Source organism: Salvia hispanica, chromosome 4 (genome assembly GCF_023119035.1).
Source record: "Salvia hispanica cultivar TCC Black 2014 chromosome 4, UniMelb_Shisp_WGS_1.0, whole genome shotgun sequence".
In the NCBI taxonomy this organism is placed as follows: domain Eukaryota; kingdom Viridiplantae; phylum Streptophyta; class Magnoliopsida; order Lamiales; family Lamiaceae; genus Salvia; species Salvia hispanica.
This window is the reverse complement of record NC_062968.1, coordinates 46146114-46209762: the sequence shown is the minus strand read 5'-3', so window position 1 is coordinate 46209762 and position 63649 is coordinate 46146114. Positions and strand designations below refer to the sequence as shown.

The window sequence follows — 63649 nt, the reverse complement described above, 5'->3', positions numbered from 1 at the left end:
TTTGCTTAGCTTTGAATAAGTTTTGGGGGATGATATGGTGGATAGGGACACTAACGATACCTCGTATCTTATTGCTTTTGTTGCTTTATTTTGTTTTAGGATAGAATTATTTTGTTAGAACTCCTTGAATGCTTGCTTTGATTGGTTGGGATTTATTGAAAAAAAAAATTGAAATTGAATTGAAAAATTTGGTAGTAATTTGGGTGAAGACTAGTCGTCTATGATAAAAGAACCTTCCACTTTGAGCTATCACTTGACCATTGACTTGAGAGTTTGAGTAATAGGATGCATAAGTAATGAATTGCTTGTTTACCGTGATTCATGCTATTTGCCCAGTGAGACTTGAGCTTTAATTGTTTCATGTGTGATTTATCATCAATTGTGTATGTGTTTCTAGAACTTGCTTCTTGTCTTTTTGAGTCTACGTAGTGACCTTAAAGATAGGGAAGATGTTAGGCCATTGTTGTTAGCCTCATTTTTACCTAAACACTAACCTTATTATATAATAATACCCTTGATAGCCAAGTTTGAGCCTATTGCCTTTTCTTTTGTCAAGCTAATCAAGTGGGTTGGGAATCCTAGACTCTAGAATTGTTGAGTTGTGAAAAGAAGAATTTGGAGAGTTTAGTTGTTGAAAGAAATTGGTCGTGTTTAGCTTATCAAGTTGGAAATTGGTTATACTTAGTAGAAAAAAAAAATGAGAAAATGAAAGGGAAAGGAAAAAAAGAAAAAAGAATAAGAAAAAAAATAGTATATAGACAATAAGTTGAGATATTTGGAAGTTGGGAAGAAATTAGATAAAGTCTAGTTATTATTGAGAAGTGTTTTGGTGAATGGTTGAAGTAAAGTGGATTGTGCAATGTCTTGAAATTTCATATCTTTTTGGGAATTTAGTCACTTTAGCCAAATATTACCCCACCTTACCAAAGAGCCTACATTATAACCTAAATAAAAGACCTTTCGGACTCTAGATTTATTGTCACACGAAGTAGAGGAGAGGTTAGACATTGAGCAAGCCTATGGTAAACCATGCATTTTTGATTGATATGAGTGTTACTTAATATCCTATACACTTTTGAGTGAGGTGAATATACACACATATATACATCCCGAGTGAAGCATGAATCCAAGGTGATATACGAGTTAGTAGTAAAAGTGCATTCGACGGCTTAACTAGATGGAAATTTGTATTGTGATATGCTCCTTTATTCCGTATTCTTTGAGACGATGATGATGTCTAAAACTCTTTTGAATCCAAGTTTCTTCTAGTTAATTTTCTTCATTGCTCGAGGACTTGAAATTGTTTAAGTTTGGGGGAGTTGATTCACTTGGATTTTACATGACTTTAGAGGGTAGTTTTACTTGGTTTTGATCATATATTGCGTACTTTGAGACATGGTTATAGCTACCTATTATGTTGGTATTTTGACAATTTTGTGAAGAATGTGTAGAAAAATGTACAAAATATGTGGATGTGCAGCTGCTCAATGTTCGAGACAGGTTATCTGGAGATTTTGAAGTCCGATTCGCATGTAATGCATACCATTCTCTTCGTCTTCGAAAGAGCTTCGCGTGGATATCTTAAACGTCTCAATCGGAGTTCGGTAGAAGAAGTTATGGCCTTTTTACCAAGACTGCGCAGAGCAGTGACATAGCTGGCGACCCGCCAGGTTCGCATGCAAACGAACCTGGCGACCCGCCAGCAAAAGACGAGAAAAATGCCGTAAGCAGCTGGCGACTCGCCAGCTTCGACGCACACCCAACCTGGCGACCCGCCAGCTTCGTCCGACAATTTATTTCGGTCCCAAAGTCAACCCTAGGTATATATATGCCTAGGAAACGCCTCCAACAACAACTTACACGCCTCCTACCCCAAAAATACCACTTTTCCACCTAGGAAGAAGAGAAGAACGAGCAGAGGATGAGTATTCATCGCAAGATTGAAGACGAGACCTCCAATCCGCCCAATCCAATTCTAGGAGTTTCTACTTTTAGTTTTATTCTTATTCAAACAATGTTTTTGAATATTTCTTTGAATATTTCTTTGACTTTTGTGTTGAACATGAGTAGCTAAACCCTTCGTAGAGTTCTACGGGGGAGATACAATGATTCTTATGTTTGATTGATTTTCTTTTCCTATGCCTTGGCTCATGTGGTTATTTTGACTCCTCTTGTGCTTATACATTTATTTGATTGATAACCTTATAAATGCATGTGGATTTTACTACAATACCTGGGAAGTGAGTAGTTTAATTTGAAAGAAGAGAAGTTGACGTCTTTGCCAATATAATCGACAGATTTGAGCCTTTGAATGAAGCTAAGTATCTTAGGAGCTTTTAGGAGTTGTTACCTTAGTTCTAGGAAGGACACTTCGGTTCTAGGTAGCAATCTACAAATTGTATGTTTTGAGAAAAGATATAGTTTTACCTTAGTGATAGCTTAATAACCATTGAGACCCTTTGTTGGCATAGTTTGGAAATTAGTTGAGCATAGGATAGTTGTTATCGATCCCGTAGGATTCTACCTTCCTCATCCTTGATCTACATCCGTTTTCTCTTATTTGCTCTAGTTCTCTATTTGTTTTTAATTGTTTTCACCTTGCTTTTAAATAGATTTAGAAAAACCAAAATTCCGCTTCATCTAGATAGTAGTTAAGGTTGGTTTGTGGTAATTAGGGTGACACTCATTGTCTCTGTGGATACGATACTCTTTGCTTACTATTTGCTACATTAGCCCCGTACACTTGCGGGTATACTTGTGTTAAAAATAAGTTGAGTCATTCCATTTGTTAGTTTAATTCACTCATTCTTAGCTTATTTATAGTATTTATTTTCATGGTTATAACATCGAAGAGGCGAAGGTCTCTGTAAGCAGAGAGATCTACAAATCGAACTTCTTTCCCGCGGGAAAGAGACATGAGATTCGATGTGTTCGAAGTTTTGTGTCTCATTTTAAGTCCCTAGATTCTTTGGTTTTTATTATTTTCCTTGATTTTTAATTTCTTGTGTGTTGGTATAATTTTTAGGGTTTCACTAGGATTTTTTATGTATTTATCTTTTTTGCGTTATTAATTAAATGTATGATTAATTAATCCTTGGTGTATACATTCTTATCATGTTATTTTTATTATACATAAGGCCGTTATAATTAATATTTAATAAAAATCATTATGATTGCAGGTCACATACCTATCTTGGCTTTAATAATGTTTATACCTGAAATAGCAAAATCAGATCTGGCTATTTAATCATCGCATAAACTTTTTATTCAATTAAATTTCATTTTTGTGGAAATGGTTAGCTTCTACATGAACAAAATTGTATATATAACTAATATATTTTCTTACATTTACTTATTTTACTACTACAGGATGTTACAAGAAAGGAACGAACTCTAAGAAGAGCAACGAGAGTGGAAAGTAAGCTTTATAATTGTCGAGTCTTTTACTGTGCGGCTTTATGCAAAAATGTGTTGGTAATGAAAGAGGTACATATACATAGTTATCAATACAAAATATTTTATTTTGCTTGAATACCAAATATTCTAACATAACTTTGCTTCTATCATTATAGGTTAGCATAGAAAACTATATCTTCTATGTTTTAACTCCTTTTGAGACGGACGGGAAGAGGAAGATAAGGGCTAAGGAAACTGATCGCCAACAAATCGGGGAGCTCTCTCCCGTTGTGGGAGAAGTTTACCCCAATATCGATGACAAAAGCAACCTTCTGATCGCACAACGATCAGAAGGCACTCGCAAAGTCCAGCTTCGCGAGCGTACGGGGTCGCAGGAGATGGAAAGGGTAATGGATCGCACAACATATTCTTAATTTAAAATAATAAAAAAATTGTTTTAGAAAAATGAAAAAAAAAGAACTGCACAAAATGACACAGTTTTTGCACTGCATGGGTTGCTATGATTTTCTTCAGTTTGCTATTTATTTTTACTCATGTTTAATTATTTCATTTTCCTAAAAAATTAAAATATTATTTTTCAATTTCAGTTTTATATGCACCAAAGCGTCCAAAAAACTATGAGGTCGATGAATGAGGTGGCCACATTCATCTTATACAACGCAATTTACTAAAATTTGGTGAGTTATTTTCAATTCTTCTTATATTAAAAAAAATTCTTGTTTTGATATCTAACATTTATTTCAAAATTATTTTTCACGGTATGAATCGGAATGCTGACCTGATTTTAAATAATATGTTGTATTCCGATTTCTCAAATTAGAGTGAATATATGCAATAATGACTTCTCCGTAATTATGAATTTTTTAAATCCTTAGTGCTTTTATTTATTTACTTATCTGTCATTACAATCTGCTAAATTATTCTATGGGTTGGGATTGAATTAATATAGTTTCACCATTATGAAAACAAGTTAGTTTAATCATAACTAATTACACTTTTACCGAATAATAAATTTAACATTAATTTCAAAATTTGAGATAAAAAAAAATAAGATGTCTATCTTTCTCAATAAAGAGAATCATTTATTTGACTCTGCTTATGAGAGGATGTTTTTCTCATAACATGCAATCTATGTATTTTACATCACAGTAGTATTTATTTCATTTTTATATAAGGTATACATAAATGTGATTTTTAAAAATTTTAAATACACTATATATAGCATGAAGATGGAGAAGACAAGGATTCACACTAGGATCCTCACCTACACTTGGCTGTGCAAAAATTGTGCAAAAATTGTGCCAGTATGGGCTATTTTTACTTTTTAAAACTTTTTAATTGCAAAAGTTAGAATCGTGTACTTTAATATTTTTTATCATTTTTGTTTTGAGATTTTGACTCTTTTCATCCTCATATCATTAATTGCAAAAAACTTATATCTGTAATTTAAAGTTATAAAGAATCAAAATACACAAATCACTTAATAAGTCACTTAATAAGATTTCAGCAAACAAGCTAAGTTCAAATTCAGGTCCTAATTAATTACACTCTCACCAAATAATAAATTTAAAATTAAATTTCAAAATCTAGGATGAAAAATAAAATCCGTCTCTCTCTGTATATAAAAGAGAATCATTTGACTTTGTGTCTAAGGATTGGTTTTATCATCTCAACATGCAATCCATGGTTGAGTCACAATTCTTTTCAAGCATAAAGAGAAACCGTTGAAATACCAAGAAAAAAAGCTACTTTTACAACTTATTTTGAGTACTGCGAAAATAAATTCTTAGGGCAAAGGCCCATCTATAAATAGTGATCTCAAGGTTCAACATTTCACTCATCTCTCTCACTCTCTCTCAGCACTTAGTTTCAACACTTAGTTTCAGTCTCCTTAGCTTCATTCTCTCAGATCAATTTCTTCAAGCAAATGCCCTCTACATCCAACTCCAATGTAAATGTATGCATCTCTCTCTCTCATGATGTTTATGTTTGGATCTGATTTTGCAGATTCAACAATTGGAGTGGAAATGGGATGAGCAGTACCGATGCTTTAGGGTCAACGGTGTCCTCATTACTGTGCCTCTAAATTCAAGGCTTCCATTTGTTAGATTAATTCACTTATTCTTAGCTTATTTATAATATTTTTTCATGGTTATAACGTTGAAGAGGCGAAGGTCTCTGTAAGCAGAGAGATCAAGAAATCAAACTTCTTTCCCGCGGGAAAAAGACTTGAGATTCGATGTGTTCGAAGTTTTGTGTCTCATTTTCAGTCGCTAGATTCTTTGGGATTTTTAATTTCTTGTGTGTTGGTTTAATTTTCAGGGTTTCACTAGGAATATTTATGTATTTATCTTTTTTCAGTTATTAATTCATGTATGATTAATTAATCCGTAGTTAGTGTGTACATTCTTATCTTGTTATTTTTAATATACATAAGGCCGTTGTAATTAATAGTTAGTAAAAATAATGCAAGTCATTATGATTTACAGGTCACATACCTATCTTGGCATTAATAATGTTTATACCTGAAATAGCAGAACCAGATCTGGCTGTTTAATTATCACATAAACTTATTATTCAATTAAATTTCATTTTTTAGCTTCTACATAAACAAAATTGTATATATAACTAATATTACATTTACTTATTTTTTTTACTACAGGAAGAAGATGTTACAAGAAGGGAACAAACTCTTAGAAGAGCAACAAGAATGGAAAGTAAGATGTATACTTGTCGAGTCTTTTACTGTACAGCTTTGTGCAAAAATGTGTTGGTAATGAAAGATGTATATATACATAGTTATATAGTTATGAATACAAAATATTTAATTGTGCTTGAATACCAACTATTCTAACATAGCTTTGCTTCTATCATTATAGGTTAGCACTGAAAACTATATTTTCTATGTTTTAACTCCTTTTGAGGATGACGGGAAGAGGAAGATAAGGGCAAAGGAAACTGATCGCCAACAAATCGGGGAGCTCTCTCCCGTTGTGGGAGAAGTTTACCCCAATATCGATGACAAAAGCAACCTTCTGATTGCACAACGATCAGAAGGCACTCGCAAAGTCCAGCTTCGCGAGCGTACTGGGTCGCAGAAGATGGAGAAGGTAATGGATCGCACAACATATATTTAATTTATAATAATAAAATAATTGTTTTAGGAAACTGAAAAAACCTGCACAAAAACGGCACAGTTTTTGCACTGCACGGGTTGTTATGATTTTCTTCAGTTTGCTATTTATTTTTACTCATGTTCAATTATTTCATTTTCCTAATAAAATAAAATATTATTTTTCAATTTCAGTTTTATATGCACCAAAGCGTCCGAAAAACTATGAGGTCGATGAATGAGGTGGCCACGTTCATCTTATACAACGCAATTTACTAAAAATTGGTGAGTTGTTTTCAATTGTTCTTATTTAAAAAAAAATATTGTGTTGATACATACATTCTAACATTTATTTCAAAATTATTTTTCAGGGTGTGAATCGAAATGTTGACCATATCACCTGATTTTAAATAATATGTTGTATTCCGATTTCTCAAATTAGAGTGAATATGTAATAATGACTTCTCCGTAATTATGTATTTTTCAAATGCTTAGTGCTTTTATTTATTTACTTATCTGATGCTTCTGTTATTACAATCTGCTAAATTATTCTATGGTTGGGAGAATTAATAAGGTTTCACCATTAAGAAAACAAGGTAGTTTGAATTTAAGTCATAATTAATCATACTTTCACCAAATAATAAATTTAACATTAAATTTCAAATTTTGAGATTAAAAATAAGATCTCTATCTTTCTCGATAAAGATAATCATTTGACTTTGCTTATGAGAGGATGTTTTTCTCATAAGAACATGCAATCTATGTATTTTTCATCATAATAGTAGATCTCTATCTTTCTCGATAAAGATAATCATTTGACTTTGCTTATGAGAGGATGTTTTTCTCATAAGAACATGCAATCTATGTATTTTTCATCATAATAGTATTTATTTCCAGTTGTCTATATGTCCTAATGTGATTTATTTCATTTTTAATATAAGGTATATATGTGATTTTTTAATTTATGAATACGCTATAAGCATAAAGATGGAGAAGACAAGGATTTGGATTAGGATCACCTACACTGGGCTGTGCAAAAATTGTGCAAAAATGGTGCCAGTGTGGGCTACTTTTACCTTTTAAAACTTTTTTATTTATTGCAAAAGTTAGAATAGTGTACTTTAATATTTTATAGTATCATTTTTGTTTTGAGATTTTGCAGTTAATGATATGATGTGAGGTGCATTCATCTTCACTGGAATTGGATCCTGATGCCATTTCCTTGAAGAAAGTGAGCTACTTGAGAGAGAAGAGGCAAAGAAGAATGAAGATAGCTGTTGAGACAGAGAGAGATGAGTGAAATCTGTGAGTTGAGAGGCTATTTTTATAGATGGCATTTGCCAAAATTAAAATCTTTAATTATGATGGAAAAAGCATCCTCTTATAATAAAATGTCAAACGATTCTCTTTCGGAAAAGACAAGGATCTTACTTATTTCAGATTTTATTATTTGGTGAAAGTTTGTTTAGGGTCCGTTTGGTACACGGAATTGGAATTGAATTGGAGTTGGAATTCTATGGAATTGAATTGGAAGGAATTGAATTAGAATTCAATTCCAAATCCTTGGTTTGGCAAAATGAAATAATTGATATTGAATTGAATTAAAAAAAATTGAATGTGAGTGTTTGGTGTGTGTGTGTGCTGTGTATGTGTGTGTGTGTTTGTTGTGTGTGTGTGTGAATGTGTGTGTGTGTGTGCAGTGTGTGCGTTGTGTGTGTGTCGTGGTCTGTGTGTGCGTGAATGTGTGTGTGTGTGCAGTGTGTGTGTGTGTGAGGATGTGTGTAGTGTGTGTGTAAATGTGTGGTTTGTGAGTGAAAGGTTATTCTGTGCTGCGTGTGTTCAAAAAGAAAATAACAGGTTCCCTATATCCAGCAAATCCACTAGATCACGCGATCTAGGAATTCGTTGGTCGCAAGGAATCCCGGTCGTCGGACGCACAGAGCACCTTTTCAAAAACCCCCAACCACTTTACTAAACCTAGTATAGGGAAGTAGGGATCGATCCCACAGAGAAGGATGTGTAATACTCATGTTCAAGGATTTGGGTGTGTTTTTGGGGTTGGCTGCTGCCACGCATTTTCTTGGGTTGAGGAAAACAAATTAAACTTGACTTGAGAAACTTTAAAACTCTTAAGCTAACAGCTAGACCTAGGCGAAATCATGAAAGAGCGTAGTAAAGGAAATTAACTGTTCAACCCTTGATCTAAGAAAACTACTTCACTACTAGACCTAGGAAATAAACCTACTGTGGGGACCACGACTGAAAAAGCAAAGTACGAACGAAAGGTTGGCAGAATAACTAACTCTCGTACTAACTAACAGCGACATCTTCTTCTACAACCAAATTACGTAAAAACTCATAAGAAATTCAACACGAAAGAAAGCAAACAGAGCAAACTAATTTTAAATCCAATTAATGCATAAACCACGAAGAACTAAACAGATCTGCAGACACTAGACGAAGCAAAACAGAAAAAAAAAACAAGAAGAAAACAGAATCCATCTAACAACTATCTTCCACACGTCGAATCCAACCTCAGACGCTAAATCCACTCCGGATCCAAGCGTCCAACACGAACTCCAACCAACAGAAACTCTTCATCACTTCAGATTTGAACAAAAAAAACTCCAAACAGTCAATAAACCACAGATCTATCGCCAAATTCCCATATTAACCACCTCAACATCAAAATAAAACAGAGATCGACATAATACTTGTAGAAATAAACTAACAGCAGGGAGATCTATGCAAATCGAATTGAAATTTAACTGCTAAACGCAGATCAACAAACGGAAAGACAATAAGTATCATCAACAGCCAGGTCGACTCCCAAAAGTGAAGTTCGACGGTAAAAACGAGCAAAACAACTGAAATTAAAAGGAATTGTATCTTCGTCCACACTCGGACAGTGTTGCCAACCACGAAATTTCTAAAGAAAGTAACCTTCCGAACCCGACTACCCCAGATTTCTCATTCCCAAGTGTGTGTAATGTGTGTGAGCTAAGAAGAGTGGAAAAAGTGTATATCCATTGCGTTGCATGCTCTTCTATATATAGGCTTCTATATATAGGCGTTGGAGTGGGGGCCAGCGAGGTATAGATAAGACTTTGTTGCCCTCAGCTTTTGACTCCTCCGTCACGCCATCTCTTCTTTTAAATCCTGCTCACTTCGTTCCTTTCCTTCGCTAGACCATCTCCTTCTGTACTTCCTCGATCTAGCGATTATCTTCACACACCTGGCTTAGGAAACGTGTTAGACCCAGCAAATTATAACATTTTTCGCACATTACCGATGCATGAAATTAGCCTTATCAGTGAGCAATGTGTGTGTGCAATGTGTGAGAATTATACATTGTGTGTGTAATTTAATAAATAGTTGGAATTCCACTACTTTTGATATGGAATTCAAATTGTAGAATTGGAGGATTTGGAATTGTAATTCAATTCCAAATCCAAATACTTTTATGATACCAAACACTAGATTTGGAATTGAAGGCTCCAATTCCAATTCCACACATCCAATTCCATATACCAAACACAACCTTAAAGTAATTATGACCTAAAGAGTCAAACGATTCTCTTTACGAAAGTGGTGAAAGTGTATTTAATTATGACCTAAATATAAACAAAGCTTTTTTTTACATGGTGAAACTCTTATTATGTAGCTTACGATATTTGTCGTATGTAAGTCGTTGCGTTGTAGTTATCGCCACGATCTTTGTTGTTAGTTTATGGTTAAAACAACTATTAATCTAACATTATATTCTTTATTTGGTAAAATAATAATACGTATTTAAATTAAACCACGCTTTTTCGTGGCAAAACTCTTATTTTCATAATTTACGACTATATTGACCATATGTCGATCGTTGCACAGTAATTATCACTATGATCTTTGTCGTTAGTTGACATTTGTCGAATATTCAATAAACACGGGTACCTTTTGAAATTTAATGTGAAATTTATTATTTAGTACTACCTCTGTCCCCCAAATTTTGACACAGTTTACCATTTCAGTCTGTCCCTAAAAGTTTGACACACTTCACTTTTACCATTTTTGGTAGTGGACCTCATATTCCACTAACTCATTCATACTCACATTTTATTATAAAACTAATACTTTAAAAGTATGACCCACATCCCACCAACTTTTTCAAGACAGTTTCCATTACATTTCTTAAAACTCATGTCAGGTCAAACCGTGTCAAAATTTGGGGGTCGGAGGTAGTAATAGAATAAGTCTATAACTTACAATGATGAAAACCAACTTCCCTATTCTCCGGGAGCTGTATGTAATTGGATGCAATGAGCTAGAGGGAATTCCCAGTGATATTGGAAATATCACAACGCTCCAACAAATTTACGTAAGTGAATATGGCGATTCTGTAGCGACCTCAGCTCAACAGATTCAGATTCAAGATTCAGAAGGGTGCAGCAAGAGGAGTACGACAACTACGACCTCAAAGTAATCAAAAGCATGCTCCACCATTGGTAGTGGAGTATTATTTATTGATCCCAACTTATGGTTATTAAACAGTATGTCTTCTGCAACTCGGAAGATGTGCGTGCTTCACCCCAATTGATGTCACTTGCTTGATCTTTTATATGCACTGGTGAGGAGATTATACCTCATATCTTTTCCTTATTAAGATCGGCTAGGGTGTTAGATGTAATGGAAATGGTAGTCGAGGAGTTCCCAGATGAAATATTACAACTTGTGAACCTACATTACTTAGCCTTCTCCTGCACTTCGGGTGTATCTATTGGAATATCAAAATTGTGGAATCTGCAAACCTTGATTTGTGGACAAACGACGAAGCTTAAATTGCCATCTGAAATATGGGAGATGTCTGAGTTAAGACATCTCAGGTTGCTCACAGTAATTGTAATTGAGGAAGGATACGAGATAAGATTTGTTCATAAGAGGCTACAGTCAATTTACAATGTTTGGATAACTCCTTCACTGATTAGGAATGGTTTCTTTGAGATCATCCCAAATGTCATAAAGGTAGGAATCTATTACATCGACACACCCGACACTGAAGTTGATCTTAGCCATCTTCACAACCTCGAAAATTTAAGATGTCAATTGAGTTGAACATAGATGGTAGCCGTTTTTTGAACAAATTCAGATTTCCATGTAGTACTATAAAGTTAACAATATTTGACTGTATGTTTCTTGACAACTCTATGTGGACTACCGAATCTGGAAGTGCTCACTATAGGGGATTGTGTGTTTGAAAGAGACGGAGAGGCAAAGGAAAAAGAGTGGGAGGCGGCAGAAGGAGATGAATTCCCCTCATTTCTGTTTCTGCAACTCGAGTCCTTAAATATAGTGCGTTGGAGAGCTTACGAGACCAACTTCCCTAAACTCCGGGAGCTGCATGTAATCAGATGCAAAGAGCTAGAGGAAATCCCCAATGACATTGGAGATATCCCAACTCTCCAAGAAATTTGCATAGATGAATGTGGCGCTTCTGTTGTGGCCTCAGCACTACAAATTCAGAAGGTGCAGCAAGAGGAGTACGACAACTATGACCTCAAATTTTTTATTTATGATTAGAAGCCAAAAGGTAAAAATGCTAAACTCGAAGCAATCAAAAGAATGTTCCATCTGTTCATACACACAATCTTGTCCTTAATATTCCTTTTGCACTTCTGATTATTAAACTGTATGTCTTCTGTATATGGTATATCATTTTCTGCGACTCGGATATTTCAGCAATGCGCAAGAATCGCTCACAGCTCGAGCTGAACGTATGCACTGCAATAGAAGGTATGCATTTTCATGTTTGTAAGATTTAGATTGGGTATTGTACTTTTGTAGTGTAGTCTTCTCTCTTAATTTGATTGCAAATTGTTCGTCTTTTTCAGCTGCTGCTGCTCTTATGTCGCTTGCAATATGCTCATAAACATCTCGTGATTCTATTCTTATAGGATATGGTTTCTGCTTGTTTTTATACTTTGGGATTGATTTGTATTACTAAGTACTTTTTTCCCTTTTGCAAAACATAGATGCAAATTTAGTACTAGGAAGTTGCTTTTTTTAGGTATTTTGTGTTTGTGATTTTTCGATGACAAAAAAGGGTTTAATTTTAGCTTCGCGAACCCATCCTTGCTTTCTGCTTCTTACCTTTCCTTTTAGGGTCTGTTTGGTAGACCGAATTTGCCTTGAATTAAAACATGTGTCATCCATCAATGAGACTATTTTTAGTGGACTGAATTTGGTTTGAAACAAGACAAAACTGAATTTCAGGCAATGGACCATTTTCATACACAAGTAATATCACTCTTAACGCCATGCAATAATAGAGTAAAGATATTTTAGACCATTTTTAGTGGATTACAAGTTATGTAGTGAATTAGTGATAGATTAATTGTGTTCTACTCTCACTACTCAAGAGATAACTATTTTTTCTCTCATTTCTGAAAAGATAACTGTCTTTTTTGCTACAAGAAATCTGGAAGAAAAAAATGGCATACAATCTTCAATCTCTGATCACCATCCTACAGCAAACCCTTCATCCAGAGCAAACCCACTGGACTTTTGATCACAACAAACCACAGCTCGAATCCCTGCTTGAAAAAGCTGAATCTCTGATGCAAATTCTTGAAAAGTCTTCACTCTCCCAAATTTTTGAGAGCCAAATCAGAGAAACATCATATAAAGCAGAGGATATTATTGAATCACAGATGGTTCATCAAATGCTCTCCAACCCAGAAAGCAAGAGCTTGACCTTTTCCACACCATATGTAACAGCCCGCCTTCCTAGGGTACAATAAATGCGGCGACTGCTACCAAACGGACTTGAAGAAATGAACGAAGGCTAGGGTTTCAATTAAAGAGTGTTGACCAAAAGATTAGATAGAACTATCAGATTATTTAAAACAACAACTTCACCTAGAAACTTGAATAAGAAAAAGGAAGATAGAATAAATGACGTTCAAGAATCTCAAGAGTATGACATAGTTTCCAAGACAAAAACCACAAGATAGTCTAAGGCCTCTAAACCGAAAGGAGAGTGCAAAATATTCCAAATAAACATAAGTGTATCAAAAACTTAGCGGAAAGCGACCAAGAGAAAGAATAGTTATGTATGAAGACACAACTACGCTTGAAGTTCAAAACAACCATCTTAATTAATTATCATGCTCAACACCCGCCACCGCTCGTCATCGTTCAACCTGCACATAAGGAAAACACATGCAAATGGCTGAGTATTTTGAAATACTCAGTGAGCTCGTTGCCAAAACATTTTATAAGTTATGCCACCCTTACCAAGTGAACTCGAGTTTTAAGCAGTTATAAGAGAATATCACGAGTATCACAAAAAATATTTTCCATAGACTGGCCAGTCAAAATAACTCCCCATTTTTCCTCAACAATTCAATAATCACAATCATTCCATGGTGCGATGAAAGTGTGGCCACACTTTTCGCCCACGAGACCGGCCGACTAGCAAGGACGGCTCTCGATCCCCTCGTGTACACAGCCTGGTAGGGTTTGCGGCCCATACTCAGACCCGAATTCATTAAACATATCCATAGCCCTATAGCCCAATGGAGCGAACTCTCAAGCTGGGCATCAGGCGCACAATATCACAACAAAACAGACATAGGCATGGCATAACAGTTAAACCACCCTTATTTCTCCACATTCATATATTTGCACATAAAAGAGTTTAAGAGTAAAGCCCACCTCGACTACTTAGGTTTCAAGTATGTTCTTTCCTTTATTATTCGGCTTCGCAACTGAGGTTTCACCCTTTTAATCACATAGGCACATATCACAAATCAAATTCAACACAAACTCCCAACTCATGCATGTCTCTACACTTTCCCTTTTCCCATCGATTTATCTTATAATTACCAAACAAAGATTCTGTTCATCATATGACTTTCATTCGTATCTGGACTCTAAGTCTAACATCAACATATATCGCACAAGGGTGTTTAGCCATCAAGCACACACCACACAACACAACACACACACACACGACACGCACGCACACACACACCACGCACACGCCACACACACATACTACATGCATACATATTTACATATCCCTTTTATCCCACTTTCACTCAAACAAGATGCATGAGGGTTCAAGAATACCGATTAATCGGTTAGAAAGAAGAGGAATCGAGTAGAAAGAAGAAAATCAATATAAGAATACCTTTTCAAGAAAAACGAACGGTAGAAACGGAGTAAAGACTTGGTTCTTCAAAAATCTTGAGGCTCAAACTCTATTTCTTCTCAAAGGATGGAGGATTAATGGAGTAAAGTAGAAGAAAATTGAGAGAGTGAGGAGAAGAGGGAGGGGCGAAAATAATGGGGTAGGGGGCGAAAATTATGGGGCTTAGGGTTAGGGGTTTCTCTTATTTATAGAACTCAATAAAATCTCTAGGTAAATAAATAGAATATTTGGTAAGTTTTGATTCTACACAATAAAATATTGTGGAGTAAGGAAGAAGAAATAAAAATAAGATCTAGGGTTCCCAAGGCATGTAGGTTTCGAAAATTAGGCTCTTTAATTAGCCAAGGTTTTGTTTTGGTATATTTTACGGAGTAGAATAAAATATCACGGAGCAAAATAAAAATAAGAATTCTCCCAACTTGGGATTGAAATAGGCATGTAGTGCCCTTTTTAAATAAGGCATGGATTTTTAATATTGGCTAAAATAAGATAAGGCAAGATCTCTTGAGGTATGGAAAGATTTGGTAGAATATTTTAATTCTAGGTATGGAAGGAAATCAAATAAGGGGTTAACTAAAATAATTCTCTCATTCCCACAATAGGTGATTTTCGAAAATCACCAAGAAATAAAGGGGGCTCGATTTTTCCTCCATAAAAATAAGGAATGAATGGGTCTTGGATTTAATTTGGATAAATTTCCCATGAATTAAATTAAATCCGGAAAAAATAGAATTCCTTCTTCAAAAGCCAAGGGGGTCGAAAATCATAAGAATTGGGTGGCTAGTATTTATGGAAATTTTCTCTAATATTCTCACTCACCCATAAACAAATAATTCATCTCATAAATTAATAAATCACATGCCACATCATATAATAAACAAGTTTGACTTTTCAAACTTCCAACGCAAACCCTAGACTCGACTCGGCCATACCATCTCATGCAATAAATGCATTCATAAATATTTCACGTCTCTACATCGTCAAAATAAATTCTAGGGCTCTAAAATTAGGGTTCGGGAAATCGAGATGTTAGACCATATCTGCAACAAGTCACTCAAGAGCTGGATTCTGTACTGGCTTTGATGGTTGAGAAGAGGACGACTTCATCAGATTTGCAGCAAGCAACTCAACAACTTGAATCTATGAAGCCCGTGGAAGAATTGGAGGAAAAGAGTGCTTCTTCCTCGAGATCTAAGAGTGATTTGGTGGGAGTTGATGCAGATCTGTTGGAGTTGAAGGATCGTCTCACAAATATGGAGAGGAAGGTGAAGATCATACCCCTCGTTGGTATGGGTGGAATCGGTAAGTCCACCCTTGCTCGAAAACTTTATGAAGATCCATATATTGTTTCTCACTTCGATTATCGTGGTTGGGCTGCAATTTCGCAAGTTCCAAATGTGAGGGAAATTATGTTGAGTTTCTTCGTGAGCCGAATGAAAAGGTCAGCAATGAACTGATTGGATGCGGAGAAAATGAGTTGAAAGAAATATTGCATAAGAGAATGTTTGGAAGAAGATACATGATTGTGTTGGATGATATATGGAGTACGGGAGCCTGGGATGAGATAAAGATGTATTTCCCAAACAATAGTAATGGGAGTCGAATTGTGATCACCACTAGGGATTCTGACGTGGCGGAACATGTTGGAGACTAAACAAACAGGATGACTCATTCAAAAGATTAGTATTCTACGAGAGAGCGTTCATTTAGTCCTTAAACCTCACACCAATTGTTCTCACAACTGATGTAGGACATTGAGTCCGTAACAATGAACCACCCTTAAGGCCAACGTCCTCGTTGGTCACGGTTGGTTCATTGTCTGGCCACCACTCCGAGTTGGCACCAAACTCGTGGTGATGTGATGGAGGCTCCATTTCTAAATCCAAGTTCTCAATTCCATTACACCAAACACACATTAAAAATGAAAGGGAAATTGGTACACAACAAATTTGATACAAGCAAGAGATTGATGGATGGCTAAAGATGCCCATCCGTTTCAAGCAAAAACATCAACATTGGATAATACAAATTCAAGCTATACTAATCTCAATGACTAAGTGAGAGATGGATGCTCCGGAATCTTCAAATCTTCTACATGACCTTCCAACATCTCCAACACTGTGTTCATTGATGGACGATTATCTGGATTCATTTGTATGCACCATAGATCAACTTTTGTCATCTTCTCAAGAACAATCTTTCCAATCACATTGTCATCATCAGTATTGTTGTTCTCTGCTTCTCCAGTTACAATCCCCTCGCCTTTGTTAATGCAATCGTATATCCAATCTGGGAAATACTTTGTTGAATCATCTTTTTTTCTCCTCAACTCTCTATTTACGCCCGCCATCTGCATCAACAACATCCCAAAACTATACACATCGGCCTTGTTAGACACTAGGCCAATGCTTCTGTTGATGAGTTCCCGAGCAACATAGCCTATAGTGCCTCTAGCAGCAGTCATCGTCACTGTGTCCTTTTCTACCGAGCATAACTTTGCTAACCCAAAATCGGAAACCTTGGGAACAAACTTGTCATCAAGAAGTATATTGTGAGGCTTGGTATCAAAATGCAAGATCTTGATATCACAACCACAATGCAAATAATGAATCCCTCGAGCCACTCCAACCACAATCTTGAATCTCATATCCCAATCCAATGAAGATGCTTTCTTTGGTTGAATATGTACTTGTCAAGAGAACTGACAAGCCCGGAGGTCTCCCTTCACTCTCTCAGAGTGCTGTGGTGGTTTTCGTATGTAATTTGGAGTGTATCCAACTGATCAGGAAGAGATTCCCGACCCAGCTGAGTCGTTGGTACGATAACCGGGACCTGGCTTCAAACAAGTTTCCTCAACCCACTTCTACTGATTAGTATAATGGAGGTAAGGATCGATTCCCACGAGGATGGACACGTTTTGATAACTGCGGTGACTTTCCTGGGTGTTTTGGTTAGCTACCACGCTTGGGTTGAGATTTTACCTAGACAGGAAATAAAGGTGGCACTCTACTGACTAGTAGGCGTGAAAATAACAGACATGTGGGAGTGTTCGTGAAAATAGGGGACAATGTGTCTCAGAGGCATATGAAAAGTAGACAGTTACTAAAAGGGGAAATTTAGACTACAAGGCATATTTGGTGGCTGGGTGGTTCTCTGACAGGTCTGGGCAGTACATCTGAAAAGTAGGGAACAAAAGCAAAAGTAACTTAAAAGTAAAGTGGTTCAAACTAAAGTTGATTTTGACGTTTTCTTCTTCACCAAGTATTAACAGGAATTCAGATAAACACTAACACCATGACTGAACTTCAGACTCACAAATTCAAACTCAAGATCCATCGATTTAAATGCTCAAACTTAAATTAAACGGTGAAACTGCAACTTTACTTCTACTGACTGACATGCAAGGTGGTAATCACGGCGCAGAAAGGAAACTCATGCACGAAAACTTGACTAAACATAGCTACCACTTTGAATCAACAACTCCCGATAAGAAAACACTTAGAAATTGAAAGCAATAACTAAATCTAACTTTCCTAGGCAGAATGAAGCAAACTCGAACTAAAGTGACATGCGAAATAGAAACTTCATAATGTAAATGTTGGAAAATAACAAAGTACTTCAAAAGAGCAACAGCGATGAGTGTTTGCAAATAACTAACGACGAAAACAAGTAAACTTTAAACTAAGTAAGCGATTAAGATTGTTTGTGCCACTCCGGGCGATGATACTACTACACTGCTACGATAACTGGCTAGATCGGCGGACTGATGACTTCTCCGGCAAACTCTTGGACGTCAAGTGACCATGGCTGTGGCGAGGAACGAGAGGTAAGATAATGCTGAAGGACTGATCTTCTAGAGAGAATTCTACTAAGTGTGTTGAGAACCGAGAACTTCTAACCGAACTCTAAGGAACCAACTCTAAGTGTGATTGTCCCCTTTTTTCTCTCTCCAGGTGGCTTCTTTTATAGGGAGGCTTGCCCTTGCTTTTAGGGTAGACTTCTCCCGCGTTTTGACCTTTTTGCCCTTGTCAATGATCATCCCACCTATCCTCCTTCTCCATCTCGAGCCTTTTCTCTGGCATGCATCCTGGTCAGTATCGCACCCTTCTGGCGCCCTTTTCACTTGCGTCACCTGAATCGTCTCCTACTGACTTGGATCCTTTAATTCCTGCACACTTAAGCAACTGTTTTGCATATAATATATGCATTTCACGACATACTGACCAGTAACCAAGGCTTAGAATACAACTTATCAAGAACCAGTTGGCATGAAATCGAGAATGAGGACGCCTTGGATCTCTCTGCACAATATCCAACAAGTTGGAAAACGTTGACTTGATGGATCCTCCCAATTGTTCCGATTTCATTGATGAAATCTTTATCTTTTATTTTGGCTTTTCCTAAGAGCTTGGCTGCTACGTAATGGCCACTTAGCGTGCCATAGATGATCGAAAATACTACCATAAAGTATTTTAATTTTATATCAAAGTTACACTAACAATGAATAATAAATACAATTATCACTAACGACAAAGATCATTATCACAGACAATGTTGTTCAACGGCCAACAAATGACAAAATCGTTGCAAGTTACAGAATTATTCTATCACCAAATAATAAATTGCGCATTTAATTTCAAAAGTACTCGTGTTTATTGAATATTCGACAAATGTCCACCAACGACAAAGATCATGTGATAGTTATTATAGTGCAATGACCTATAGACGGAAAATATAATTGTAATAACATAAATAAGAGTTTTACCATAAAAGACAAGCTTAGCTTAATTTAAATTAGTATTATTATTTCACCAAATGACGAATATAACATAAGATTAGCAGTTTAGTTTTATTGGTAAACTAACAACAAAGATCCTCGTGATAATTACTGTAACGACCCGCCCTTCTAGGGTATAATAAATACGGCGATCGCTACCTAGGCAGACTTAAAAGCAACAAGAACATAGGCTAGGGTTTCATTTAAAGGGGTTTGACCAAAGTAATTAATGAACTATTTAAGCAATAAGACGACGGCTTAAGTAAGAAAGTCAATCATGAACAGATATCATAATTTGGGTCAAATGACGAGGGTTTAATATAATCCACAAAAACGCAGTATGTCTCAATATTCTAAACCATAAGGAATAAGTTCAAACTCAAACAAACGATAATAAGTTTCAGGTTTCAGCGGAAGTATCCAAGAGAAATGTGAAGCCATGTATGAAGACACAACTACACACGGAGTTTCAAATGATCATGTTATTCAATTAACTTGCTCAACACCGCCAACCGCTTGTCGCCGCTCAACCTGCACATAGGGAAACACATGCAGGGCTGAGTATTTAAAAATACTCAGTGAACTCATGTCAAAACATTTTAGTAGATATGCCATCCTTACCCTAGTGAACATCGAGTTTGCAGTTATAAAAGAATATCATCGAGTATCACAAAATAATTTCATAGACTGGCCAGTCAAACAATTCCTCCCATTTTCTCAACAATCAACATTTCCATAGTGCGACGAAAGTGTGGCCACACTATTCGCCCACGAGACCGGCCGACTAGCAAGGACGGTGATAAGGCTAATTTCATGCATCGGTTAAGTGGTGAAAAACGCTATATTTTACTGGGTCTAACACGGTTTTTAAGCCAGGTGTGTGACAGAATCGCTAGATCCAGGAGAAGCCAGAGGAAACGGACTAGCGAAGGAAATGAAGGAAAATGAGCAGAGGTGAAGGGAAAGGAATGGCTAGAAGAAGGGAGTCAATAGCTGAGGGCAACAAAGACTATCTATACCTCGCTGGTCCCCACTTCAACGCCTATAAATAAGGAGCATGCAGCACACGCCAGAGACATTCTCGCTCTTAGCTCACACACAATACACACACTTGGGAAATGGGAGTTCTGGGGTAGTCTAGGGTTTGAAGGGTCTCATCTTCCGAGAAAGTCAGTCGTAACACCGTCCGCGTGAGGGCGAAGAAACAATCTACTTTCATTCTGTTTTTGCACTTTATCTCGTTCGAACTTCGCGTTTTAGAAGTCGATTGGGTTGTTGATGTTGCTGATTATCTATGCATTCGTTTAGTTTCTGTCGTGATGGTGTTTATCTCGTGTTGATCTACGTTGATTCTGTTTTGTTTGAAGTTTTAATTTCGACAGCTGCATGTTAATCTCTGTTTTGGTTAATTTTGTGCTTAATCTTGTGAATTTGGTTGTAGATCTGTGTTGTTGTTGTTGATCGGAGGTTGTTTGTTGAATATGAAGATATGGATTTATTTTGGCCGGAGTTTGTGTCGGATGCTTGGATCTGGAGTGGATTTAGCATTCGAGGTTGGATTTGAACAGGGGATTCAACTTGTGCATGGATTTTTGAGTTTTCTATTTCCTTTCTGTTTTACTTCGTCTAGTAGCCGTAGATCTGTTTAGTCCCTAATTGTTCTTCGCTAAATTGTTTAATTCCAGTCTGCTCGTTTTCCGATTACGCTTCCGCCTGTTTCTGCTGAGTTTTGATGCAATTTGATTTGAAGAAGATGATGTCGCTGTTAGTTAGTACTTTAGTTAGTTGTTTTCCCAGCTTTTCGTCCGTACTCTGCTTTTTCAGCCATGGCCCCCACCGTCAGTTTATTTCCCAGGTCTAAGTAATTTAGAATAGTTTCTTAGATCTAGTGATTGTCTCGATTTCAGTTTACATGCATGATTTCTGTTCTGCCTAGATCTAGTTGTTAGCGTAGCAGATTTCAATTCCAAGTTTAGTCTAATTTCCTCAACCAAAAAAAATGCGTGGCAGCAGCCAAACCAAGAATAATTTCCAAATCCTTGAGCATATTTAAATTACGCATCCGTCTCTGTGGGATCGATCCCTACTTCCCTGTGCTAATTTTTAGCATAAGTGGTTGAGGGTTTTTTTGAGGAAGTATTCTGTGTGTCCGACGACCGAGATTTTCCAACGACCAGTGAGCTCCTAGACCTTGTGATCTAGTGGATTTGCTGGACCTAGGAAACTTGTTATTCTTTTCTGTGCACACAGTCTAAACAGCGATCTTCAGACGGCTCCCGATCACAACTGTGTACACTAGCCTGATAGGGTTTGCGGCCCTACTCAGACCCGAATTCGTTTATATAGCCCTATTGCCTAATGGAGCGGACTCACAAACTAGGCATCAGGCACACAACATAATCAAAACAATCACAGGCATGGCATAGTATTTTAATCCACTCTTATAACACCATAATCATTATTTCGGCAGTAAAAGAGTTTAGTAAATAAAGCCCACCTCGACTCCTTAGATTACAAGTACGCTCTTCCTCTTGCTATCACGCCGAGAGAGCGAGTTATCACCTTTAATTTATGCGTATCACAAATAAGTCTCAATCATTGATTCAAAAATCATGCATGCTCCTAACGTTTCCCTTTTTCCATCAATTCGTTTTAATATCACCATTCAAAATCAAGACATGATTATATTATCACTTTTATTCGCACTACAACTCCAGATCTATCACAAAACATGTCACGCATAAGTGTTTCACAACACACATCACACGCACACACACGAACACACACGCGCGCACACCGAGGCATGCACACACATACATATGCATCCCATTCATCAATTGGTTTCCCCTTTTCACTCGATCTATATGCATGAGGGTTCAAGATTAATCGGTTAGATGAGAAGTGATAAATCAAAATACATCTTCTTGATAAAAACGATCGGTAGAAATAATGTAGAATCTTGATTCTTCAATAATTCTTGAGGCTTCAACTTGAACTCTTCTCAAAAGATGAAGAAATCTTGAATAAAATAGAAAACAAGTTGAAGAAGAGTGGAGGAAGAAAATAACGTGAAAGAGGGAGAGAGGGAGGCGTGTAGTGTGGCTAAGGTTAGGGTTTTTCTTTCTTATTTATAGAGTTCAAAAATATAATATCATTAATTAAATTTGAGAAGATTTGATGGTGGAAGTTGGCGTAAATTTTGAGAGAAAAATAAGGAGTATTCGAATTCTAGGCTATTTAATTAGCCTATGATTTTATTTTGGTATTTCACGAAGTAGAATAAAATATTACGGAGCAGAATATAAATAATGAATCCTCCCAAATAAATAGGAAAGTGGCGTTAATATTGATTCCTCCATAAGGAATCAATTTCAAATATTAATTAAAATAGGATATGGCAAGATTTCTTTAGAAGGGAATAAATAAGAGATCAAATAATATAATAAAATAATTCCTTCTCCCATAAATAGGATATTTTCGAAAATCTCCATGTGTAGGCATAGGGGTCGAAAATTTCATGGAGGAAATAAGGAATAATCGGACTTTGGATTTAATTTGGATAAATATCCCAAGCGAATAATTAAATCTACGAAAAATAAAATTCCTTTCCAATAAATAGAGGTGGTCGAAAATTCCAATTAAATAATGATGCTCCTATTTAATCTCACTCATCCCTTAGGAAATACTTCACCACAATATTATTTCACCCCGCCACAATATTCACACGGTCACATCATAAATTCAACCCTTTTTTACTATTCCACCTCCACGTCACATTTTCAACGACCTTGACCATTCCACGGCCACGTCACATTTTCCACAGTATTGACTACTCAATTCAATCTCAACTCCAAATCGCAATTAGGTCACAAAGAATCATGCAATTAATTCACCCATCAATTATTCCTCATACATCAAAGCATTAAAAGCATTTAATGCAAAAATTTTATGACTCGAAAATTAAGGTTAGAAAAGGTGGGGTGTTACAATTATTGTTCAACAACCGACATACGGCAAGGAATGTTGTAAACTGCATAAAAGAGTTTCAGCTTAAAAAACAAGCTTAGTATAACCCATGTCATAATTAATTTCACTCTCACCATTCATTAAAATTCAAAATTTGGGATAAAAAATAAGATCTCTACCTTTCTATACAAAGAAAATCATTTGACTTTGCTTATAAATGGGATCCCATATCATAGTTCCTACATTCCAATTTTATGAAACTAAACATAATAACCAATGTTTTAAAAATCAGACCGGCCGGCGAACCGGCATCGCTACTGGTTCACTGGTTCAACCAGTTCATTGGTCGAACCATCGGTTGAACCGGAATATATAAAAACACATATATTATATATTATTAAATACATATAATAACATATGTGAATAAAAATAAAAAAATGGCCTTATAAAAATATCAAAAATGAAATATTTCGACCATGACTGCAAACAAGATTTTTCCACACTGCCATGCCATGCTTGTCACTTTGTCAACTTGCACTAATACTTGTGAGTTCAAAAACAAAAATACATGAGACCAATAATTAAACAAGTCTTGCAAAGTACACGAAGTCTTTAACAAAATACATGAGTTTATCAAAATACCAAACTACTAACTCAGAACAAAATACTACTTTGTGATCATCTCAATCACTTTCATTTCCAGCATCAAGATTAAGGCAACTAATGTCACAAAAAACATCGTTGAGGCTACTAGTATTTCCATCATCAAATCTTGACAAATCAATTTCGTCATCATTAATCTCCATCAAGATTAATGCTGGATCTTTTTTCATTCGGTATTTTGAAGCGCTATTGCCACCACTTTGCTGATTGATCGAACGCAAATCACCCTCACTCATTTTCTGCAAGACATATAAATAAGCATAAATTTATTGCACTTCACAACTGTTTTATGAACATTTCAGACGGCTGCCCATATGAGTGGTACTTACTACAATTTTACTATATTCTCTATCATTTAATTTCATTACGGTTTTACTTCTCCTTTTCAAAATAAATTGTCAACAAATTGGGAGGTTTGGAAGCTAATTACTCCATATTATCAAGAAAATTATGAGAGAACATAGTAGTGCAGGCTGCAGGGTATTAAATTTGAGAAACAGACACATGCACACCATTCTTGACTTCTTTCAAACTAACATCTTTCAATATATATACATAATTTCACTCCATTCCTCCACAAATTCTGTGCGTACTCCATTAATGTAAAATTAGGATAGTAGTATAAAATAGATAAAGCATTAATATTTGGAAAAATAGAGCAGTGAAGAACAAAATGGAAGGCTTGCCAACCTCTAAACGTGCGGCGGTGATGGGGATACCGAGGCGGCAAGGTGCGGTGTTGGATGTGATCGAGGAGAGGAAACAACGAGAGAGAGTCCAGCAGGTCGGAGCGGCAATTTGGAGCGCCGGAGGTAGCACGGTCGGCGGTTGTCAGGTACGTGTGGGGAATCGAGGAGAAAATGGGAGGGAGAAATCAGAAAGTCACGGAGTGGAGGGAGAAGTAGGAAGGTGGGAGAAGTGGAAGCGACGTTGAATTCTTAATTGTCGAATTAATTCACTTAATTGATTACGCAAATTAGTGAGTTGTTTTCAATTGTTCTTATTTTTTAAAAAAAATCTTGTTTTGATACATATATTCTAACATTTATTTCAAAATTATTTTTCAGGGTGTGAATCGGAATGTTGACCATATCACCTGATTTTAAATAATATGTTGTATTCTGATTTCTCAAATTATAGTGAATATGTAATAATGACTTCTCTGTAATTATGTATTTTTCAAATGCTTAGTGCTTTTATTTATTTACTTATATGATGCTTCTGTTATTACAATCTGCTAAATTATTCTATGGTTGGGAGAATTAATAAGGTTTCACCATTAAGAAAACAAGGTAGTTTGAATTTAAGTAATAATTAATCACACTTTCACCAAATAATAAATTTAACATTAAATTTCAAAATTTGAGATCAAAAATAAGATCTCTATCTTTCTCGATAAAAATAATCATTTGACTTTGCTTATGAGAGGATGCTTTTCTCATAAGAACATGCAATCTATGTATTTTTTATCATAATAGTATTTATTTCCAGTTGTCTATATGTCCTGATGTGATTTATTTCATTTTTAATATAAGGTATATATGTCATTTTTTAATTTATAAATATGCTATAAGCATGAAGATGGAGAAAACAAGGATTTGGATTAGGATCACCTACACTGGGCCGTGCAAAAATTGTGCCAGTGTGGGCTACTTTTACCTTTTAAAACTTTTTTATTTATTGCAAAAGTTAGAATCGTGTACTTTAATATTTTATAGTATCATTTTTGTTTTGAGATTTTGCAGTTAATGATATGAGGTGAGGTGCATACATCTTCACTGGAATTGGATCCTGATGCCATTTCCTTGAAGAAAGTGAGCTACTTGAGAGAGAAGAGGCAAAGAAGAATGAAGATAGCAGTTGAGACAGAGAGAGATGAGTGAAATGTGTGTGAGTTGAGAGGCTATTTATAGATGGCATTTGCCAAAATTAATATCTTTAATTATGATGGAAAAAGCATCCTCTTATAATAAAATGTCAAACAATTCTCTTTCAGAAAAGACAAGGATCTTATTTATTTCAGATTTTATTATTTGGTGAAAGTGTAATTATGACCTAAAGAGTCAAACGATTCTCTTTATGAGAGTATTAAATTTATTAGTAGTTGAAAGTGTATTTAATTATAACCTAAATATAAACAAAGCTTTTTTTTTACAAGGTGAAACTCTTATTATGTAGCTTACGATATTTGTCGTATGTAAGTCATTGCGTTGTAGTTATCGCCATGATCTTTGTTGTTAGTTTATGGTTAAAAACAAACTGCTAATCTAACGTTATATTCTTTATTTGGTAAAATAATAATACATATTTATGTTTGTAAGATTTAGATTTGGTATTGTAGTGTAGTCTTTTCTCTTAATTTAATGGCAGAATGCTAGTCTTTTTCTGCTGCTCTTACGTAGCTTGCAATATGCTCCTAAACATCTCGTGATTGTATTCTTATCGTATGTGGTTTCTGCTTGTTTCGACACTTTGGTATAGATTTGTATTCTGACCTTTTTTATGTATGTTAGATTTTTGTCGCTAAAACCGCGACAAGTTGTAAGAATGTTTCAGGTACAGATGAGCTATAAGTGCACCTTTGCCCCATTCTTGGAAATTCTAATCACCTCTTCTCCCTTAATTGATGAACTTCTGTTTACCATGGGATGTCCTTTCTGCTTCTTTTCATATTCTAGAATCGGTTTGTATTCTTAATATTGAACCGTGGCCATTTTAGTCAAATTTTTGTTTGTCTAGTAATTTTAAAATATAGTTGAAAAATTATGAAGTTTGAATTTATTTGCATTTATCTTATGATAAAATATTTTGTTCCGGCAACCATATTATATACAATTTCTAACGTAATACATGTATGGGGATAAATGCACAAATAACATTGCTCATATGATAATATACTATTTCCTTGTCGTGTTCAATGCATTATTTTAATACAACATGAAAATTATTGAGTCAGCAGTGGTGGTTACAGATAACAGATTAGTTTTGAAAGATTGTCTTTTTGTTCTCAACTTCTCATAGTCAGCAGTGGTGGTTACAGATTAGTTTTGAAAGATTGTCTTTTTGTTCTCAACTTCTCATAGTCAGCAATGGTGGTTACAGATTAATTAGTTTGTAAAACATTGTCTTTTTTTTTTGTTATCAACTTCTCATACTCAACTTCTCAAAGAAAGCGATGACTTCATCAGATTTGCAGCAAGCTACTCAACAACTTGAATCTATGAAGCTCGTGGAAGAATTGGAGGAAAAGAGTGCTTCTTCCTCGAGATTTAAGAGTGATCTAGTGGGAGTTGATGAAGATCTGTTGGAGTTGAAGGGTCGTCTCACGAATATGGAGAGGAAGGTGAAGATCATACACTCGTTGGTATGGGTGGTGTGGTTAAGTCCACCCTTGCTCGAAAACTTTATGACGATCCGTATACTGTTTCTCACTTTGATTTTCGTGGGTGGGCTGATATTTCGCAAATTCCCAATATGCGGGAATTTATGTCGAGTCTTCTTCGTGGACCAGATGAAAAGGTTAGCAACGAACTGATTGGATGCGGAGAAAATAAGTTGAGAGAAATCTGGCATAAGAGGTTGTTTGGGCGAAAATATATGATTGTGTTGGATGATATATGGAGTACTGGAGCTTGGGATGAGATAAAGATGTATTTCCGCTCGCTGCAGTTTCTGGGCCTCTATTCCTTAAATATAGTGCGATGGAGAGCCAACTCTCCAAGAGCTAGAGGAAATCCCCTGTGACATTGGAGATATCCCAACTCTCCAAGAAATTTACTTAGATGAATGTGGCGCTTCTGTCGTGGCCTCAGCACTACAAATTCAGAAGGTGCAGCAAGAGGAGTATGACAACTATGACCTCAAATTTTTTATTTATGATTAGAAGCCAAAAAAGTAAAAATGCTAAACTCCAAGCAATCAAAAGAATGCTCCATCAGTTCATACACACAATCTTGTCCTTAATATTCCTTCTGCACTTATGATTATTAAACTGTATGTCTTCTGTATATGGTATATCATTTTCTGCAACTCGGATAGTTTCAGCAATGCGCAAGAATCGCTCACGGCTCGAGCTGAACATATGCACTGCAATAGAAGGTATGCATATTTATGTTTGTAAGATTTAGATTTGGTATTGTACTTTTGTAGTGTACTCTTAATTTGATAGCAAATTGTTCGTCTTTTTCAGCTGCTGCTCTTACGTCGCTTGCAATAACATCTCGTGATTCTATTCTTATCGGATGTGGTCTCTGCTTGTTTCTATACTTTGGGATTGATTCGTATTACTCCCTCCGTCCGCGAATAGGAGTCCCGTTTTTCCATTTTAGTTCGTTCGCGAATAGGAGTCCAGGTTCACTTTTACCATAAATGGTAATAAGTCTTACCTTCCTCTAACTCATTTCACTCACATTTCATTTAAAACTAATATATAGAAGTGAGACCTCTTCCACTAACTTTTTTCCATCCACTTTTCTCAAAATTTCTTAAAACCCGTGGCGCCCATAAATGAAACTCCTAATGGCAGACAGAGGGAGTACTACTTTTTTCCCTTTTGCAAAACATAGATGCAAATTTAGTACTAGGAAGTTGTTTTTTTTGGTATTTTGTGTTTGTATTTTTCGATGACAAAAAAGCGTATGATTTTGCTTCACCATGACACCAAATTATGTTGCTTTCAACAGTGAACAATCCGATCACCTATGTGAATATAATGTTGGTGTTTTACGACCAAACGATGTCATTTCATTTATAAACAAAAACATCATTTCATTCACTTGCATTTGGCTTGTATTGTCGGCTTGGGTTCTAATTCCATTCTTTGGTTTCTTCAAGGAATATATCAGTTTTGTATTTGCAGTTCGTGATAAGTTGTAAGAATGTTTCGGGTACAGATGAGCTATAATAATTTCAAACCCATCCTTGCTTTTTTCTTCTTACCTTTCCTTTTAGGGTCCGTTTGGTAGACCGAATTTGCCTTGAATTAAAACATGTGTCATCCATCAATGAAACTATTTTTAGTGGACCAAATTTGGCTTGAAACAAGACAAAACTGAAATTCAGGCAATGGACCATTTTCATACACAAGTAATATCACACTTAACGCCATGCAATAATTGAGTAAAGATATTTTAGACCATTTTGAGTGGATTACAAATTATGCAGTGAATCAGTGATAGATTGATTTTGTTCTACTCTCACTGCTCAAGAGATAACTGTCTTTTTTCTCTCATTTCTGTAAAGATAACTAGTATCTTTTTTGCTACAAGAAATCTGAAAGAAAAAAATGGCATACAATCTTCAATCCCTCATCACCATCCTACAACAAATCCTTCATCCAGAGCAAACCCACTGGACTTTTGATCACAACAAACCAAAGCTTGAATCCCTACTCCAAAAAGCTGAATCTCTGATGTAGATTCTTGAAAAGTCTTCACACTCCCAAATAGCATGTTTGGAGAGACAAATCATAGATACAGTTTATAAAGCAGAGGATATTATTGAGTCACAGATGGTTCATCAAATGCTCTCAAACACAGAAAGCAAGAGCTTGACCTTTTCCACACCAGATCTGCAGCAAGTCACTCAAGAGCTTGACTCTGTCCTGGTTTTGATGGCTGAGAAGAGGATGACTTCATCAGATTTGCAGCAAGCAACTCAACAACTTGAATCTATGAAGCTCGTGGAAGTGGAGGAAAAGGGTGCTTCTTCCTCGAGATCTAAGAGTGATTTGGTGGGAGTTGATGCAATTCTGTTGGAGCTGAAGGATCGTCTCACGAATATGGAGAGGAAGGTGAAGATCATCCCCATCGTTGGTATGGGTGGTGTCGGTAAGTCCACCCTTGCTCGAAAACTTTATGACGATCCGTGTATTGTTTCTCACTTTGATTATCGTGGGTGGGCTGCGATTTCCCAAGTTCCCAATATGCGGGTGTTGAATATTTGGATGGATTCTTATTTGGGCTGTGTTATTTGTTAAGCCCGGATGTTATTAATTGGGCTGAGCCCAATTACTTACCTCCTCACACCAGATGCCACGTGCCCCTCTACTTGGATGATGCCTTCCAAGCCGTTGGATGTAGGGTTGTATGTGTTAAGTGAGAATGGGTGTGGTTAGCCGTTATTATTTATTCATCTTCTCTCTCTCTACTCTTCGACTCAGAGCTTATCTCTCTCCACTTCCTTCTTCTCCGATGATCTTCCGGCCATCTCTTGGTGATCTTCCATGGTTCTTTGAGTGGTAGATCTTTTGTGAGTGCTGGTGTGAAGCAATCTCTTCGATTGCTTGTTACTGGAGTGGAACTAGGGTTTGTGAGAATCGAGATTTGTTCGGTGGAACTTGATCTGGTGCGAGGGGTTTATCTGGTGGAGGTATTGGTGGTCTGAGGGTTGACTCTATCCAATCCATTGGTGCTCCCTTGGATCTAGTTCTGGAAGAATAGATCAGTGTTGTTGTGACGGGTTCTGAGCCAAGATTCTTCGATCTCTTGTTTTACTCTCTGATCTTAGTTGAGTTCTAGTGTTTCAGATCCGAGAGGATCTTTCTTAGTGTTACTAACTTGGTTCTTGAGTGTGCAGGTGCAAGCGAGTACGAGTGGAGCTGGGTTGACAGCTTCAAGACCTTGTAATAGTTAGAACTAGATTCGTTGTAATCTTAGTTTATATTACTTGTGTAAATCAGCCGCGTGGGTGAGAGTTTGGCTGAGCTTTCTTGTACAAGAACAAAGAGGTCTCGGTAAATAGTGAATCTAGACTAATCTGATCCCTACAGCGGAAAATTATGTTAAGTCTTCTTTGTGGCCGGGGTGAAATGGAAAGCAATGAACTGATTGGAATTGAAGATTATGAGTTGAGAGAAATATTGCATAAGAGATTGTTTGGGAGAACATATATAATTGTGTTGGATGATATATGGAGCACGAAAGTTTGGGATGAGATAAGGATGTATTTCCCGGACAATAATAACGGGAGTAGGATTGTGATCACAACTAGGGAGTCTAATGTTGCAGAACATGTTGCGGGCTCGAAGAGTCTGCATCATGTGCGGTTGCTGAACAAGTCTGCGAGTCGGGATCTACTTTGCCGGATTGTGTTTGGAGAAGAGGATTGCCCTGACGAACTGCAAGCGGTGGCAGCTAAGATTGGGAGTGATTGCATTGGGCTTCCTCTTGCCATTCATGTGATTGGAGGGCTATTGTCGAAGGTTTAAAGGTCAAGAGATGTTTGGGAGAATGTTTACACGGATGTAAAAGCTTCAATTGTTGAATCGGATGAGCATTTCTCCAATATACTTTCCTTGAGTTATAATCACTTGCCGATTCATTTGAAACTGTGTTTCTTATACAGAAGATTCTGAAATTAAGGGATCTAGACTTATGAGTTTGTGGATAGCTGAGGGATTTGTGAAATCCAATGGAGATAAGCGTTTGGAGGAAGAGGTTGAGAATTACTTAAAAGCTCTGGTGGAGAGCAATCTACTTTTGGTTAGACGACAAAAGTACAATGGGAAACCAATGAGTTACTCAATCCATGATTTGTGGAGGGATCTGTGCATAAGGAAGGCTAACGAGGAGAAGTTTTTAAATGTCAAGTTTTGCATGCGCCATGTAAGTGTTTACTCGTCTTCTGAAATAGAAGATGTGTGTGCTTCACCACAATTGATGTCACTTGCTCGATCTTTTATATTCACTGGGAAGAAAATTGCATCTCCTGTGTTTTCCATGTTAAGATTGGTTAGGGTGCTAGACGTAACGGGAATCAAATACAAAGAGTTCCCAGAATAAATACTTCAACTTGTCAACCTTCACTACTTAGCTTTCTCGTGCACTTCAGGTTTACCTATTGGAATATCAAGATTGTGGAATCTGCAAACCTTGATTTGTAGGCACAGTGTGACACTTGATTTTCCATCTGAGATATGGGAGATGTCTGAATTAAGACGTCTCAAGTTGATAACGTTAACTGAAATTGGGGCAGAATTCAGGTTTAGATTTGTTCATAAGAAACTGCATAAGATATTTTTTGTGTGGATAACTCCTTCAATGATTAGGAATGGTTTCTTTGAGACCATCCCAAATATCATAAGCTTAGGAGTCCATTTCAAAGATTCACCGGACGTTGAAGTTGATCTTAGCCATCTACACAAACTCGATATTTTAAGATGCCATTCCAACTGGAATGAAGATGCTTGTCGTTTTCTGCACAAACTCAGATTTCCACGTAATATTAGAAAGTTAGTGCTAATTGGATGTGCAGTAGCTCAGAGTTTCTTGAGAACTCTGTGTGCACTACCGAATCTGGAAGTACTCAAAATAAGGGCTTGTATGTTTGAAAGAGACGGAGAGGCAGAGGAAGAAGAGTGGGAGATGACAGAAGGAGATGAATTCCACTCACTTCTGAGACTCTGTTCTTTGAATATAGTGCGTTGGAGAGCCAACGTGACCAACTTCCCTAAACTCCGGGTGCTGCGTGTAATCCAATGCAGTGAGCTAGAGGAAATCCCCTGTGATATTGGAGATATCCCAACCCTCCAAACAATTTTAGTACGTGAATGTGGCTCCTCTGTCGTGGCCTCAGCGCAAGAAATTCAGAAGGTTCAGCAAGAGGAGTACGGCAACTACGACCTCAAAGTGCTCATACGAGATTAGAAGCCAAAAGGTACAAATGCTAAACTATAAGCAATTGAAAAAGCATGCTCCATTTTGTTCATATGGGAGCTTTTCCTTGAGTTAAAATCACTTGAAAACGTTTCAAGAAAACACAACGGAGAATGCATATTCAAGCTATACTAATCTCAATGTTACTACCATTGTCATAATCCAAGTGTGATACAGAACCAGATGAATCACCAGCCCGACTCTTGTCCTCGTTCACTAGGTGAGATGGATGCTCTGGAATCTTCAAATCTTCACCATCACCTTCCAACATCTCCAACACTTTGTTCATTGATGGACGATTTTCTGGATTCATTTGTATGCACCACAACCCAACTATTGTCATCTTTTTAAGAACACTCTTTCCGATCTCATTCTTATCATCACCATTGTTGTCTTCTTCTTCAACAATTCCAATCCCCTCGCCTTTGTTAATGCAATCATATATCCAATCTGGGAAATACTTGGTTGAATCATCTTTGTTTCCCCTCAACTCTCTGTTTACGCCCACCATCTCCATCAATAGCATCCCAAAACTATACACATCGGCCTTGTGAGACACTAGGCCAATGCACCTATTGATGAGTTCTGGAGCAACATAGCCTATGGTGCCTCTAGCAGCCGTAGCCGTCATCGTCACTGTGTCCTTGTCTACTGAGTGTAACTTTGCTAGTCCAAAATCGGTGATCTTCGGGACAAACTGGTCGTCTAGAAGTATATTGTGAGGCTTGATATCAAAATGCAAGATCTTGATATCACAACCACTATGCAAATACTTAATCCCTCGAGCGACACCAATTGCAATCTTGAATTTGATACCCCAATCCAATGAAGATGCTTTTTCTTGGTTGAATATGTACTTGTCGAGAGAACCATTTGGCATGAAATCAAGAATGAGGCCGCGCTTGGATCTATCCGCACAATATCCAACAAGTTGGACAACGTTGACATGATGGATCCTCCCAATTGTTCCAATTTCATTGATGAAATTTTGACCATTTATCGTGGCTTTTCCCAATAGCTTGACTGCTACATAATGGCCACTCTGAAGCTTTCCTTTGTAAACCGAACCAAAACCACCTTCACCTAGTTTTTCTCGAAAATTTCTAGTCATCTTCTTTAAATCTGAATAGGAGTACCTTATAGGGGACAAATGGTTGCCACTCTGTAGGAAGCTCTTTATTTCCCCGTACTCGAACAAATGTCTTCTTTGAAATTTGTAGATTAGGAACCCCATTGCACAGAGAAACCCCACGTTGAATCTTACTTCCAAGCCAAGAACAACACTATTAAAAAGTGTAATGCGTTTGCCAACACGTACCCTTGCTGGGATTTCAACAAGGGTTTGAGGAACGGGGAGCTCATCAACGGACATAGGATAGGGGAGCCACCCTGCATTTCCACACATATTGCAAAACAGAGTGAAAACATATTCCAATAACAGAAACCAATCGAGACAAAAGGTGTGTAAGAAGTCTTTACTGGTTGTTGTTTCAGTAAAAAAATAGGTGACAAGTCCAACGGTGATAATGATTTTTGCTGGAATGGTTATCCCCCTAAATACAATAGCTGCAAATTTTGCTGTACGAAGTTAATCACTGTCTACATACAAATCTCTTATGAAAATCAATTTATATTAGTAGTCAATAATTAAATAGTGCAGCACAAATTTAAGAACTCACCAATTATGAGCAATAAAATCATGAGATAGCCTCCAATTGGACCTAATGAGGAATACAACAAAGTTGTTGAGAAGTGTGTATATAGGATGATGGTCTTTTTAGAACTATTCTTAAAGTGAGTCTGTAGAACAAATCATATCCATTAGATCTATGATTCACGAACATACTATTGTATGTGAAAGAAACCGATATTGTGCGTGACATCGACTGATATTATACATGTAAAATATTGATATATGACACTATGATTGTATAATGATATTGTGTGTGAAAGTATGTGGAATTCAATATTTTGGATATGTTTTAGGAAAGAAAAAAATGGTTACCTTTCTACGCTTATATTTATAGAGTCCCATTATTCACAAATCCACTCTTAAAGACCGAACTAGAGACCAAATTTGGGCCCTTAGATCTTAAATTTGATGGATGAGATTAGATCATTAAGGGTTATTTTTCGTAGTTCATTATATAAATAATTTACTTCAACGCGGGGGTATTTAGGTCCTTTCGCATTGGAGATAAAAAATTTAGGGTTAAACCCATCCTAAAAATTTTACTCATTTCATATTCCCGCCTCTGCTCCTGCGCTACTTCTTCTTCTCCAAATCTCCAAATCGATTCATCTCACTCCAATCGATTCATCATCAACTGAAATCGATTCAACAACTTCATATCAGTAATCGATTCAACATCTTCATGACAGTTGAAATCGATTGTACCAACGATTCAGCATCTCGAGTCGCCGAGTTCAACATCTACAGCCAACGAGTTCAAATCCGATGACGATTCAAAAATGACTCAAACACTCAACTCTACTGCATCAGGTAATACACTGTTTTGAAGCTTTGCATAGTTCAAAAGTTTAATTTACTTCATCTATTTGTAAATTGGTTTATGATTTTTGTCTTATAAGTTTATCAAGTAGAGCCGAGGAAGGTCAACATAAGCTTCAAATATACTCATAGGCCGATGGACAAATCACAACTGGTCGAGAAAGCAAATCCTGAGGAAAGTTTCTCTACTGGTCGGTCGGAAGCAAATATTGCAAGTCAAATCCCTCCACCAAAAGGTAAATGAAGTGATAAGTTGTTATGAAGTAGTAAATTCATAGAATGAAGTTAGCTGTGTTTTATGAATTTGTTAACTGTACTGTATGAACAACTTAACCTATTTGATGAAGTTATAACCTCACGTACTGAAGTAATGTAAATCGATTACTTCACAATACTTTTGATATTTGGGAGAAAAGGTATAAAAAAATGTGGCTGTGTAAATCGATTTAGTCCATTTCATGAGGATGTTACTTCATTTCACAAGGCTACTTCATTTGATGAGGCTATGAGTTTGGTGCTTGAATCATTTGAAATATGTGGCAAAAACTAATATGCATCTTCTTAATGTGATTTATTACTTCATAATTTGGAGATCAAATCGCAAAGGAAAGTTCGTCTGATGTTCGTATAAATTTTATTAAATGTGTTGTATGCATATTTTGCTAGAAAATAACATTGAATGAACTAACTAACCTATTTGATGAAGTAGTATTCAGAGGATGAAGTAACTGTGTTGTATGCATATTTTATGAAGAAATAACAGTTGAATGAACCAATTCAGCTATTTGATGAAGTAATAACCTCATGGAATGAAGTAATATAAACTGACCTATTTTGTATGTACATTTAGACCTTTAATGAACTAAAGAACCTAAATCATGAAGTTCCGAACTATTTTAATGATGTAACATAAACTATGTTTCAAATGTTGAATTGTTGTTATGTGTTTCTTGTATATAGGTGAAGAAAACAGTGGGGTCCTCTAACTCACAGTTGGGTGAGAAATCAAATTTGAGGAGCGAGATAAAGAGTTTCGGGAGATGTAGTTGAGTCATGGTAACATGCTGATGAGGACATTTGTGCAGTCCGTTCCCACGCCTAACAAATGGGTGGTGCCCAGAATCACGGCTCAGCCGATTGAGATGTGCTTGTGTGTCAATTTTGGATGATTTCTTGTATTGGACAAGTTTGTGTTTTTTTTATTAACTCTGTTTGAAGTAATATTTTGAAGTATAATGAAGTAACTATCGTACTGAATGAACTATCTTTTACCTTGTCTTTTATTAACTATGTTTGAAGTAATATTTCAGTATGATGAAGTAACTATCGTACTGAATGAACTATTTTTTACCTTGGCTTTTATTAACTCTGTTTGAAGTAATATTTCAGTATGATGAAGTAACTATCGTACTGAATGCACTATTTATTAACTCTGTTTGAAGTAATATTTAAGTATAATGAAGTAACTATCGTACTGAATGAACTATCTTTTACCTTGTCTTTTATTAACTCTGTTTGAAGTAATATTTCAGCATGATGAAGTAACTATCGTACTGAATGAACTATTTTTTACCTTGCCTTTTATAGACTCTGTTTGAAGTAATATTTCAGTATGATGAAGTAACTATCTTACTGAATGAACTATTTTTTATATAATACTACTGGCAGGGTCTTCATGTACAAATGGCAGATGTTACATCGTCATCAAACTTCAGTGTTGACGCAGGTCTTATGGAAAACTTAAAAGCTAATATAATGGAGAAGGTAAAATCAGAATTTTCAGAAGTATACATCTCAAACAATGAAATAGCTTGTCCTTGTAATGAATCATTTTCTAAATCAATATCAGGATTTGAATACACTATGTGTTGTTCAACATGGATCAAATGTGAGATCGCATATAGATAATGAGCCAAAGGATGATGGAACCAAGGTATAAATCTAAATTACATGACTAAAAATCTTTATCACCCTACTACACACAACATACAACCATGTGACATGATCCCTTTACTTGTTTGATCCATGTTTACAATGTCAAACCTAACAAGCACTGAATACTTTTTACTTCATTATATTTATAATTTGGTTCATTATGTAGAAGATCCAGTTCGCAAATATGAGCTGCGAACTCCAATTGCACCAATCCGTTCACAATCTTCAATGACAAAATATGAGCTGCTTCACCACCCCCTTCTCTGTGAAAAACACAATGCCATCTTTCTTCTCTCACTAGTCTCTGTCGACAACCTCTATATACTCTTTTTTGCTTCTATCCGATTGTATCCAGATTCACGACAATGCTGCCGTTGCCGCACCACCGCCTTCTCATGCCGCTGCTCGCCGCGGCGGCGGCGCTGGCGCTTATATTTGTATCCGTCGTCCTCTACCGGAAGATCACCCGCAAGAGGACCGTTCCGGCTGATCTGATGAAGCCTCCGTTTCCGCCACAACGCTTCTCCTAATCGCTCCTCCGCACCTCCAAATCGATCGAGAATTTGATGAAGATCGCGATTGTCCGGCGATGCAGATCGTGGATTGATGAAATTGCAAAACGATCGTGAATTGAGGAAGCAAAATTGTCCGGCGATGGAGATAAATGAAGATTTAAGTAGATTACAGGAAGAAGATCGATGAAAATCGATGGAGATCGACGAAGATTGAAGAAAACCGAGATCGAAGATTTGAGGGAGAGATGAAACACGTATTTTATTTTAGGAGAGTTAATAAATTGATTTCCTAAAATACCCCTCAACAAGGTTTTTTTAAATAAAATAATTAAATAATGGTAAATTAATCCTAACCACAAGATAAAAAAAATGGAGGGCCATAATTAAGTCTAACTTTTATTTATTATTATTTTTTTTAATAATGGACGTAACAAAGTTTAAATGGGGTAAAAATAAGGATTGAAGGAATATATGCGTAATAGTGGAAATTATTTACGTGGTCACAAAGGCAGGTTATATAATATTTTTAATATCACACAATCTTTGTAAATTAATAGCAGAATGTGGTTAAAATTTATTCCAGATTTTGCGTGGTCACAAAGGCGGATTATATAAATTTTTTAAAAATCACACAATCTTTGTAAATTAATAGCGGAATAGTAAATATTTATTGGAGATTTTTTGCGTGGTCACAAAGGCTATTCATATGTAAATTTTCCATGTAATTGTCTATATATAGAGATATTAACATACACATTAGAGACGTGGAGGCGGAATGAACGCCTTTTCTCTTTTAGAAGGCCATGACACCGACGCCGAAGATTTACTCGCCCGCCTCTCCGCCGCCATCATCGCAAAGGCGGAGAAAAGGAAGGACAGCAACCACTTGCCGTCTTCTTCTCTCGATCATGGTATATTATTTGATTATGATCTGTTTTTTAGATTATTTTACTTTCTATAATGTTTTGATAATTTGAATCTTGAATTTGATGTTAATGCTAATCAGAAAAGCCAAGCGATAGCAATAGCCAAAACAAGAAGATAAATGGAGCAATTGTAAATAATCAAAGACAAAACAACATATACGTGCAAGGCAGGAAACCCAATAATGGTCTGAAAAGAAGCTCCAACTACCAATGGAGACGAGTAGAAGAAGATAAAGCCGGGTGGCAGACGGTTGGAGGGAGGTCTAACGGCTATCAAAACAACAGTAATGCAAACAATCTCCCGAGAGAGGTTGAGAATGGTATTGAGACTCAGATTGATCAAAATTCACCCGAGAATGGCAACGCTTCTGATTCGAAAAAGGGACCAAAGTAATTACTTACTACTCTTTTCGTGAAATATTATGTACATGTTTTAGTAGTATGTAGTTTTAATTTTATTAAAAATATTTTTAGGGATGAAACTTGTACAAAGGAGATAGAGATATCAGATTCACCTGAAGAGGAGGCAAGGAAAAAGGGATTGGAGGCAAGGAAACAGGAATTGGAGGCAAGGAGACTGGAAAGGGAATTGGAGGCAAAGGTATTTCTTTTATTTTACTATGGTGACTAATTAATTAAGACTAATCAATTCTTGTTAAATTACAGAAAATGACACTGAAGCAGTATGAGAAACTTGTTAGGGAGAAGAGGAAGGTTCTGGAATCAATGAAAACTGAAGAGCGGAGGGTCGCACTTGACAAAGACTTTAATTCTATGCATATCATTGCAAAGAAGAGTGAAGAAGAACCTAATTTTGTTAGTACTGTTTAATTACATTATATCCTATTCATCCAATTTTTTTTTTATCAACTCAACTATATATATGCCTTCATTTATTTATTGTGCATACTTGTGTTATTCAGATCTCTTCTGGAGACAAGCAGAAGAAGACAATTCGTTCGTCTTCATCATCTTCATCTTCTTTTAAAGCCCAAAAGATTATGCTACCGCAACCACCACCAAGGCGTAGACAAGACAACGGTTCTAGAAACCAACCCGATGCCTCTCCGAACGTTGGAAATGTTGTTATTTTGCCGCCACCTTCTTTTGAAGATGACCAACAGTTTCCAGCTCTTGCTTGATTGCTAGTATTTAATTGAGCTTTTTTTTTAGAGTGAACTACGAAAATGGTCCCTGAACTATGGGTTTATCTCGTCCATAGTCCCTGGACTTTAAAAATATCGTCAGTAGTCCCTGGACTAAGGATTTATCTCGAAATTGGTCCTTTTGGCTTTTTTTGGTACGAAAATACCCTTTGATATTATTTTGGGGTTTAGGCAATTTGGTCTTTTTACACTTTTAACATTTTAAATCTGATGGAGTATTATTTTAGTTATGTACTAACTTTGATATTATTTCAAAATTATCATTCTTCTTCCATTTTGTTATCCTTCACTGAATTTGTTTTTTTTATTTCAATATTAGATTTAATTTTATAAAATTAAATTTAATATTTAGATTTTTAAATATCAATAAATTTTTTTAATGAAAACTATTAATTCATGGACACTATAAATATTGATTAAAACTATTAATTTTTGTTATTTAATATAATATTCAATTGAATTGAAGAAGTACAGAAAAATAATATTAATCATGATGGAAAAATAAGAGTTATTCTATTTAGCCTCCGTTCGGTTGTTATAATTGCTTGTGATTAAATATTATGAAGTTGAATCCTACTTAAAATTTTATATAGGAGTATTTTTGTTGAAATTTTCTAATAAATTTTGATTGTTTTCAAATTAATAAACGAAAATTATATTAGTCTTACATTAGATGCATATTTATTTCAGAATAAATTGTGTTATATAATCTATTTATGATTAAAACTACTATTAAATATTGATTAAAACTAAGACGTTGTCATACCTTATTGATTACATAGTATTATACACTATCAAATATTGATTATAATTATTAATTTTTGCTATTTAATAATTTTTATAATTAAAAAAATTTATTGATATTTAAAAATTAAAATTTAAAATTTTGTAAAATTAAAGCTAATATTGAAATAAAGAAACAAAGTGAAGGATGACAAAAGGGAAAAAGGATGATAAATTTGAAATAATATCAAAGTTAGTACATAACTAAAATAATATCAGATTTAAAATGTTAAAAGTGTAAAAAGACCAAATTGCCCAAACCCCCCAAAATAATATCAAAGGGTATTTTCGTACCAAAAAAAGTCAAAAGGACCAATTTCGAGATAAACCCTTAGTCTAGGGACTACTGGCGATATTTTTAAAGTCCAGGGACTATGGGCGAGATAAACCCATAGTCCAGGGACCATTTTTGTAGTTCACTCTTTTTTTTATGGAAATGTTCGGCATAAATTCAACATCTTTTTGGGTGGATATTGTTGGCTTTTTTAGTTAGTACACAATTTTTGATTATATATTTGAATGCATAAAGTGTTTTAAATAATAATAATATATAAAAAGAAATATGGAGTACTATATAGTAATTGTGCCAAATAAAACAATAATGTGGCTAAACCATTGATTATATAAAATTGAAACCACCACAACACAAAACATTTATAAATAAAATAAAAATACACAAAACACCAATAATGATCACTAAAACTTGGGTCAGTAGAAATTTGGATAATTGATAAACATAAAAAAATTTGAACAAAAGAGATTTGAGCAAAATGTGTATTTAAAGAGGAAAATGGTAATTTTGGCTATCATCCATTTTTGAAAGAGTGCACTTAATGGTCAGGTAAAGCCCAATTTTATAATGGAACTGGCCCAAAAGTTTTTTAGTTCAGAAAAAGTCGTACATTTAATGATTTAATTAATAGTTAATTTAAGGAGAAATTTTGTACGTCAGGAATTACCATTTTATTATCCACTAGTAGTTTTCATGTCTATGCAATGCGCAGTGCAATTTTGTTCCCCGTAATACGAAAATTAACCAATTAAAATGAAATATAAAAATAAACAAAATATACTACCTTAGCCTCTTTCATCTTTGAGTTCAACGCTGTTAGTACATACAGAAAAATTCAAAATTCATGTAATTACATTTAAAAAAAAATTTATGGAAAAAATCAGAAAATGTTAAAAGTTTATGTATTTATATGCAAATAACCTGGTTATAATTAACTTACTACTCTATCTAATTCACATTAATTTTCGGTACATGCATAAAAAAATTTAAAATTATTAAATTTCATCACAATAATATACACAAAATTTAGAAAAAAATTTTATAGACAACCGCAGTGATATTATGTAGAATAAAAAAAATTATCAATATTGTTACAAATATATGAGTACTAATCTTATATCCATAAAGGCGCATAAAAACAATTGAAGTATATCACAATAAATCTGATTTACACCAATAAAATGACAAAATATACCTATGGAGTATAAATTATTTATCCTAAATTTTGTTTTTATGCTTACTAATTTTTTAATAAAAGTATGCACTTTTTATTTCTATTGAGATATGACTTATTCTCCACTAATAATATTTTATATTTTTTTTATTTCTCTCGCAATTAACCAATTGTGCATTAAAACTCATGCTCAACTAAAAGTTTACTCTTGTAGGGACGAATGGAGTACTAATTAATATTTATTAAAATATTTTATCAACGGCATGAAATAAACAATTAATAAATTCGTATTAAATTAAGAATAAATTATATTCCCTCCGTTCCCCATTAGGAGTTACACTTCCGTTTCTGCACTCGTTTTATAAAAATGATAATAAATAGTTAAAGTGGAGAAATGGTAAAATAAGATAGAATAAATAGTTAAAGTGGAGAAATGGTAAAGTAAGAGAGAGACTAATGGGGACGGAGGGAGTATTATACTAGATGTTTAAAGTTTATATGAGAAGTCAACTTCTCGATATTTTTCTATTGATGGCTAACAACTTGTGTCTTTTAATTTTTAACAAATAGTCATGTTTCCTTTTAAAATGGTATTCGTAAATAGTTCAAAAACTCTCATTTAATATTAGTCTAAATATAGACCAAGCACGTACTCTTTAATTTGTGGTATTAAAATCATAGTCGAATCCTTTTAAAAAATCCCATAAATTCATTTTAGACGAAGAAATAAAAGTAGCTTGGGGTAAGACATTCGTGAGTCAATATATATTTTGTTTCTTTTAATTTTAGTGTTTTCTTTTGGATGATAAAAAATTTACAGAATATATTAGGAAGTACTATATGATGAAATAATGTCAAATCTATTTAATTTATAACTACGCGTTAAATTAATTTATACGAATTGTTTTTTATTAAAGATCTGTTTTTATTACTCCCACTATATTATCTTGCACGCCCCTAGATTTCACAAAACAAGGAACAAGGGGAGCAACTCGCACCGACCATTGAATAAATTAATTCAAATTCACAAATATAATAAGGAAAAAATTTAGTCTAGTAATAATACTCCTAATTACTTAATGCAACAATTATGCGTTTCTCCTTGACATTAAAATAAACTCACCAGCTCAGCATTAAACTTTAAACACTTTTTGGTTTCGACTTTAAACACTTCATTTTGTGATCATTTAGTGTCTATGATTACCTAATTAAAGAATGGGAATATAGTAAGTTAAGTGTGAGAAAATAAATTAAAGAATAATAAAATAGAGAGTAATATAGAAAATAAAATAAATTAAAAGGAATTAAACGTCTTGAAAATTTTGATATAAAGAAAAATGATCACTCTTCAATAGCATGAACAACAAAGAATTATGATTCAACTGTAGTGTAGCAGATAGAGTCAACTGTAGTGTAGCAGATAGAGTCAACTGTAGTATACTTATATACTTTCTTCCCATTATCATGATCATGCATAAAAACATAAAACTGTTCCACTTAATTTAAACGAATCTCAAGACACCATGAATTTTTTTGATTCCAGCTGCTTGTTTTTAGCAAAAAAATAAGAGAAGGGAAGGGATAGCTTTTGCGTCCAATTTTGGATTGTTTATTTAAATTAAATATTTTTTTCCAAGTATATAGTGTTGTGAATCTTGTGATATGGTAGTAGCTATTTTTTTATATACTACTTCTTCCATCCTACAAGAATGTACACTCTTTCCTTTTTTAATCTATCTCACAAGAATATGCATTTTTTAATTTTAGAAAGTATTTTCTCTTTAATAAGGTGGAACTCAGTCTCCGCTAACAATAATTTTGTTACTTTTTCTCTCTACCTGTCTCTTACCATACCAATTTTACACCAAAACCTGAGCTGAATCCAAAGTGCATATTTTTTAAAGCATCCACAATAGCGGAACCGGTAGGACTAGTGCACGGACTAGCGGTTAGGGCGTCGGGACGTCCACTACTGGAGCCGCCTAACGGGCGACGAACGAACGGATAGGACGAGCGGTCGTCCGCGAGTCCAGGGCGTTAGCCGATCGCTCGTCTGCTATTGTGCTGACGCGACCGGAGAACGTGTTTTTCAAATTTTTTTCAACTCTATATATACGGCTCGTTGCACATCATTTCATTTGCACCACTTGTATTAACGAGTTTTTCTCTCTCTACTCTTATTTCTATTGAAGATAAATGGAGCACGACAATGATTCTCCCGCCACGAGCGAGTCACAAACGCCAACGTTCCCCGTTGGAGGTGGGGGAAATGCGGCTGGGATGGCAGGGATGATGCCCGAGTATTTCAATATGTACCCTTGGATGGCCACCGGGATGGCGGGCATGAGTGCCATGATGACGAGCGGGGTGATGCCTAGTATGATGGGCTGGATGATGCCCGGGATTGGGGATGTTGCCTGGGATTGCAGGGATGAGCGGGATGATGCCCATGATGGGGAGCGGGATGATGCAGGGCATGCCTGCCGCTGCGGGGGTAGTAAAGTGGAATGTGAGACCCACTTTTTTATATATTTTTTATAATAAAATGAAAGTTAAACGAGTTAGTGGAATGTGAGATCTACTTACCATTATGATAAAAATGAAGTGTGCCAATTATTATGAGACGGATTGAAAAGAAAAGGAGTAACAATTATTATGGAACGGAAAGAGTATATTTAAATATGCCCACTCGTTCAGATTTAAAAGTATTATTTCAACTAAAAACATGAGAAGATAACATACGCTTAACTTCTTATTAAATTTGAGCCTGAAAATGATAATCATGAAACAAAAATTGACACTTGCTACGTCTATCCCTTAAAGTAAAAATTATCTTCATTCTAGATTTTCTTTTAAAAATTAAAAAATTTCTATTTTTAGATGTGTATCTCAAAATTAACTAACACTTGTTTTTTTCATTTTTTCTTTTCATCTTTTTTATTTTACTCATTTTTTTTTCTCTTTTTTTACTATATTTATTATGTATTAAAACTTATGCTATTTTATAGATTTTTATTATTCAAGGACCGAGGTAGAACTAGTTTATTTATTTAAATACAATTGCATTTTTGTCTCTCTTTTCCCTTCGGATAAAATGGATTCTAACAAATATTTATAACTAAAAAAATATAAGTAAAATACTACCGTAGCATTAAATATTGATGGATGAAATATAACTGATATGTAATGAGGATTCAATGAATGTTTCCAAAGTAAAGCATTCTGAAAATACTTATGAATATTTAGATGATAAGACAGAATCCTGATATAAACGTTGATTTACAATAGAAAATTCAAGATCGGATTTGAAGTTACGTTTTGAACTTTTTTAATACTATTACTAAAAGGTTGTTCAATTTGAAAAATTATATTTTAGAATTAAATATATGTTGTATTTAGTTTAATATTAAATATATATTGTATTTAATTCATGAGATTGAATTTCATAACTTAATCTTAGATGAATAATTATGTGATAATATTAGCCATAGTCACTTCTTTAATAAAAATATTCTCACAATTCAATTCTAGATTATATCTCATTATTATTTTGTCCAACAAAGAAAAGCCCCTTAGAATAGTACTACTAGTCCCTATTCCCAAATAAGAACTAAATATCTCGCTAGAAAATTAATACTACTTCACTTATGTCTAATTGGATAGACAAATTTTTCGATTGAGGCGATCATATAGTAAATTCACCAATTTCATTAATAAACCCCTGAGTATCATAAACCCCAATTTAATTTATTTGTATTATGTGACACAGGTTGGCAAAGCCGCAAAAGGAACATTGACAATTTGTTTAGTTGCAGACAGGGATGTCAATTCAACTCAAAATTTATGGGTCAGTCTGAATAGTCCAATAAAATTAGCGGGGTAGGATTGTAATTTTTTGACCCGAATATAAAACGGGCTAGCCCGAATGAGTTGGCGGGTTAGACAGGTTGGCCCTAACGGGTTGTGGGTAGGCCCGACGGGTTGCGACTTTTAATTAAAAAATATTAAGTTTTAGGGGTTTTTTGTATTTTTTTAGTTTCAGGCGGCAAAATCATTATTCTTCTTCAATCTTTCATTTTACACTTTTTCACTCAATCTCACACTATCAATTTTCAAATTCCAACCTGACTCATTATTCCATCGTTCCATCATCTGTCATTACTATCCTACTACCAAAGCCAATCAAAACAAAGTTTAAAGTTAACCCATCAACATCTCAATATATCTATCATTAATAATTCATGTTAGATATGATTTTAATTTTCATAAAAAATTAATTATGCACAATGTCAAAATAATGACACGAACACAAGCTTTAATTAAAAGTGATTGATTTAATTTTGATTTATCTTTATTTATGTTGTAGTTGATCGAGATAAAAGGCTTCTCTATTGAGGAAATTATGAAAATTTGAATATTTTATGATTCTAAAACTAAGAAGAAAAAATATCTAAAATCTAAAACTATTTTATAGAGGAAAATTTTGATTACAATGATTTATTTCTGAAAGTTTTTAAGCCTGAAATCCGGCGGGTTAGGATTAAGGTTGAAAACTTATGACCCGAAAATTCATAATCCGAATGGCCCGCATTTAAATAGCCCTAGCAACTTGAGTGGATTGGCCCAAACCCAAATGGGTTAGCCTAATTAACATCCCTAAATGTAGGAAGAGTGTACATGTATTTAACTCCTTTTCAAGTTGACATCACTGACAAAAATATGGATTATGTCTTATTGCTCACTATTTAGGCTCCTAATACTTCATAAGACTAATAAGGCAAATTTCCAACATTATATTGTTCTCCAGGAAATAAATTAAAAAGAGTATTTTACATGAACTCTTTTAAGTTTAGTTTTCATTGAATCAAATTCTTCTCATCACCAACGCGGGATAATCAATAGTAATAATTAATTAATCTCTTGAATTTTCTCGTATCTCATTTATAGCTCCATTTTTGTGAACAACTTTAGTCTTCAGCCCCTCCTTGTAGATAGGCACGAGTTTTGAAAATGTTAACAAAAATGAGTGAAAATAAGTTAGTGGAATATGAGTCGCATTTGTACATATTAGTTATAAATGAAAAATAAGGGGAATGTGGGTCCTAGTACCATTTATAATGAAAATGAACTTGAACTCTTATTTGCAGACGAACTAAAATGAAAACGAGTCATCTATTCATGGACGAAGAGAGTATTTCTCACTCACTGAGAATCAATTTAAAGAAAATGAATTAATATATCACAATCATCTACTCCGAACATAGATCGATCGTATGAGTATTCATATAATTTCACAAATTAAATGTTCTGTCACATGAATGACGCAGTCAAAATTCTTTAATCGGTCACGATCCCAACAGCTAGCTGCATTACTTTTACTGGTTTGCTTTTGATTTGTTTCTCTCTTTCTTAGATTTTTTGTTGTCTTCTCTTTTACGTGCCATCTTTGTGGTTCATTGCTGTCGTTTTTTTTCTTTTTTTCTTCTTCATCTTGTTATAATTGATCGTTGTTGTTTTACATTCTATTTCCTCATTATTTGGTGGTTTGAGATTTTTAAATTATAAATAATATTAACTTTTTTTATTCCTATTTATTAAATGATTCTTTAACTATATTTTCTCTCTATTTTAATAAACCCCATTTCCATTTTCTTTTAAAGGAGAATTGCCATGTAAATAATAACTTTTAGTCAACTTCTAATTAATCTTATAATTTATAAAATTAACTAATTAAATCATAAATTTTATACATTTCTCCATTATACCATATAATCAAAACTTTGATAAAATTTGTTGTGACTTTTATAATTTGCATCATTATATCTTCAACAATTAATCAATAATCATATAAAATTGACCATCATAATATAGAATAATGGTAAATATATCCAGAAGTTAACCAAAAGTATAATTTAAATGATAAACTTCATTAAAATTTTAATTATATGAGACAATTAAAATATATACAACAATTATAATTTTAATTAGCTACCGTTATAAATTACGAGCTTGATCAGAAGTCAATCAAAAATTGTTATTTAAATAAAACTCCCTTCGTTCCCTTATAGTTAAGGCGAAACTTTTCGGCACAGAGTTTAAAAAGGATATAGAGTGTGTTAAATAAATGGATAAAAAAATAAGAGAGAGAATAGAATAGGAGGTGTATAAAGTAGAAAAAATAAAGTAAAAGAGTGTAAAGTAAGAAAGAGAAAAGAAAAACTAAATAACTTAACTATAAGGAAACTTTCCGAAATAAAAAAAATGACTGATCAACTATGATTAGGGCATCCGCAATGGTGCGGACGATGCGACGGACGATGCACGAGACGGTGCACGGCTTACCTGGGATGCTAGGGAGCATCGACTGTATGCACTGGCAGTGGAAGAACTGCCCGACGGGGTGGAGAGACCAATTTACCAGTGGCTACAAGGGCAGCCACCCTACGATGATTTTGGAAGCCGTCGCTGACCACCGCCTCTGGATCTGGCATGCCTACTTCAGTGTAGTCGGGTCGAACAACGACATCAATGTCCTCAACTCGTCCACCCTATTCGCCGATCAGTGCAGGGGTCGCGGCCCGAACATCGAGTTCACTGCCAACGGCCGCAGACATCATATGGGGTACTACTTGGCCGATGGCATATACCCAAGGTGGTCTGTTTTTTTGAAGACGATCAGTTGCCCAATTGGTGAGAGGAGAGTCTTGTTTGCGGCAAAGCAGGAGTCCGCGCGGAAGGATGTGGAGCGGGCTTTTGGGGTGCTCCAATCGCGGTTGGCAATCGTGAAAGGTCCGGCGCATTTCTGATACAAGGAAGTCATCGCCGACGTCATGTATGCGTGCATCATCATGCATAACATGATAGTCGAACAAGAACGTGGACATGTCACCGATTGGGTGGATGATGAAGCCGGATCTAGCTCCAGCACGACGACCTCGCCTGTCACTCGAGGATTACCGATGGGCTTCGGTGAGGTTCTACAGCGACAGGCCTCAATGCGCAACCAACAAGACCATACTCAGCTCATGACCGACATGATTGAAGAAGTTTGGAACCGCAACCGCCGCCGTTGAAAATTTGTAGTTTTTTTATTTCGTATTGTAATATTTTAATTTTAATGAAATGAAGTTTTTTTTTCCAAATTTTGAAGTATTTAAATATTCAAATAATAGATAAAATGCTTAGGGCGTCGCTTATGGTGGGCTATATTCCGCTCCACTGTAGGTGGAATGGGAGGAGGATAAAATGCTGACGTGGTGGTGTATAGGGTGTCGCTTGGGGCTTCGCTTAGGGCGTCCAACTGTGAATGCCCCGAGGGGACGGAGGAGCAACAATTTTTCCTTTTTTTTAATGCTAAGGGAGTAGTATGTTGTCCTTATTTTGCATCTTTCTATGATAACAATCTGCACGAGATATAATGATTGTTAAAGAAATTCAAAGACCGCATAAAATCAATCATTTTCTCTGACATAAATCTTTAATTTCCCATCGCATAATTTGTCGTGATTGTATGTATGACTAGGGGTAAAGAATCCGTGACAAATTGGAATATTATTCATCCATAAACAAAATCATATTTCCAAATATAATATCTGGTGATAAATTAATTAATCACATATATTTGGTAGGCCATCACTTCAATTGTTATTAAATGCATGAATACAACATTCCAGATGAACTCTTACAGCTTTACTATTGGTACCTGTAACTTGTTCATAATCTTGATCAACATGTTATTATAATGAATGTACAACATACTGTATAAGATTCTCCATCTTCTACGGTGTTTCATTTTGGTTATTAATGTTGAATGTTTTAAAATTACTTCATTATTAGCATTGTTTTAGCTATAGAATCAATGCGTGCTTATGTCAGAATTAATGGATCCAACAAACCTGGTCATTTTAATTAGGATAGATCATATTATATACCTCACCGTCCTTGAAAAGTATGAACGTATGATTTGAGACAAGTTTTATGTATAATTAGGAATGTAAGAGAGAAATTAAAAGAAAAAATAATTAAAATATTGTTGATAGAGAATGAATCACATCTCATTAAAAGCATTCAAAAATACCTCGTGCCACTGTACTAAGCCCTCCCACAGCTTTCCCATAGCCCTCCCAATAGCCCTCCAATTTAATTCATTTTAATTGTTGCTGTTTATCAAATATTAAAAAAATAAAGTGCAATGAGTTGTATAGAGAGTAGAAATTAAAAAATTTTAAAAAAAATTAAAATTAAAAATCGGAAGGGCTCGGCAGTCAACGCGCAATAGGCGCCGTCCCACTGCGGTCCGGGCTCGGCCACCGCCATGCTATCGGCACTTCCTCTCTCCTCGGGAGGACTACGCTGTTCCAATGGGAGTATTCCCGGAAGGCTGTGGGAAGGCGGTGGGAAGCGATCCTATAGTGAATGCTTTAAAGAGAAATGAATTTTCAAAATTTGAAAGTTCATACTTTTTAGAGATGAAGGAAGCAAGTCATCGATGTTTCGATGCATTAAAATATTTTTGTTTTATTTAGGACGATTATAAGTCAAACATACAAAAGAAAATAGAAATATTAGCACCTAATATCATGTAACTTTTAAAAAGTTGAGTTTTCCCACAAACTTTGAAATTGACAAATAATATCACGAACTTTAGCCCGAATTTGTTATTTCCCACAAATGAAAAAATTCCGGCAAATAATATCATGATACAAATTTTTTTCATAATTTCTCGACAACAACTTTGAGAGTTTCAAGTTTTTCAATCTTTGAGAATAATTTTTCTTAAAGCACCCCCCAAACTTTTATAAGTTTTATGATATCAGGTGTCAATATCCTAAGGAAATAATATATGTTCTTAATTTTAATGTGTAAGATGAAGTTGTTGAGATTAACTATTGATACGATCATAGTCGGAAAAAAAAGAAACTATTTACAATGCACCGCCTATCAAGATTAATACTGAGTCATCTAACCTGATCTAACTACGTACCACCTGACTATACAGTACGACACAATAATAAAACAGATGTTGGTACTAAATTAGATGGAGTACTATTCAAGAGAATATATAATTACCATTGAATAGTAGAGCACTGGAGCTAATTAATAGCGGAGCTTGGGGTAAATATGTAATAGTGATATAGATTTTTCATAAATATGTGACCTCAACCGTTTGGTTGGTTATTTACTGTCAACGTTTCATGTTGTTCTACTCATATTTTTACCCCCAAAAAATTAAATAAGTAAATTCATAATTGGCCTTTCGGCATAAGAGTCCGACCAGACCCTATTTAGGCGGACACAGGTTAGAATTTTGTGCAATCATTGACCTGCTCAAATCACGTTAACATTTTTCAAACCCTTCAAAAATACTCCTACGTCCCCTGTAAACTGATGCATAGTTGCATTTTTTTTTGGAACGTCTCAAGTTAAGTAAATCATTTCCTTTTCTTATATTCTCTTTAACTTTTTTCATCAATCTTACTCTACTCTCTCCGCTTAACTAACAAACTCATTTTCTTAAATTTCGCATCGAAAAAAAATATCTCATTTAGTGAAGAGCGGAGGGAGTACTTTGTTTAATCTCAAATTATCAATTTTCCATTTAAATTGTTCCAATTCAAGTACTTGATCTTATTTTAGCAAAAAATAAATACTTTATTTTCTCTTACTTTATTATCTCTTCTACTTTATTCTCTCAAATACTTTATTTTCTCCTCTTAACTCAAGTTGATTGCTTATGATAGGACGGAGGGAGCATAAATATTTTCATACACATGTACTTACTTCATCATCCATCTAAAAATTCATTTTAACTTAGCACAATTTTTTAAAAATTTGACTTTTTAAAGAAAAATGCACAATTAAAATATTGAAAATTATTTGACTTGTAAGTCCCATTTTTAGTAGTCCATAATTAATTTTTCATGGAATGTAAGTGAAAAAAGTTAGTGGAATACGAGGTCTGCATACTAAAAATGAAAAAAAGGTTAAAAAAGTGTTTAAATCGTGAACAATCCAAAATAGCAAAATAGATCTTTAAATAGCAAATAAAGGAGGGTATATGTAAGTGACCATATACAATACTTTACTTCCTCTATACCAAATTATTTGACACATTTCATTTAAGTATGAGATTTAAGAAATTAATGTTTAGAGGTTAACTGAAAAACAAATAAGTAGAAGAAAAATTACAGTAAAAAATAAAGAGAGTAAAGAATAATAACAGTAATAAAGTTTTTTTTTTAAATGTACTCCCTCCGTCCTAACTAAGTTGGTACAAAACTTTTGCGCACAAAGATTAAGAAATTATTTTGAATAAATGAAATAAAAGTAAAATAAAATAGGAAAGAGAAAAAAGTAAGAGAGATAAAGAGAGATTAAAGTAGATGATGAAATAAAGTAAGATAGATCAAATGTTTTATTTTTTGCCAAAAAAGGGAAATGACTCAACTTTATTGGGACGTCCCAAGAACACGACTCAACTTAGTTGGGACGGAGGAGTAGTAAGTAGAAGTACTGGCTAGTAAATAGAGTAATAAAGTTTTTGTAAAAAAATGTACTCCCTCCATTCCATGTGAATTGAGCCATATTTCTATTTTAAAAAGTTTCAACATAATTGAGTCATTTTTATTTTTAGTAAAAGATAATCATCTCACTTACTTTATTCTCTCTTCACCTCTCTTATTTTATTACCCAATGCGTCCATCATTAGGAGTCTCTTCATCTTAGCGGGGTGGGTTTTAAAAAATATTAAGAAAAATGGATGGAAAAAGTTAGTGGAATACGTGTCCCGCTTATATATAGTAATAATTTTAAATAAAATGTGAGTGGAATGTGTGACCTTATCGGGGGCGGATCCAAGAATATAAATGAACAGGGGAAGAATTATATGTAAGGGAAATTTGAGAATTTGAGAAGGGACAAATATAAAAAAATTATTAAAAAAATTGCAAACTTGACAAAATAGCATATTTAAAAATATTTGAGGGGCATTTGCCCCAGCAGCTTGACATAAGGTGGATCCGCCCCTGAACCTTAGAGTGTACACAATGATGTGGACAAGGCTAGTGGCACAACCACAAAAAGTTGTCCACAACCACAAAAACTTGTCCAACCCAATAGTGAACTTGTCCACAACCACAAATCACATTATTTTATCAATTGTTGTTATATTTTTGTATAGATATATATGAATGGGAGTGAAATATGCAGTATTTATAAATAAAAAATCGAAAAAATCAACAAAAAAAAGATGATCGGCGCCGCCGCGGCTCGCCGGGCCATGCAATAGGCCGCCGTCGGCAACGCTACGGCCCCGGTCCCACCGCTTCAACCTCTTCACCTACTCCCTCCCCCCCCCCCGCCCCGTCGGTTGGACGTGTCCCTGCCGAGGAGGCGGCGGCCGCCCTATAGTGGACACTCTTATTACCATTTTTAGTGAACCATGACTCTTATTTATGGACGGATTAAAAGGAAAAAATGAGATTTCTATTCACAGACGAAGGAAAAGACTTTTACTCTATTCACCATCCGCTTAAAACATTATTCTTAAATTTCAATTTTATGTTGAAAAGAAACGTGCATATTAACAAGGAACGGGGAGTAGCAAATAGAGTAATATTGCAAGTAAATAAATAACCAGCCAACAGATATTTTAAAAACTTTGACTTTAAGGTCCAGCGACAGCTTCAGTTGACTCCAATCATTGAGAATATTAAACTCAAATGGCCACTGAAATTAGTGGGCGGCGGCTGAATCCAAAGCTGTGAAAATTATGTGGATTTCAAGGCTCTTATTTCCGGAAAATTATATACTTATTTTATTTAGTTGAGATATTTTTTAGCACTAAATTTAAGAAATTAATTTATTAATGTTAAAATAAAAAAATTAAAGTAAGAGAGAATAAAGTAAAGATATGAAAAGAGAATAAAATAAGAAAGAAAATAAAGTTTTAATCAAAAAAGGAAATGACTTAACTATCTTAGAGCATCCACAATGGATGCCCTAGTGAAAGCCCTAGTGAGAGCTCTAGTGGTTGCCACATCAGCATGCCCTATCTTTCTGCAATGGTGGAGCTCTAGTGGATGCTCTATCTCTTATTCACTTTTCATTGCAATTTTAAATTATTATTTTTTAATTTTTTTAATTAAATTAAAATACCAAAATATATTATATTAAACACCACAAATACAAAAAATAAAAAACTACATTATTTAATTTAATAGTGAAACTACATATTATACTTAGCTAAAAAAACTACATTAAAACTAAAATACTAAACTAAAAAAAAAAAAAAACCAAACTAATCATCTAAATTTGGTGTGTGAAAAGTGAAGAAAAATGGAGTATCTGTAGTGTTTTTAATTAGGGTTTATATAATTAAAAAAAAAAGGAAAATGATCGGGCTCGGGCATCGGCCTGCAATGGGCGTCCGATCTCACGCCCGATGGATCGGGCGAGAGATGGGGCGCGACCGAACTCTCGGTTGTCCTCGGGCATGCCCGAGACTTGCAATGGATGCCCGATCATGTCCGAGCCCGATCTCGACCGATCGGGCATCCATTGTGGATGCTCTTAGAAAAAAAAAATTATGACTCAACTATCTTAGGGCGGAGGGAGTACTATCTATCCCTAGAAGTACTCCATTAGTCCCCCATTGGAAGTCCTGGTTATTCATTTTAGTTCATCTGCCATTAGGAGTTTCGATTCATTTTTACTATAATTGGTAGGTAAACCACATGTTCCACTAACTTATTCTACTCACATTCTTTTACTAATTTACTATAAACTGGGTGTGTCGAAACGGGTATCCGCACCCGACTCGTTGGGTACCCGCACCCGATTTAGCCCATAAACCCAGTGCCGATACCCATCCCACTACATATCGGGTAGTCCCGATATCCGAGTCGGGTAACCCGCATCCGACATTGCGGGTACCCGACCCGAACATATATTTTTTTGTGATTCATTCATTTTAATACTATGGTTAATAGTTAATATGTGTATACTGCATGTATAATACTCCCTTCATCCCAAATTAAGCGACTCACATTCCTTTTTGGGACGTCCGAAGATAAGTGAGCCAGTTCCTTTTTTTGGTATTCTCTCTTTCGTTTTCTCTCTACTTTATTAACTCTCTTACTCAGGGACGGATGTACATGCATCCTACAAGGGGCAAATGTCCCACCTCAAAAAAATTCATTAGTGCTATTTTGATCATTATTTTTAAATTTTTTTTGAAATACCATTATAAATGCCCCTTCTAAAATTCTTAAAATGTCTTTGTATAGAATTTTGCCCCACCTATACAGAATTTCTGGATCCGTCCCTGCTCTTACTCTATTCACTTTCCACTTTACTAACAAAACTCCATTTCCTTAAATCCCGTGCTGAAAAGTATTTGCCCACTTATCTTGGGACGGATGGAGTATATAGATATGTGCGCTACTGCTATACTTCATTATATTCTGTGTGTGTAGTACTGTTGTATGCATATAATAATATACTCATGACTTACTTTATATCCATTAATGACATAGAATAGAAAAATAAAAGATAAAATACACGCTGTATGAAGATAAAATACATGCGGTATATTAGGTTGTGTGTTGGAAAAACAGAAAATGAAAGAAATAGAATGGAGAAATGAAAGAAACACAGGTAGAATAGAAGAAAGAACAGGAGATTTAGAAAATAAACCCTTCATAAACTAAAATGTTGAAATTAATTGATTAAAATATAAATTAAAAAATCCTAATCCTATAACAATCGGGTATTTTGGGTGTATCCGTTACCCGCAACATCCAAAATTATAATACCCGATCCCGACCCATTTTTTGATGTCGTCGGGTAGCGGGTATCCGATAACCACCGGGTATCGGTCGGGATAGGAATTACCCGTTACCCGTTACCCGTTACCCATTTCGACACCCTACTATAATATATAAAAATATGTCTTACATTCCACTTTTTTTCTCCACCCACTTTCTTTTATAGTATTTCTTAAAACCTGTGTCAAACTCAAATTGGACTCCTAATGGAAGATGGAAGGAGTATGAACTATCCTAATTTGTACATCCCTAAAAAAATATGGACTTTATAATTTTGGTATATGATACGCTCGCATTTTGTACTATTTTAAGGCTATTTTGTGGTCCGTTTTTAATATCAAAGTTGCATTACATGTCCATTATTTGCATATTTGATCTATTTTGGTATTTGATAAGGCTAATTTCATGCATCGGTTATGTGGTGAGAAAACACTTTATTTTGCTGGGTCTAACGCAATTTTTAAGCCAGGTGTGTGAAGGAGACGCTAGATCCAGGGAAAGCTGGAGACAATGGACTAGCAGGGGAAAATGAAGGAAAGTGAGCAAAACTTAAGGGAAAAGAATGGCTAGAAGAAGGAGGTCAATAGCTGAGGGCAACAAAGACTATTTATACCTCGCTGGGCCCACTTCAACGCCTATAAATAAAGGAGCATGCATCACACGCCATATACGATTTTTGCTCTTAGCTCACACACACTCACACACTTGGTAAATGGGAGTTCTGGGATAGCTTAGGGTTTCTAAGGGGTTCATCTTCGGGAAAGTCAGTGTAACACCGTCCTCTCGAAGGGCGAAGAAACAATCTGCTTTTCATTCAGTTTTTTCGTACTTTTATTCCGTCGAACTTCATCGTTTTGGAAGTCGATTTGGTTGTTGCTGTTACCGATTATCTATGCATTTAGTTTGTTTTTGTCATGTTGGTGTTATCTTGTGTTGATTTATGATTCTGGGTTTTTGTTTGAAATTTTATTTCGGCAGTTGAATGTTAATCTCTGTTTTGGATAATTCTGTGCTTGATCTGGGGAAGAGGTTGTGGATCTGAATTGTTGTTGTTGATCGGTGGTTGTTTGTTGAATCTGAAGCTATGGATATACTTTTGGTCGGAGTTTGTGTCGGATGCTTGGATCCGGAGTGGATTTAGCATCCGAGGTTGGATCTGAACAGGGGAATCAAGTTGTGCATGGATTTCGAACTCTTTGCTCTCTTTTCAATTTACTCCGTCTAGTAGCCGTAGATCTGCTTAGATTTTAATTGTTCTTCGTTAAATTGCTTTAAATCCAGTCTGCTTCGTTTCCGATTCACGTTCCATCTCTGTTTTTACTGAATTTTTATGCAAATCGATTGGAGAAGATGATGTCGTTGTTAGTTAGTACTTTAGTTAGTTGTTTTCCAGCTTTTCGTCCGTACTATACCTTTTCAGCAAATGGTCCCCACCGTCAGTTTATTTCCCAGGTCTAGGTAATTTAGAAAACAGTTTCTTAGATCTAGTGGTTGTATTGCTTGATTTCCAGTTTACATGCATGATTTCTGTTCTGCCTAGATCTAGCTGTTAGCGTAGCAAACTTTCAATTCCAAGTTTAGTTTAATTTCCTCAACCCAAAAATGCGTGGCAGCAGCCAACCCAAAAATAGTCCCAAATCCTTGAGCACGTTAAATTACGCATTCATCTCTGTGGGATCGATCCCTACTTCCATGTGCTAATTTTAGTATAAGTGGTTGAGGGTTTTTGAAGCAATATCTGTGTGTCCGACGACCGAGATCTTCCAACGATCCGTGAGTTCCTAGACCTTGTGATCTAGTGGATTCGCTGGACCTAGGAGACTTGTTATTCCTTTCTGTGCACACAGTACTTAGCAAAAATATAAAAAAAAGGTGAGCTTCAAATGGCGCCGTTGCCGGGGATGGATGGCGTTAATTGTTTATGCGTTTGAGGATTTGGTGTAAATAGTTTAATTTCTGTTATTTTGTTTTCTTGACAGTTTATGAACACGGGCTTCCATTCTGGAAGTTGGGCTAGTTCATCTGGGTCAGGAAACACCCGATACAAGTGGCAAGTCAAGGAGTCTACGTCCACCGTCACTACCAGATCAGGGTTAAGGACAGTAGACCCGTTTCCGTTCGAATCAGAAAGTGAGAAGGAGTGGAACTCGTCAGGAGAAGAGGACCCGAAGTCGTCCACAGAAACAGAGCATTCCGAGACTGAGGAAGAGGAAGACGTGAATATGGCACATTTAGTGGATCCCGATCCGGAGATAGGATCACTCACCGCGCATCTAGACGGGGAGCCCGCCCATGCCATAGTCTCAAACCCGCGCCGGAGGTCTATCGATATTAAGACAAATGTGCTCGGAGTTTTGCCCACATTCTCTGGACGAAGGAACGAATGTCCTTACGAATTCCTAAACGAGTTTAGTAAGCTTTGCAGCATTCAAAAGAGGCCCAACGAGGCGACTGAGGAGGACTACCGCTTGCGTGCAGTCCCGTTTGCCCTCAAGGGGGAGGCTAATACTTGGCTGTTGAGGCTCCCACCAGACTCGATCAACACATGGAAGGACTTCAAGCTGGAGTTCTTGGATTATTTTTTCCCGTCCAACAAGACAAACGCCTTGAAGAAGGAGATCCAGGAGTGCAAGCAAGAATATGATGAGTCTCTGAGCTCTTATTGGTCCCGGTTCAAGGGACTGTTGGATGCTTGTCCGAACCACAGGATGATCGAGGCAGAGACTTACTATCTGTTTTACGAAGGTGCAAACCCTGAATCGAAAGGACTTGATGAATTCCTCGAGCGGGGAAAATTTTACCAAGAATAAAGCAAGTGAAGCCAGAGAAACTTTGGGGAGATTGATCGAGGCAAAGAAGGCCTATGATAACCCGCGGAGCATTTTGAGAAGGGGATCAGCCAATGCAGTAACAGAGCAAGATGACAAGAAGGTGGAAGACAGGATAGACAAATTGGAGAAAGCACTGCTGACTGCAATTGAGAAGTACAACCCTCATACTCCATCAGAAAATGAGAGACCCCATGGTCCGGAGGAAAGGCAACTTCAGCCTTATTATGGTCAACCTTGTGAAGGGGAATACCAAGCCCAGGCAAATTCAATGGGAAGTTGGAATCCGGATGGAAGTTGGAACCAAGGGAGACAAAAGGAGGCCCCATGGAGAACTCACCCCAATTTTAGATGGACTGACAATGATCAAAGTCAGCCGCCCCCACTGCAGCTCACAAATTATGCACACCCTCCAGAGAGGCAATCCAACTGGTCAGGAAGAAATCAAGAGGGGCAACTGCAACTGGGGTACAGGAATCAGGATCATACTAATTGGGGAAACAGGAATCAGAACAATCCAGGGAACTCCTATGTGCCACCTCACCAGAGGAATAACCAAGGGAACTATCAGAATTCTCAACCAAATCACCAAGGGAATCAAGGGTCTAGCAACCAGTACAATACCCACCAAGGAAATCAGGGGAACTATCGACAACCCCAAGGACAACACCAAGGTCAAGGATCAAATTCTAACCAATTCAACTCCAGGCCACAAAGGAGTCTGGATGACATGGTCCACGACCTAGTGAATTCACAGCAGTTCATGCAGAATAACTTGCATTCCAATAACGACGTGGTGCACAAGTTGCAAGACGCTCAGTCGGAACACAAAGCTGCCATGGACATGATGGCAAAACAGCTGTCCCAGATCGCGGTTTCTTTGAACGAGATGCGGGGAAATGAAGGAAAACTTCCTGCCACGGTCAAACCACCTGACCGAGCAAACATTAGTCACATCACCTTGAGATCCGGAAGGGGTTATGAAGGGCCACCATTGGAGATCGATGAGGAAGTACCCGCACAAGCAAGTAAGGGGAAGGAGAGCCAGGTGTTTCAAGAAGATAGCCCTAGACCCAGAGAAGTTCCTGTTCAGGATGACCTCCAGAAGGGAGATTTAGGGGGATCTTTACCTCGAGCAGCTGATCCATTTTTCCTGGATCCAGAGCCTGAGTTAGTAAGTAAAGAAAGAAGTAGGGAAGCTGGCGAACCCCCAGCTGGGAGTTCCACAAATGCGGTTAAGCGGGCGAAGCCGTTCCCATACCGAGGGGAAGCATAGAAGAAGAAGGATGATACAGAGGACCTCACGGAGATTTTTAGCAAGCTGGAAATCAACCTGCCCTTTTTGCAAGCCCTGAAGATGCCCGCCTTTAGCAAGTTCATCAAGGAATTCATAGCAGGGAAGACCAAGCCGGACGGGAAGATTGTGATCGGGGAGAACGTGTCTACTGTGATACAAACAAAAAGGATGCCTTCGAAATGCACAGACCCAGGTATGTTTACATTACTCATTTCTCTAGGGGATATCAAGGTTGAGCATGCTATGTGTGATTCAGGGGCGTCTATAAATGTTTTACCTCTTTCAATCTACAAGAAACTGACAGGGGTTAGGATGGTCGCTGAAAAGCCTGAGATCCTAACTGTGCATGTGAATATTCAGAAATAGAGAATAACAGGTTCCCTAGATCCAGCAAATCCACTAGATCACGTGGTCTAGGAACTCGTTGAACGCGAGGAATCCCGGTCGTCGGACACACAAGGAACTGCTTTCAAAAACCCTCAACCACTTTACTAAACATAGCATAGGGAAGTAGGGATCGATCCCACAGAGAAGGATGCGTAATACTCATGTTCAAGGATTTGGGTGTGTTTTTGGTGTTGGCTGCTGCCACGCATTTTCTTGGGTTGAGGAAAATCAAAATTAACTTGACTTGGGAACTGTTAAAAATTCTTAAGCTAACAGCTAGACCTAGGAAATAAACCTATTGTGGGGACCATGTCTGAAAAAGCAAGGTACGAATGAAAAGTTGGCAAAATAACTAACTCTCGTACTAACTGACAGTGACATCGTCTTCTACAACCAAATTGCGTAAAACTTCTTAAGGAAAGCAACATAAGCAAAATTAAAACAGAGCAACTGACTTGAAATCAAATTAATGCATAACAAACGAAGAACTAAACAGATCTGCATACTCTAGACGAAGTAAAATAGAGATCAAGAAGAAAAACAGAATCTATCGAACAACTATCTTTCCACACGTCGAATCCAACCTCAGACGCTAAATCCACTCCGGATCCAAGCGTCCGACATGAACTCCAAACAACAGAAACCCTCCATCACGTCAGATTTAAGCAAAGAACTCCGAATACTCAAACAACCACAGATCTGTCACCAAATTCCATATCAAAACACCTCAGCATCAAAATAAACAGAGATTGACATAACATTTGAAGAAATAAACTAGCAGCAGAGAGATCTATGCAAATTGACTTGAAATTTAACTGCTAAACGTAGATCAACAAACGTAAAACAAATAAGCATCATCAACATCAAGGTCGACTCCCAAAAGTGAAGTTCGACGGTAAAAAGAAGCAAAACAACTGAAATTAAAGGTAATTGTATCTTCGCCCTCACTCGGACGGTGTTGCCAACCACGAAATTTTCTAGAAAGTAAACTTCCGTTCCCGACTACCCCAGATCCATTTCCAAGTGTGTGTGTAAAGTGTGTGAGCTAAGAAGAGTGAAAAGTTAGTCCTCTTTCTTGCGTTGCATGCTCTTCTATATATAGGCGTTTGAGTGGGGCCCAGCGAGGTATAGATAAGACTTTGATGCCCTCAGCTATTGACTCCTCTGTCACGCCAATTTCCTTGTAATTCCTGCTCACTTTGCTCCTTTCCTTTGCTAGACCATCTCCTTCAGTACTTCCTTGATCTAGCGATTTTCTTCACACACCTGGCTTAGGAAAAGTGTTAGACCCAGCAAATTATAACATTTTTTCGCACATTACCGATGCATGAAATTAGCCTTATCAGTCGCCACTAAGGTGGTAATCCAGTTAGCAGATAGAACTTGCATCTGTCCTGAAGGTGTGTTAGAAAATGTCATAGTCAAGGTGCATGATTTTCTATATCCTGCTGATTTCTATGTTATCAAAATGAATGATAATGAGTCTGCTGAGTCTAGTGGCGTGCTTTTAGGGAGACCATTCTTGCGCACTGCTAAGACCATTATCGATGTCTTCGATGGAACAATTTGCTTAGATTATAATAGGGAAAAATATACATTTAGCATAGATGAGGGAATGAAAAGACCATTGGATGTTGAGAATTTGTATGCTATAGATGTTATTAACCCCTTGGTCCAAGAATATCTTGAGACGGAATTGATACAGGAACAGATTGACAACTCGGAGTTGAGTCATTTAATCGACAAAGAAGTTGTAGGGTGGTGTGCAGCAATGAACACAATGGAATTGACAGACGAGGAACTCACAGAGGCCATCATGGAGTTTTGCAGAAATCCCGAGTCAGCTAGATCTAGGGGATCAGCTCACGTGGCTAGTTTGGAGAATTCTCCTGGGTCTGACAAGGAAGCATTACCTGAAATTGCAGGAAAAAACCCCTTGCCCCAGGAAGCGAATGACACAAAGAAGGAACTGAAGACACTCCCACCAGGCCTCAAGTATGCTTATTTGGAGGAGGATGAGGCATTCCCAATAATAGTCAACAGTAACTTGACCGAGGAGCAGGAGAAGGAATTGTTGGAAGTGATCCGGCGGAACAAGAAAGCAATAGGGTGGACCCTCTCTGATTTAGTAGGAATCAATCCTGATCTCTGCATGCACCACATCCGTTTAGAAGAAGGTGTGAAGGCTCACCGAGACGCACAATGGAAACTGAATCCAAACATGCGAGAGGAAGTTCTGAAAGAGGTGTTGAAATTGCTCTCTCTAGGGATCATGTACTCTATTCCGGACAGTGAGTAGGTCAGTTCTGTCCAAATGGTGCCTAAAAAGTCTGGAATACAGGTTGTCAAGAATGATAAGAACGAATTGGTGCCCACTAGGATGGTGACGGGGTGGAGGATGTGCATCGACTACAGGAAGCTGAATGAGGCCACAAAGAAGGATCACTTCCCCCTACCTTTCATTGATCAGATGTTAGAAAGATTGGCTGGCAAACAGTATTTTTGCTTCCTTGATGGATACAGTGGCTATTTCCAGATCTACGTTAACCCAGAGGACCAAGGGAAAACCACGTTCACATGCCCTTTTGGTACGTATGCATACCGAAGAATGCCGTTTGGGTTGTGTAACGCACCAGGAACGTTCCAGCGGTGCATGATGAGTATTTTCTCGGATTTGCTTGAAGTATGCATTGAGATATTCATGGATGATTTTACCGTATACGGGAATTCGTTCGACACTTGTTTGGCCAGCCTTGACCTAGTGTTAAAAAGATGCCAGGAGAAGCACCTAGTTTTGAATTTCGAAAAATGCCACTTCATGGTGACTGAAGGTATTGTCCTGGGTCATGTGGTTTCTGAAAGAGGAATACAGGTGGACAAGGCAAAGGTAGAAGTAATATCAAAATTACCTTACCCCACGAACCAAAAAGAAGTTAGAGGTTTCCTGGGTCACGCAGGATTTTATAGGAGGTTTATCAAGGATTTCGCGAAAATCGCGCAACCACTAACTCATTTGTTGCACAACGATGTGGAATTCGTCTTTGACGAAGGGTGAAAGAAGGCTTTTCAGTTGCTCAAAGACAGACTTGTCGCTGACGCCCGGATTTTGCATTGTTTTAAGGCCATTATTTGGTCCGTTTTTGTTATCAAAATCACTCTACATGTCCATTATTTGCATATTCTATACATTTTGGTATTTTGACGTGTTTTGTGAGAAATGTG

At 36.1% G+C, this 63649-nt stretch overlaps 4 protein-coding genes and 3 long non-coding RNA genes across 7 annotated transcripts; 5 read left to right on the top strand and 2 right to left on the bottom strand.

Moving 5' to 3' along the window:
• Nucleotides 1-6339: 6339 nt before the first annotated feature.
• LOC125219315 lies at nucleotides 6340-6996 on the top strand. Its single transcript, XR_007176112.1, has 3 exons — nucleotides 6340-6527; nucleotides 6725-6814; nucleotides 6901-6996. It is a non-coding gene; the product is annotated as an uncharacterized LOC125219315 (long non-coding RNA).
• Nucleotides 6997-16779: 9783 nt separating this feature from the next.
• On the bottom strand, nucleotides 16780-17373 carry LOC125221208 (LEAF RUST 10 DISEASE-RESISTANCE LOCUS RECEPTOR-LIKE PROTEIN KINASE-like 2.1). Its single transcript, XM_048123334.1, has one exon. It carries the CDS (start codon nucleotides 17371-17373, stop codon nucleotides 16780-16782), a length of 594 nt encoding a protein of 197 aa, XP_047979291.1.
• A 9898-nt stretch (nucleotides 17374-27271) lies between these two features.
• Nucleotides 27272-31837, top strand: LOC125185191. The gene is made up of 2 exons (XR_007170080.1): nucleotides 27272-28230; nucleotides 28322-31837. It is a non-coding gene; the product is annotated as an uncharacterized LOC125185191 (long non-coding RNA).
• Nucleotides 31838-32907: 1070 nt separating this feature from the next.
• LOC125185190 (rust resistance kinase Lr10-like) lies at nucleotides 32908-34368 on the bottom strand. Its single transcript, XM_048081689.1, has one exon. The coding sequence runs from the start codon at nucleotides 34189-34191 to the stop codon at nucleotides 32908-32910; it is 1284 nt and encodes a 427-aa protein (XP_047937646.1). The 5' UTR covers nucleotides 34192-34368.
• A 718-nt stretch (nucleotides 34369-35086) lies between these two features.
• On the top strand, nucleotides 35087-36484 carry LOC125218786. Its single transcript, XR_007176027.1, has 3 exons — nucleotides 35087-35289; nucleotides 35379-35534; nucleotides 36259-36484. It is a non-coding gene; the product is annotated as an uncharacterized LOC125218786 (long non-coding RNA).
• Nucleotides 36485-38523: 2039 nt separating this feature from the next.
• Nucleotides 38524-39911, top strand: LOC125218571 (RGG repeats nuclear RNA binding protein A-like). The gene is made up of 5 exons (XM_048120258.1): nucleotides 38524-38659; nucleotides 38755-39064; nucleotides 39149-39275; nucleotides 39341-39490; nucleotides 39598-39911. Exons 1-5 carry the CDS (start codon nucleotides 38524-38526, stop codon nucleotides 39814-39816), a joined length of 942 nt encoding a protein of 313 aa, XP_047976215.1. The 3' UTR covers nucleotides 39817-39911.
• Nucleotides 39912-48382: 8471 nt separating this feature from the next.
• LOC125221207 lies at nucleotides 48383-48895 on the top strand. Its single transcript, XM_048123332.1, has one exon. The coding sequence runs from the start codon at nucleotides 48383-48385 to the stop codon at nucleotides 48893-48895; it is 513 nt and encodes a 170-aa protein (XP_047979289.1).
• The last annotated feature ends 14754 nt before the right edge of the window (nucleotides 48896-63649 follow it).

Bases quoted from the DNA above. Each gene is read 5' to 3' on its own strand.
- LOC125221208 (XM_048123334.1), bottom strand. From the start codon at position 17,373: ATGAGATTCAAGATTGTGGTTGGAGTGGCTCGAGGGATTCATTATTTG.
- LOC125185190 (XM_048081689.1), bottom strand. From the start codon at position 34,191: ATGTGTGGAAATGCAGGGTGGCTCCCCTATCCTATGTCCGTTGATGAG.
- LOC125218571 (XM_048120258.1), top strand. From the start codon at position 38,524: ATGAACGCCTTTTCTCTTTTAGAAGGCCATGACACCGACGCCGAAGAT. The intron at 39,065-39,148 runs GTAATTACTTAC...AAATATTTTTAG, and splicing joins GATTCGAAAAAGGGACCAAA to GGATGAAACTTGTACAAAGG. The intron at 39,491-39,597 runs GTTAGTACTGTT...TGTGTTATTCAG, and splicing joins GTGAAGAAGAACCTAATTTT to ATCTCTTCTGGAGACAAGCA.
- LOC125221207 (XM_048123332.1), top strand. From the start codon at position 48,383: ATGGTGCGGACGATGCGACGGACGATGCACGAGACGGTGCACGGCTTA.